Source organism: Eucalyptus grandis, chromosome 8, assembly GCF_016545825.1.
Source record: "Eucalyptus grandis isolate ANBG69807.140 chromosome 8, ASM1654582v1, whole genome shotgun sequence".
NCBI lineage: Eukaryota > Viridiplantae > Streptophyta > Magnoliopsida > Myrtales > Myrtaceae > Eucalyptus > Eucalyptus grandis.
This window is the reverse complement of record NC_052619.1, coordinates 12,024,883-12,093,819: the sequence shown is the minus strand read 5'-3', so window position 1 is coordinate 12,093,819 and position 68,937 is coordinate 12,024,883. Positions and strand designations below refer to the sequence as shown.

The following is a 68,937-nucleotide window of genomic DNA, read 5'->3' as shown; positions in this document are numbered from 1 at the left end:
CGGTTTTTTCTGGGAATTTGAAGTTCCATTTTATGGAATTTGGACCAAACCAGCCAATTTGATCCGAGTGGTTCGGTGTGCTCATCCCTAATTAGTAGAGTGCTTAGGAGCATTGAAATAAGTGGGGTGCTATGGAACAAAAGATTTCATGATATGCACATTCATGTATATAAAACACTTGCGAGCCAATTTGACATTTTGAGAATGAAAGATAATTCCATCAATCCATGGAATAACAACATTGACAAAGTGTGGTCAAATTGGATATATGCTTTTAATTTTAAGAGGTATATGCCGTTTTTCCCTTGATATCCAACTCCAAAATCTAAAAACAATATAGAAGATTTTATTGATAAGGATTTTGTTAGAAAGTGTCTGAATAATTATTAATCGCTCTTCCTTCAAAATAGTCAAAGCATTGATTGTGTGGAACATAATGATAAATAGTATATTGACTCATTAATAAAATTCTATCAGATATCCTAATCTTATTGAGATTTGATAGAAAGCTTGTATTTTTGGGCCATTATAACTGAGTAAAATGTAATTATTTTACAAATTACAAGAAGATTTTAAGAAGGGTTAATATCACGAAGAATTTCAAATTGAAATACCTCTAATAAATTTATTATCAAAAATCTTAAATTGGTAAATTTGTGAAAAATTTATCCTCAATTAATTTTCATGATATTTTCGTTACATTGGATTAATATCAAAAAAAATTACAAATTAATGGATGGTAAAGTCTCAAATGGAATTAAGGGGATACATTTGTTACAAGCATTCCAACTTGAGGTTTTTGATGAATTTATCACGTGTATATTGATTTGGAGTTTTTTAGTAAGTATTAATCCTTGTAAAAAATAATATTTTCCTATAATTATCGGAATGAATATATTATGGATATGTTATAAGGAGCAGCGGACGGGGAAAAATGCGTATTAATATTACGGTGACCAATAAAAATGCAGGGTCGTGTTGTACGGGCAAAATGACGATAATGACCTCCTCGTCTCACTAAGCCAACCCTATAAGAAGCACGTGGTGGAGGCAGCTAGGTTTTACGGTAAGCGAAGCCGAGTCGCAGAGCCCAGAGCAAGCCCCCGCCGCTCCGCCAAGATGGGTGAGATCTTCTCTCCCTCTCCCCTATGCCGCATCGCCATTGAATCGTCTCTTGCTCTACCCTTTGGCGTTTGTGAATTTGGGTCCTCATCAATGTCGCGTTCCGTGACGCAGGTATCTCCCGGGACTCCATGCACAAGAGGCGCGCCACCGGTGGCAAGAAGAAGGCCTGGAGGAAGAAGCGAAAGTAAACTCCTTTTCTCTCTCTTCCTCTCTTTTGCTTCGTGGGTCTTTGTGGGTTTCATTCGGTTCCTCGTTGAGCTTAGCTTTTAGCTCGCTTTATCGTGGTCGGAATGCGTCGTACCGCGTCTAGGGGGTTTGTCGGCTGTGGAGATTGGCGCGTGGAAGTGGAACGGAGCAGAGTGTGATGGGTTTTTGAAATAGGTGTGGGATGAATGCGATTCGAGTCTGGTCGGATGATTTTCTGTCTCTGCTGCCGAATATGTTGTGAAAGTCGGCCTTTTTTTTTCATGTTCGCTCGGCGGCTTGAGGATGCCGAGATGGTTAATTAGTGCCGCGGAGCGGTAAATATGGATGAGTTTGGCTCGTGTAGCCGGAGGATGTGGCGCCACTCTTAATGGTCACACCGGCCGCTCTTTTGTGGCGCGTTCATCAGTTCATCATGAAAGTTCGGTTTGGGTGTCCTTTTCTTCCTGAAACCTTTCTAGCTGAGGGGAATTTGTGATGTTGCTTTACTGGGTATTGGTCTTGTCATCGATTTGTTTGAGCATTGTGAGGTTGTTCATTTCCCTCCGCATGAGAGAAAAGGGCATTTGTCGTTTGCCTTTCAGTGAAATCATGTAGTTGCAAATTGCATGCCATGAGGCAGACTTACTTTCTAGTACATAGCTCAGGATCTTCCGGTAAGAAGTTGCGTGGACTTTGAAAATAGTGGGATATTGCGGATCCATTCTTTATGGTGTGCTGTCGATCTGTTTAAGATATTGTTCATTAATTCCCTTTCTCATTGCTAAATGAAGGTATGAGTTGGGTCGTCAGCCAGCCAACACTAAACTTTCAAGCAACAAGACTGTAAGGAGAATCCGTGTGAGAGGAGGCAATGTCAAGTGGAGAGCCCTGAGGCTGGACACTGGGAATTACTCATGGGGTAGCGAGGCTGTCACCCGCAAGACCCGTATCCTTGATGTGGTCTACAATTCCTCGAACAACGAGCTTGTGAGAACACAGACCCTGGTGAAGAGTGCAATTGTTCAGGTTGATGCGGCTCCATTTAAGCAGTGGTACCTCCAGCATTATGGTGTCGATATTGGTAGGAAGAAGAAGGCAGCAGCAGCTAAGAAGGAAGCTACAGAGGTAATACGAGATCTTATTCTTTCCTATATTCAAATTGGAAGGCTTTATTGCTTGAACATTTTTATACAAGATGATCTGGGGGGAGCAGTCATTTTTGTTCAAATTCAGGAGCTCATTTATCTCTTTATAGATGTGTGATGGTTTCATGAATTGGTAAAATGACAGGAGGGTGAAGCCGCGCCTGCTGAGGAAGCAAAGAAGAGTGCTCATGTTTTGAGGAAGCTTGAGAAGCGTCAGAAGGACCGTCAACTTGACGCACATATTGAAGAACAATTTGGATCTGGTAGGTTGTTGGCCTGCATTTCTTCCCGACCTGGTCAATGTGGCAGAGCTGATGGGTAAGTGCATTATGTTCTATAGATTTTTTTGTCAGAAGTACATTATGTTTACATGGTTGATTTATATATGCATTTTGTTTCTTCATTCTTCAAACCTTAATCCAATTACACCCTACTTCAGGTATATTCTGGAGGGAAAAGAGCTGGAATTCTACATGAAGAAGATCCAGAGGAAGAAGGGCAAGGCCGGAGCTGGTGCAGCTTGAGTGTACCATTTTCATTGATTTGGTACCCATTTTGAGGAGAGCTTGTTTTGGATTATAATTTTTGTGATCCGGTCTTCAAGAACTGCTAAGTTGAGGCCTGTGTGGTCAAAATGTCATTTTTGTAGCTTGTCCTTTAGACCATATGATTACTATTCTCTTTGTTCTCTTTGCTATATGGTTCCGGCTTGTTGACGAAACAATCTCGTTAAGCATTGATGCTATTGCTCTTCCTTGGACATTGACAAATACTTGCATGAAGGAATCATCTAAAGAAACAAAACGATGGAAGTGCAGTACTAAGAACTGGAGGAAGGTTTAAACCAGCTACATATAGGCCTTTCTTCCCGATCCTCTCCCTTTGCCAAACTCTTTATCATAAGGTGCTTGTGATGACTATAGAGCAAATTCAACCAGTTGTCAATACAGATGTTGCTGATGCCCTGTTGGTTTAGAGTTTATCTAGCATTGTGGCATTAGGGGATGAAAGGTGTCAATAGCGATGGTCAACTTCAGCGAGAGGGTGTAGGTTTTGCCGATTATGGTAGCGGTAAATCCATAGACACTGTCCCTTATGCGGATTATGATAGTCTGCGCTGAATCACTGCATTGGGACATTAGGGAGATGAAAGGTGTCAATGATGATGGTCTACTTCAGTAAGGGTCTGGTTTCTAGGGATTTTGGTAATGGCGACTCCATCACGGCGTCCTTTCGGCTCTCGATTCTACTGCAGAGCCTGTGTTAATAAGGGGCCCAATGTTGTCTCCAACTCTTGACCTAATCTGATTTTGCCCCTCTGAAGTTTGGGTCTGTCCCTGAAGTTCTACTTTTCTTCTCGTGGCACGCCACGGCCTTGTAAATTATGTTGTAGTTTGATCACCCGATTTGCAGAATACATACTTCTGAAAGAAATTGGCCCGTGTGGAGCACCACCATTTTAACAAAACGACATTGTCCTGGCGTATCCTTTCATCGGTATAAACAGTAGATGAGGTGAAATTGAATTTGGAAATATCTTATATACAAGTCAATGAAATGGTGATCTGAACGAGTCGCACATACACCCTAGTACATGTTCCTTGACACTGAGGACATCCCCCAAGAGCAGGGGATTTCGTGATAATTCACAAGAACATTCTATAGTCTTAGTAAGAGAGGGAAGGGTTAAAGATTTACCCGGTGTGATATATCACATTGTTCAAGGAACTCTAGATGTTGTCGGAGTTCCTCGTTCAAGAATCTCCTCCCTTCTTCCACTCCGTCCCGAAGGTAGAATCCAACCTTAATCGAACTTTTGGGGGCAAATTAGAACTTGGTCATAAAAAGTTGGAAGTTGACCTTGCATTTAGGTCTCCACTCAAGAGCAATCTGTAATTTCACCTCCCAAGTAAAGAGACACCAGTAACGCAAGAATTCTTTCAGCTTGTAGGATCCCAAATTATTTAGTAGGTAAGTGTCCTCCTTAAGCCATCGGGAGAAATATCACTTAAGATGAAAATGTCAAATGACATGAAAAAAGTCATCTTATTTTTGCTAGAACAATGCCATGAAAAAGTTGAAAAACTTATATGCATGCTTAAACTCCTGATTACCTCTTCATCAAGTTTTAATATGGGTAGTGGTATGGGTAGTGGAATACCTACCGGCCTCTGTCTAACAAGAGAAAACGCAATTTTTATTGAGATGTCGACTGGAAAAGCAGAACGGGAGAATTAGTGATGTCATCACAGCCTTAGCATGAGCGCCAAAAATGGCAACAAGTTTCACAGGTCCGGAGTCCAAACTTCAACGTCAATCCAGTCTCAGGCTCTTGGCCATAAGCCGCATAAGCGGGAAAAGTAAACGACAATTAGTATGTAGAAAGCATACATGAAATCTTTCACAGCCAAAATAGCGTATATCTAACTATCCATTGATAACCCAGGAAAGTTTGAGAAGAACAAGCTTTCCAGTACATAGATTACCAATGACAAATTGAAAGAATTCCAAACCTATAATCTGAAAGTGCCTGCCTCAATCTATGCAGGCTGGTGACTCTACAACAAAATGGGCTGAGCAATTAACTCAAAGCCAAAAATCACTGTCCCCTCAACTTCCGAGTCTTTATCTGACCTCGGAAAGCCTAATGAAATAGAGATTTGACACAACGTAACAGATTGACAACAACAATGGTATAGTAGTCCCTTGGTCACGAGTAAATAACCAGTCCACAAGGTGACCCAATCATAAAGCAATGCAATTGTGTCTTTTAGCCGTGAAAACAGGCACTAATTGCCACAGCTCTATATCAGAGGGGAAAAAAAGGATAAAAAAGTGGGCATGTGAACTAACCAGTTATAAATAGGCAGAGCCTCTGGCAATTTAAGGAAAAAAAAAAAAATCAGCTAACCTGCTCTCCAATTAAATCGAGGCCAACAACTAGGAAACTTATACCTTGAAACAAAAGAAAGTAGAAATGAATTCCCTGAGCAGACAACAAGCTTCTAACAGCTGCCGTCAATAGAATAAATGCAAGACCAAGCTCCTTCCTGTACAGCCGATTTCTTCTAAGTTTTCCAGCTTTCTTAGTCATCTCCATCTTATTCAGTTCAGCAAGGCCAGACTCTGATGATGACCTGTGGAGATTTGAAGTCTCCAACAGAGGATCAGATCCTTTTTCACCAAAGGTAAGTAGGTCGGCCTCTGATGATCTTCCCAATTTTTTTGTAACTATCCACTCATAGGAGCTTCCAAATTTGAACAGTCCAGATATCATGGCATTAAATTTGGTCACTGACATGGTGTTTTCGAAAAGAAGGTAAGGAACTATAAATGGAAAAGACCGAGGAGCCGGAAGGATGTTTAAAATGGACATAACCCCAGGAACATAACAAACTACCCAAGCTGGTAGCTGAGCTTCTGGCAGAAACATCGTCAATGGGAGAATGATGCAGAAAAGTGTGAATGAATAAAAGGGCAAGATAAGCTTTCGTAGGAGGAAGAACAGAAATATAAGGTTGGCTTTCTTGGCCAAGGACACCTGTAATGAAAAAGAGATATGGTATGAGCAAAAACAGATAAAACAAGACAAAATCGAAAAGACGGTGCCTTGTTGAAGGTAGACCACTTTACCATCCATGAGAACACTAGATGAAATTACCTACATATGCCAAAAAAATCTCACAGAAGTGCATTGATATGTACTCTGCCTTGACAGCTAAAGATAATTGGTGAATATTAGTGACTAGCATTGAGTTAGCTTCTAAGCTGGTTGTGCAAAACCGAAATGGTTAGGGGAGCTCCTGGCTCTAATGACTATCAAATCTAGACCTCCCTACTAACACTGCCTATACGAGCAACATGTACTACCTTCCAAAGTTTTGAGACATAATTGATCCTAAATTCTAAGCAATGGGAAAAAAAAAAAAAAAAAGGAAAGAAAAGAAAAGGAAAGAAAAGAAAGGCCCAACATCCTCAACTAATTGTTGAATCGTTGAATTCAAAAATTGATTCTGGTCTTTCGTCATTGCCTTAAGATTCTTTTAACAATCTTCTAGTCTCTAATGTATTCAGAAACATGCGAATACCTCCAATTTGATGACCTTACCTTTGAACGGATTATATCAAAGAAGCACAATCGAAACAATTGCATAGGACCGGAATGCCAGCGGTGCTGCTGCTTTTTGTATGCCTCATAAGATTCTGGAAGTTCACAAAGACACTGCACCATGATATAGGAAAATGAGCATAAAATATGGCATCATGAGGTACAAGAAACGTGAAGTCAATCACAACCCACCTTAACATCATTCAAATAAATGAATTTCCATCCACAAAGGTGAGCACGAACAGCTATGTCCATGTCTTCAACAGTTGTGCGTTCAAGCCAGCCACCACATTCCTCAAGTGCTTTAATTCTCCATACACCAGCAGTCCCATTAAAGCCAAAGAAGTTGATGAACACTCCATTAACTTGTTGTTCAACTTCAAAGTGAAATGATAAATTTATGTTCTGTAATCTCGTAAGCAAGTTCTCATCTTTGTTCACAAATGCCCATCTCGTCTGGACCAATGCTAGATCATCGTTTCCCTTATAGGAAAATAATAACTTATAGTCAGATAACCAGAAGTGTAAATCCTCAAGTTGACAGACATCATTCCTACACTTAAATTTTGATTTGCCGACAGTCAACAAGGAGAACAGCCAAACATTTTCCCCATCAATGATTAGCTCAACCAACAAAGCCCTTATGCTATATTTTCCTTCTTTTGGCCAGAACTCATGGACAAACTTCCTCTATCAATTTCTATCAATTCCCAGCAGAACACTTAAACTATGCATTGGCTTTCATAAAAGTTTTTTCTAGAGTTACCTTAAAATAAGGAATGGTCTTTTTCAAGAAATCTGGTCCTGGCTGGAAATCAGCGTCAAAGATTGCCACAAATTCATAATCCTTCACATAATCACAGCTCATTGCTGATTTGAGATTTCCTGCCTTGTATCCTGTGCGTATAAGACGGTGGCGGTAGACTATCCGTATACCTCTCTGTTGCCACTTCTGAACTTCCGATTTGATCAGAAGTTGAACATCTAAATCATCAGAATCATCAAGAACCTGCACAAGCATTCTTTCCCTCGGCCAGTCTTGAATGCATACTGCTGCAATAGACTGTTGATAAACCTGTTGGAAACCATCGAGAGAATATGTTGGTAATGGTACTATTATACTGAGGTACCAAATGAGAAACAGTATACAATCAAAAGGATCTGCAAAAACTGAAAGATTAGACTAGCGCATGCAATTCATCTCACAACCAGCTTCCCCAGCAATGCTATATAAAGAAGAAATTATATGATCAAGCATCCATTTGTAACTCTATTTATGGCCAAAGAAATCATAAATTACCAGTCTTGCTTACTAAATGGAGCATGTAAACTAACAACAATGTTGAAAAGATGAACAATCAATCAGGGACGGAGAGTAATGAACCTTAGAGGGTCCACTGACCCCATTCGATTGCCAAATTTTGCAATATGTGTGGATTTTGTCAAGAAAAAGTTATTCATCTAATCAGTTTATGGAGCTCGAACCCACTCAGCCTTTTAATTCAAGAAAGATGACCCCATTATCTCTCAGTCAGTTGGAGCTTTCAAAGGTCAAGTACTAAAAAAATAGTGAAAAGTTAAAGTTTCGAGCAAAATAGATGCTATACTTACCCCAAATATTCGTAATTCACTTGAGTCAACGTGATATTTAATGGATAATTGTCCAGTCATTTATTGACAACAACAGTGACTTTACTAATTTCTCTGTTAGTGAAAATTTTTATCTGAGAAAACTAATCAAAAACCGTTCAACCAATTCAAATGTAGATAGATTTAAGTACAATAACTAACTTATGAAGCCCTTGTCATGCTATTGCCATCAGATGGTTTTGGTTGAACTTCATTTCTTCATTGAGCGGGTCTTAGGTAAATCCTTATACTTAGGAAATGTAAACAATACTCAAGAAATCCATTACCAAACATCTTAGACATATCAAACTCTGCTATGACAGATAAGCTTAGTTTCACTCTCCTCACTTTTAAGTTCTAAGAGATGATATCACCCAATGAAATGTATATTGCATATTTTAAGTTCATCTCTGTTGCTTTGTTCTTTGCTTATTACTATTTTCTTAATTGTCAAAGGAAATATAATGATGTCGTAACTCGTAACTCCTGCTTTTAATTTTTTATATAATATATTGACCATGCTAAAAAAGCTTTCTGGCTCCATCCCTGCAATCAATCCACGAATCTCAATCCTAATACAAACCACACCAATTCCATAACCAGAAAACAGAAGATGAATGCTGCTGCTGCTAAAAAGAGAGTGTCAAGAACACAGGAACAAACCGTCACTAGCAGTATATCCAGTCTTACATATGAATGTCCCTTCAAGTGAGGGAAACACACGGTGAAGATGCTTACTAGATGACCAAAAAACAATATCTTCTTACTAATGCCTAAAAAATCCTGGAAGAGATTCCAAAGCGGCTTTCTTTACCAATAATCTCCCCCGAATTACTTGGAATAATGTTCAAAATGCTCAAAGCTTACTCATCTCAGGTTCACGACTGTGGGTGCAGAATGGAGTGTCCTTAACATGATGTCAGCTATTGCATCCTAATCTTAAGATAAACATGAACGTCTCAAGCAGTAAATTTTCAAGATTACTAAAGCCCTGTGCCCAAGATACAGCACACAGCTAGACTGAGCTCCCAAGTTTGACTAAAACGATAGTTTGGTGCGATGAAGTCGCATACTTAAGCTTCCAATTCTGAAAATGGCCTATATCCGAAACTGCCACTACTCGAGTAAGTAGATGCCGTAATCGAGCAACAGTCAAAACGAGCACAAAAGCACCAGATTGAAATCAAGGCTAAACTACCACCGCATTGTTCTAACAGTAATGTGCGAATCAAAGTCGGCGGTCTCAGGAGAGAAGAAAAAGACCTACATCTTCTTACCTCCCTCTCGTTGCACATCGGAATCTGCACCAACACCATGGGATACGCCTCATCCCCACTTTCGCTCTCCAAATCTTCCTTCTTCTCATAATCAGCCGACGCCACCGGCTTTATCCCCTTGATCTTGATCCAAATGCAGCCCAACACCAACACCACTCGATCCACGGACTGTATCAGGAACAGCACAATGCACACGTTGGTCAAGCTCTGCAGCGGCGGCGCCAGGTACGTAGCCCTAATCTCGAGCCAATTCGCGTACACCAGCTCCACGAATCCCAGCACCTCCTTGGACCCGACGGAGGGGGGGCTGAAATGCCACCCCTTGGAATACGCCAGCAGCTCGAACCCTAGCAACACCAGGACGAGGATCAGGAAGAACCTGATGATCCGGTACAGCCGCGACGAGGAGGAGTCCGCGGGGGAGGCGGCGATCCTCCGGTTGGCGGTGCGGAGGACGGAGAGGAATGACCCCGCGGCGGAGGCGAGGAGGGAGGCGATCTGCTGGAACCGGAGGAGGCAGACCCAGGAGAGCTGGCGGGCGCTGCGTGCGCGGGACTTCTCGACGGCCTGATCGGACCGCGGGGTCCGGATCTCGACGGCGAGGAGCGGGCCGCCGCCGCCGCCGCCGCCGCCGCCGCTGGTGGAGGGGCCGTCGGCGGAGGAGGGGGAGGAGAGGTCGAGGCTGCGCTCGCGCTGCTTGTTCCACCATTCCTGGAACTCGCGGTTCGGCGCTCGAGACATCAATGGCGGTGCGGGCGGGGGAGCGAGAAGGATCACAGCGCGGATTCGCCCCGATGGAGCGCGGGCATCGTCAGTGCGAGGGATCCGGAGAACGACGCGGCGAGGACGACGCCGACGACGACGACGACGACGACGAAGAAGAAGAAGAAGATGACGAATGAGGCGACGGCGATGACGTCAGCAAGTGGCGGCGGTGGTGGCGTGGGGGAGGATGGGGAGGTGGTGCCATTGGGCTGGGGGAGGGGGATTTGAAGGGCGGAACCGGACATCGACATGGACATGGACATCAACATGTGCGAGTGTTTTTTCTCTCTCTCTCTCTCTTACTGACACAAACCCACAAATCAGAACCCGAAAATAAATTCTTTTTTTTTTTTTTTCATAAAAATAAAATAAAATTACCATTAAAATAAGGAGGAGGAGGAGAAGAAGAAGGGAAAGTGAGGGGGTGGCGGTTGCCGATGGCGGAATTACGGGGAGTCGTGCGGTGGATGTTGGAAGTGGAGGTCCGCTGGCGCGTGGGCGCGTGACGGTTCTCTCTCTCTCTCTCTCTCTCTCTGTGTCGGTTTTGTGTCGCGCGGGGGTGATGATTCCGGTGAAGTTTTTACAGGCGAAAGACAGGAGTACCGACCGAACGCTTTCAACTGCAAAAGGCGAAGGAGGCATGAAAGAGACAGCAACGTGAATTTCTTCAAGGGAGCTTCTTCATCCGATGACGATGATTGGCTGACCTCCTGCTGAGCTGCTCGTCTTTGGAGAGACTCCGCTGCCTGATATTTATGGACCGGAATCGATTTGGAGTTTGCGTTTGGTGAGACTTGAAGTCTTTGTCTAAATCCCTTGGTAAAATGTAATTTCTAAGTACGTTGACAAGCAATTTTTGTGTTAATACCGTTTGGAGAAAAAATAAGTGTGCAAAGGGCTTTCACTATAATCTTTTTCTTTTTTTTAAAAAAGAAGTTTTCAAACTTTTACTGATGAGCCAAATTTAGTGTCAGTCAATTTCACCTAAGATATTTGTCCTCACTTGTGCCGAATTCAATTTGCCTATGAAATCGAGTCATATAGGCATTTTCAAAACTTCGAAAGTTTAGACAAAGTTGGAAGGAAATATTCCAAAAATGCTAAAGGACAGATCTCCTACAGACCCACCTTTGATTAAGGGATTTTAGAAGGGCTTGGAAAGGCAATATATTTTCCCAAAACGCTACAAAATACCACAAAACATATATATATATATATATATATATATATATATATATATATATATATATATATGCCAAACAGCTTAACTTTTGCCCAGAGCCTTTGGCAAAGCACTCTACATCTCATGAGACTAATAATTGTAGCAGGCGATCCGCAACGCATCAAATCTAGACAAACATAGGCCTTGGGGCGAGTTTGGGGAGGTCAAGTTTACAAGTTCATAGTCCCAGGCTCCTTTGACCCAAAAGCTTAAAATTAATGTGTGGCGAAATCAATTCCAAAACTCTCCAAGTTGAAAGCCTTGTCTTTACCAAATTTGAAGCTCGAGACAGTTGCCCAGCTGCTTTTTTACCCGAAGTCTACGGTGGAGTACTCCTTGAACTCAACCTTAAAACGGTCGATCATTTTGGGTGCGGCAGAAAAACCACCGCCCGAGCGAGGTTGCAGAAGACAGGGTTGAGTGTGGGATTCGGCCCTTTGGGTTCCATGAATCCTGACGGGCTGGTGGCCATTCTAGTGCGTCTTTGAGCCTGCCACGAATTGTAGTTTCGCGCTTCTGAAGCACAAGGTTTGCTGCAGATTCCCATCGTCATGTGGCCCATCCTTCTTCTCCCCCAAGCCCAACGCTCCCAAAGAAAGTTTGAAGAGAGAGAGGTTCTAGGGCTTTACCCACTGGGTCGGGTCGGGTCGGGTCGAACGATATCAGAGCAGGACTCTTGAAGGCCTTTTTATTGTTCCGGATCGAGATTGTGGTGGCTGTGGTGGCGGGCCCATGACTTTCCCCACGTGATGACGGGAGAAATCATTATATGATCTATGAACCATTCGATATCTTTTTCTCATATGCCAATTGTGGTAGAACTAAGGTCAAGGAGGTGAGGCGACAGCATTTAATGTCTCGTGTGACTATGGAAGATGACTCTGAAGCGATACGTAAGTAAATATCACCACTTCCTTAGCCATCATTTTCTTACTCATTCGGAAACTTGGTTCTCTGGCTAGATTCCAATAGAGAAGTAGCATACCTCCTAGGAGCTATAGCACCGTTTTTCCCCCAAATTTCCCAGGTCAATCTTAGAGAGGCTGCCAGGCATCCGCCTGACTTACTGATCCAACAACCCTCTTGACCTCCATTAAAGCGACAGAAACCCAAAAAGAAAAAGAGGAACTTGACCCTGCATCACACTTTTCACTTTCACTCGCCTGTCCAGCGTGCAGATTTCAAAGTTAGATGACATTTATTTGAAGTTTAAAATGAGCATTGACTCCACTGAACTCCATTAGAGTCAAATTAACCGAACACCTTATGTAATTCACCCCCACGTTCACTCTGCCTTTGCTGTCAAGTCTCGAGCTTGTCATACATTCCTAACAGTTGTAAAGAACCGTAACCCTTTTCCTGTGGAAGCCCTCTTGGCCAATTTAAAAAATCAAGTAAACCCAAGGAGACAGAAATGTGGAAAAAAGAGTAAAGTAAAGCAAAAGAAAACAAAAGAAACCAATCCAGTATAAAACAAGCTCCATGATTGGGCCTCTCTTCAACTTTCTGTGGGGTCAGGACTTGCTACTCTACCTAAAACATATTCCAGCAATATTAAAGGACATCCTGTCAGTAAATGCCCTCCATGCAAAGCCACATTCAGAGCATCTTCCTCTGTAATTATATTACATCAATCTGCAGGGCCCAATAATGCACCCTCAATATTTTATAATTGGTGCTTAAGGCTGCAGAGCAGTATGACATAAACTGGGTTTTTTTCACCAACAACCGCCCAGAGAAAAACAATGACAGTCTAGTTTATTTCAGGGTATCTTCCTTTTCCATACATGAACTCCACTACATTACCCCTCTCTTTTCCCTGTCCCCAAGTTTGTATATTTAATAAAGTTGATGTGATTATAAAGGTCTTCGATTTATTGGGTCATGTCAGAATCTCTTTAAATGCCAACCTGGGGTTCTTTTGATGCAAATTAGAATAATCTCCATGGTGAATAATGGTGAAGAAAAGGGGTTCTTAAAGGGAGTGGTTCTACTCCTAACTTCCAGCCCTTTTCACTTGATGGAATTCTTTAATTGCACGGTTGAAAGAAGGTGGTGGACAGAACACGGATGCGTCAATGTTTGTTTCTCTCTCTGTTAATTTGGTTAACCAAATGAAAGTTACAGGGGCCCCAGGACATGGCAGAAATCGTGGGGATTGATTTTGTTGACCCCAGATGAGAGGTTGATTGAGATTTTACCGAATGTCCTAATCATTCAGATGAAGACTTTTCGCGTGGGACAAAGCAGATAGAAACAAGACACCACCAAACAGCTGGTTCCACAAACAAGAGTGAGAATCAAAACAACCAGATTACGCGGTTTAATCAGTTGTTATCGATTGACATGACCATTGAAAGACCGATTGAGAGGGAGGAGATTACAAAACCAAAACAATTTACGTCAAGTCCAATTTAAATAATCCCTCCTGGAATCCTGAGGTGACAATGTCCAATAGGTAGGAAAACGAAAGCTACTCGTGGATATTATTTTACATTCGGTGCTCTAAGCTGTACAGCATTGTAAGACCAAGACCAAATTGTGCCAACACTATACGGCAAGAAGACTACCTCTGAAGAACTAATGGGCAAGATCAGGGACGACTATACTAGCAGGGAAAGAATAATAATAGGGCGAAAAAATTTCTCTTCATCGGACCTAGGATCAAATTTGCTCGGCAATCTTGCAAACTTTCCGAACAACACTGCTTGTATCTACAGGGCCTCCGTCACCAGGCAGTCAGTGAGGAAAACTTTAGTAGCTTTGCTAGAGCTCGATTTTCATGTGGGAGACCGGGTTTTGACCTGAAACAAGCCAGAGTTTCCACTGCATTACTAAGAATGTAACGCCTCTCATGACCATAAACTGGTTAAATTTCGCGTTTTTTCTGCATACCGTGATAATCTTGATGATCCAATGGCGCGTCTGTCAGCTTGTCTTGGCCAAAACCCATTTGAACCAGCATCTGCAGGTCATCTCCGCAGAAGGACTGTGTCCAAAGATGATTAATCAGAAACAAATAAGATACTCTAGATTCTGAATGGAGTTAATTAACATATTACTGCCTCAGGGAAACACGAAGTACCGCGAGAACGTGATCATTTAATCCGTCCAGTGGAGGAAAATGCGGTTCATTTAGTGGGTCCATCGAAAATTGGGCGGTTGTCCCCTCCGTGATGTGGTTATGTACTGCTGAGTTTTTCTGGTGCCTGTGGTGACCATATAAGACGGATGCCGCCGAGGAATCTGGCGGAAGGATAGGATATTGAATTGGGTCGTTTGATCGAAACATCTGAAACGACAACATCATGTGCATATATCAGTGTCCCCTTCTCAGAATATAGGGAAATTGGTCTGTGTTAGAAGTTACTATACTCACTTCCTTTGACATAAGAGCATCCATTTTATAATCAGGACCAGAATTTACAGAAGCCAACTTCATAGAAAGGAACTGCACAATCAAAACCCGCAAAACTATTAGGTCAAACATTTCAATCAAAATGAGCACGGGAGCTTTTTATGGATAAATTTATCACCTCGACTTGATGTTGCAACGACTGAACATAGTTGATGATTTCATCAAGCATGACGGCCTTTCCAATTGCCTGAGATTGCAAACCCAAAACTAAATTAGTGAAACTCGCATTATTGCGCAACTAGAACATTTCTCCTTTTCAGGATCATCATCCATGAACACACCTTGTTGCAGCCCGGCACGAGGTCTTGGAGAATCTTCATGCGCTCGCTGATCTTCTCTCTACGCACCTAAAACAAATTGCCCACGAAGCCATTATCAGCTCTGGCATAGCATGATATTGTCTAATCTGTGGCCGAAAATTAGTAAAGTCGATTGCAATTCTTACTCTCTCAGCAAGGCTATGGCTATCAGTTGCCTGACCCCTCCTTGCTCTGACATGAATGTAGTCTTTCTCCTCGGTCTTGGTTTGTTTGTCTTCTGATGCAGTTCCAGTACTCTCTTTCGGATCGTGCTCGGCCTTACCAGAGCAGTTCTCATTTCCTGCACTTTCATCCGGCTTGCATCTCTTGGCATCGGAATTTTCATTAGCCTCATCAACCTGGAATGGCAGTTTCCCAACTTCAACGAACAATTCATGAATATAAACAATTGAAACATTGCCGTGTGCGTCTGAGTTTTTTAATTTCATTACCTTCGCATCATTTGAAGATGGCAAGGTTCCTGCAGATCCCTTTGCCTTCCCTTTAGGGACTGCCTTTCTTTTCCTCAAGCCCGCATCGTTGGAAGCTCTCAGACCTATTTCCACGCTTGGGATTTGCTCTGACAATGAGGATCCCTCTTGGGAATTTGACAATTCGCCTCTGTCCTGCGGCGGCGAATTCTTGCTCTGCTCAGCAGCCATTTGAGACTCGAGTGCCTTGAGAGAAGGGCCACTGGAAACCCGAGTCAATTTCTCGTCCGCCATCGGCGGCATCGATCTATTCACGATTTCGCCATATTTCCTGCTGAATTGGCCTGACCGGCCATTAAAACTCCTGCTGCCAAAGCAAGAGTACCTCGCCGCTCGGTCCGCGAACCCAGGATCAGGCGAGAACTCTGCTAGGCCAGAGTTCATAGGCATCACGGCATGTCCCAATTTGGGCAAGTGATGATTGTCCTGAAACAAGCGATCCGTCATGGGCGGGGAGTTCACGGGAGTGCTGTAACATGAATTCCCGGTACTGTTATCTCCGCCAACGTGAGAATCCGTCTTCGCCGGCATTGCAGAGAACAGGTGATGAGAATGCGGCGGAAGCTCGCTGGAATTGCCAACGCCAACGAGCTTTCCAACCAGGTCCCTCATCACGAAACTGCCATTGGATAAGTTGGAGTTAGAGGTGGACCCTGCAGGCGAGGACCCAATGGCGCTCAGGGCAGAGTCAAACTTGGCCACCCCGTGATCTACTGTTGACTTTTCCCAGCTGGGGTTGTAGAAGCAATTCATCTCCGCGCACTGTGCATCCATGGCAGAAGAGTGTGATTAACAAGTGGCTAACAACAACATTGAAAATGACGATGAAAATGATAATGAGGATGGTAATTCAACCTGCAACGGTGGCGGTGGTGGTGGGACGAGCGCTCCTCCACACATGAAGAAGTCATTTTCCATGTTTCCAAGAAACCCAGAAAGAAAAATGAAAACTTTCTCAGCTTACGTCGTTGTTTGTACTGTTTAAAGATTACCCAGTTCAGGGTCAAGAATCTAAATGCAGAAAATTCAAGATCGAGCAGGGTTTGAGCTGGGGGGGAAAAGCAGAAGCGAGATGGTGGGTTCGGTCCAGCGATGGCTGGTCGAAGCTGCAGTGAACTGACGACCGAAAGTGGTGGGCGACCAACTCAGGGAAAATGGGTTTGGTGTCGAGAAAGGGCTTAGCGAAAGAACAGAGAAAGGACTAATCAAAAGGAGGAAGAAGAGAAAAGAGGGGGAGGGGGAGGGAAATAAAGCGGGCGTGCTTGGAGTTATATAGCGGAGTGGAGAGGCAAGTTCCTGTTTGACATTTTCTTAAATATAAAATGACGAAAAAGACACAAAAAGATAAAGTATGCAAAGTAAAATTTTCTTTTCTTTTTAAAAAGTGGAAATACCGAAACGCACGCCAATCCCCCCCTCCACGTGTATCGCAAAGGACAAAAACTCTTTGCACAGGATGGACAGATATCTCTCTCGAAATTGCGAAGTACTCTAATCGAGTTCCCTCGAGTAGAACCCGAATGTGAAGATAGCAAGTTCTGCTATACGTCTCTCATCTTCCTTCTTGGTCCGGAAATGGCGGAGGCGGTCGCCGCCGGCCCCTGGACGACAAGGCAAACCGGAGAGGTCCACGTCATCCCCCTCGCAAAATTTCTAGCTCCTTTGCCCCCTTGGACACGCATGTACGGAAAATGAGAGGTCGTGTTTCACAGTTCACAGCAGATAGAGAGAGAGAGAGAGAGAGAGGGTTCGTGTTTCACAGCTTCTCCTGCTCTGCCAAGAAGGTTCGTGACGGAAGTCGTGGATCGCCCAAAATCGATCGACGGTGGGAGGAGGAACGGGATGTGCTCGATGGTGTTGAGTCTGTTGACTATTTGTTTCTCTGGCTAGAAGGTGTTGACTGTTTGTTACTGAAACTTCAATCCTATGGTTTTGACATTGCTTAACATGATTCAGCCACCGTGCACAATTACAAAAATGATGATGATGATAATGATGACGGTGATGAATGTCTTCTCTTTATCCATTTGAAATTGAAAAGAAAATAACTTTTTTTGGAAATATCCTCCCATTTTCATCGCTTTCTCTCTAATTCATTTTAAGAACGTTGGTGTTTTTCCTCCCTAGCCTTACATAAGCTGAGGCTACTACTTATCTTATATATACGCATTTATTTGAGAAAAAAAGATGCACAAACGAGCCTCGGCCAATTACTCACAATAGTGGGTTTGAATTGTCCATGCACAACCAAATAGATTGGACCAAGGCAGTAAATAAAGGAAATCAAATCTGCTGCAATAGTCAAAATGATGCTAAAATAGGGGTAGTCTTGGTCCTTGAGTAAGACCCCTTAGCAAGGATATCAACAATGAGATACACTAAAGTGGTTGAATGAGTATTACTCTCATACATTGATTGATATCGACATCATAAGAGATATGAGATTTCGAGTTCAATCATCCTTACGGCTGTCATCGATTATTTAAGCCTACAATAAAAGTCATAAAACTACGTGATCCACGGAATGTCCTCGTTTTGTTAAAAGGTTATTCGATTGAACACCTTCAATTGAAAATTTGCAAAAAAACAATCTATGCTTTTTAGAGATCGGTGCATGGCCGTGTTTCATGCGTCTGCTAATGATCCAAACGAGCTCGATTCCCTATGCAATTTCTTTCTATAGGCCAAGCTATGGAAAAGCTTTACTCCAAGACCTTATGATTCCACTCCCAACTTTTGCTCTGTTCCCCCCCGTGGCCTCTGTCTCTAGATCTTGTCCTCTTCGAAAAGACAAGGAATAGAAGCTTAGAAAGGTTCTTTTAATTCCATCAATTAACCAAATCATGAACCATAATGCCTTTAATTTGTTGATATTTCGCATCATGAGTCCTTAAATTGGGCGGGCTGGATTAGGGTTTGGATGATCCAATTTTCAATTTATTTTGAATTTTTTGTATCGATTAAAATAGAGATGATCGATTTCAGGGGATTGAGTCACGCCTTGAAACTAGATCGAGCGGAGCGATTCTTAATTTTTGAAATTGAGAATTGGACCAACTAATCTAGTTTTGTTCCAAGGTTGGTATGGAGACCAATGATTTCTTCTATTTTGGGGTTTTCTTCTATTCTTTGCAAGCAAGAGCTCTTTTCCTCCAAGACGATAAATTCATTTTACCTTCTAAAAACTCTTTTTTTGCTGGACTATCCACAACCTTAAATAAATTTACTAATTAGGATTTGCTTTAAAACAATAAAAACTTAAGAAATTTTGGATAATCCATCAGTTTGTCCAATTCCTTATATGGAATTGAGAAGAGGATTGGGCCCCCGGAAAGTACCCAAGACTTTTTAGTTTGGTCTGATTCGATTCCTGAATTGGAACAGAATTGATATGCATCCCTCAGTTGGAAGTTTAGGATTTGGGATACATATTTTTTGAAAATAAAATGATATTTTTGTACAAAGAAACACAAAGATAATTGACAGTAAATATACAAAGTGGTCTCTAAATGTAAAATTTAGCAATGTGTTTCGAATTTCAAAATTATAAGTACGTAAGCACGCTTGGTTGAAAAATGAGGTGCATCTTCTGTACTTCCTCGTTTTCTTTTATGACAGTTGTATGATGTCCGAACTAACTTTCACACGCCTTGACTCGTATATCTCTTCGAGCATTCTTAAGGTCACATTTCTACGTTAGCCTGGCGAAAAATGATGCACTAGAAAAATTTTCAAATGCATTATTAATGAAAATGATTTACGAACCAATCCCTTCTTCTTCTTCTTCTTCTTTTTTGTTTTTTTGGCAGTCACAATAAATCAAGAACTTCACATCTCAAAACATCATAAATGCAGTCGCAACAGATCGATGTGTGCTGCACAATTTTTTTGACTAGACCCTGAGGAGTGAGGAAAAATTTGACTAGTCTCCCTCTATCAATATCACGCTCAAGAGGGTTTTTATTTCCGCAGTCGGAAAAATTCTCATCATATTTTCTAGCATTAAATTTCAATCCCATGTAATAATATTTTCCTGAAAATAATTAAATTGGTTGCCCTAATTTAGGGCCTCATGATTGTGGTCAATATAGAACAATGGTATAAGTATAATGAAAGTCCTAAAACTTAACAGAAAAGTATCATTAAGTCCCAAAATTTTCAAAAAAGTACAATCAACTTATAAAACTTATTAAGAAAGTGTAATCGGGTCTTAAAACTTTCAGAAAATGTAATTAAGTCCTAAAACTTATTATGAAAGTGCAATCGAGTCTTAAAATATTTGAAAATCGCAATCAATTGAATGACTTAATTGAATCAATTTGATAACTTTTAGGACTTGATTGTATTTTTTGAAAATTTTAGGATTCAATTGCAATTTTGTGACAACGTTTAAGATTTAATTACACTTCTTGAAAATTTTATAACTTAATTGTAATTTCGAAACATATTTTTTGACTTTCAATATACGCATCCATAGAACAATTGATATTTTATTTTAGGTTTAATACATACCTTTAAGGCATATCCACTTACCAGATTGCAGCAGGAAGTAAGCACTACTATATTAAAAAAAAAATTGAATAAGAAAAAAAAAGGGGTCCATTTTGAAAAATAAAATTCATTAATCTTCCAAGGAGGTGGAAAGTGGAATTGGAAAAATAATCCCATTTCAGCATAATTCCTCAAACGTGGGCTTCGGGTTTGGTCAATGACCCATTTAAATTCTCGCCCGCTCCGGGCAGCCGGATCATTGTCGGGTTCACATGGAGCACCGACTCCTCCTTCAAGCAATTTCTTTTATTCACGTAATTACATTGTCATACGTAATTACATTGTCATACGCATCAATCAAGATGGTTTCGAAAACTTTGAACTTGATTAATTATTTTAGTCGATCATATTTAGAATAATATTTTTCAAATCATTGTTTTCCGCGAAATAAATGGAGTATAATATTTGAACCATATTGTATAACTCGTTTTTTTTTTTGGTAAAGCCCATATCGTACAACTCGTTCCCAAATTTTGAAGGAGAAAAAACTATATTTCCTATATTGACCATATCAATACATTTTTATTCTAATCGAGGAAAAAAATGATGATCTTTCCCGGGGGGCATCGTTCCAATGTCATGCCGACGTAAAAAAAATTGAGTATACTAAAATTTAATGAACCTTCAACACTATACATACTTACATATGTAATCTATGGGTGTATATAGATATATTTATTTGTGGGCCCCCACCGCAATATATTTTGTTTTTGGGCCGTCCAATGAATGCACATCACCGTTTCCTTCTTTCCCCATCTTTCGTCCCTTGGATTTTTCACCTTTTATTTGACTTATTTTTTGGTTAGAACCTCAGATTAGGGGCTTTCTTCTACTACTCTTGCGTCCACAAATCCACGTGGCGTTATTATTGTTATTTTATCTTTCTAAAAAAAAAGTGATATTTTTCACTATTGATTGGGTAATTTTATATTCAATTATGAGGGTTACATGTTCGTAAAATTCAAAATGCAAGCGAACAATCAAATAAGTAATATAATAATGAAAAAAGAATATTATCTCATAGAGATTGATGAATGACAAACCACCTAAATATTAAAAATAGATAAATTCATCATAGAAAAAGGAAGGAAATTATAAGTTAAACCAAATATCTTAAATCAAATAACAAGAATTCTATCACCAATTTGTCTTATCTTCAAAAAATACTTGAAAAACTCTTAGAACAGTGACAAACGATCCAAAAATAAAAACCTTGTTATCACCCAAGCTCTCAATGTTCTGTTATTTATAAAATACATCCAAGACTCTTTTCTCCAAGTAGTTGTCGATTTTTCGCATAAAATTAGTAAGTAAATTAAAGGATTTTTTATTTGATATCCATCTTTCAATGCTTTGAGATAAAATTAGGGAACAAAATTAATGAATTCCGATTTTCGCCATTATTTTCCTTATATTCTTCAGATCTCATTATACTACATAAATTCGAATGATCAGAAGGAAATCTAAACATTTTCTCATAGATATTATATACTCAATTTTTATAGAGTTATCAATACATATTATATTACATGTATCAATTTTACTTATCAATAAATTCACTATTTTCTATGAATGCAAAACGTTATCAGAGCCATTTGACCCAACAGAAAGAAAAAGCATTTGGCCGGTGTGTTAGATGATGTACATGTGTTAAATCAAATCTAGATCATTAAATTTGATTGAAATCAGGCGCTACTCCATTTAAGACCCACCGATTCCAACAATCCAGATTGAATCCATCATGCGGGCACGGGAAGAACATGTTCTTTCCGGGTTCACAAGTTCCACAAAAGAAAGTGCACGCGTGGTGCTTTGTCTATGGCGCTTCCCATATGCTTGACACGGCACACTTCCAATTTTCTTTTCAAATCCAACTCGAAACGATTCCTCCTCGCTCCTCAGCCATTTTTGCAAACGTATGCATTCCATAATTGCCTGCGACATCCTCGCAAGCTGAAATGATCTTCCAATGGGATCTCTGAAAGGGATATTCCGCGGCTATTCCCAGTCAATCAGGAAAATAAAAAGAAAATCAGAGAGAGAGAGAAGATCCTGAGGGATGTCACGGCAATCAATGTTGCAGATATCCGTGAACATCCCGAGGACGATTGCTACATGACAATCTTCCCCGCAGATCTTTCTAGCTCCCACCTGCAGTTTTCCTTCTTTTCCCGTCATTGGATTGGGTCTCCGACCCCTTAAATTCCACCAACTGTACCGGTCAAAGGAAGTTGTCCCGGCCATCAAAGGTATCTGGAGTGTAGACAAGAGAAAACAAGGTTTTGGCAGCATCGCCAGACCTTTCGATAGTTCAGTCGGTGAGCTAGTTCAGGGCCGTGCATGGGTCGGGATGGTGATGTTTCATCGGCGTCCTTTATTTAATTCACCGGTTTTGAATTCGGTTAAGCTCGTTTCTTGACATTGGCGATGCGCACGGGCGAGCGAGGCATTGAATCCACTCAGGATAAGAAGCTGGGCTGTGGAAATCAAAGAAAGCGGCTACAAGCTAGCTCAGAAAAATCACACCGCCAATTGTTATGTAAACGGAAGAAGAAGCAGAAGAAGAAAAAGGGTGTCTAATGATGGTTGATCTTGAAAAAAGAAAAATCACATGTTTAACCGAAATTTTCAGCAGCCCGCAGCTTGTCACCGACAAGAGACTCTTCCCTCCTGTAATTTGCTAAAAAGAGCAATCAGTCAAACATAACTAATGTCTGATCACATATTTGACATGTGGCTTTTAGCAGGCACATGTTTTAGCGTGATGGACTTTGAGGGAAAGGGTATTTTCAAGATACTCTCGAGACAACTCAACTTTCCATTTTGTAATATATATATTTTTTTTGATGATTCACGAAATTCGTAAGCCGACGGCCAGGGCAAATCTTGGGGCTCACAGAGGAACCCACCACCCCCGTGAAGCGGATAAGTTCACCTGCGATGTGTTGGGAATTTGAACTTCTCCATTCGTGAGGGAGAAAAAGTGTGAAACCAACAGTGCCACTCAGTGCGGTAGTTTTCATCCCGTAATGTTATATCTTTAAGTGCTTGGACTAATTGATGCCTATTGTGTAATCAGCACAGTGAATTTTTGTTTTGCATACTGGTACGTTGTCACCTCCACTGTTTTTAGCAACCGAGAAAAGACATGAGCATGCAATGATTCAATATTCACGGGGCTAATGATTCAATAATGACTTTTGTTTTCTGTGGGAATTGTTTTTTTATCAGTGAGTTGGTATTATGAGGTTCCTCTTCTTGTTGGTAAGTTGCCTTTTCTAGGAATTGGTCCTAGAAAGAGCTAGAGAGCTATCCTTTCCCATTCGTACATAAATCCACCAACAAATCACAGTTGAAAAGATTGGAGATGCCCTTTTATGGGGTCTGCAAGCAGTTGTTGCTAAGTAATGCAGCAAGAGACTATTCCCTCATATGCTCGATTTGCTTTCTTTCGCCATCCTCACCGGCAAAACCATAATTTCGTGTCGCTTCCCTAAGTTCAAAGATCGACTATGTCTAGTGAAGCAGCTGGTGGAGTTGCTGAGGACATTGTCTTTGCACGAGAGAAGCAGAAATGAAGAAAATAATCGCAGTCCACAATCAATCACTATCGGAGATCTGCTATTTTGTTATTTTCCTGGCATGGAAGAGTGCAGAGAGTGGGGTTGTCATTTAAGAAACCTAAGGCCCATTACCATTGCTAAATTCAGAAGCAAATTCTTCTTTTTCTTCATTACGTCTGGGTAGTTCAACTAGAAAAGACATATTCTAATGCCAATTGGTCCGCAGATACATCACCCTTAGCCATTTTATCACTCTTTCCCCACCAGTTTCCAGTGCACGAGGAGGGGAAATACTGTGGGCAAGATCAAACCAGTTGATGAATATTGCCAAAGTGTCTCTTCTTGGGTGTGACGGAAAGACTGTTGTTAATATGCTGTTTTGTCTTTTTTGATCTCTTCTGCGCCTTGAGTATAAGATAAAATCCCCAAGTCACGTAATGGCACAATCATTCATAGAAAGAAAGAGAACCCCCCTCTTGCACTTTTGGTTCCCACGAAAGGTTCAAGAAAGATTTGAGGTTTCATGGCCGACCCGCAACGCACGATCAGTGAGTGCCCAGTCATTTTCAGAAATAGTTTTGCGAGCTATACAGAAACATCTCCATACCCTAACCAAGAGCATGCCCTAGCGAGCACAAACGCTTTTGTCATTTCCCTGCATCGTAAAATCAGCACCGGCTCGTCGTTCTCATGATATGTGACACTAATTGAGAGACTTGAGAGCGGTACTTTGTATAGAATGATCCTGTTTTGGCTCCCATTTAGATACGGGATCTTAACCAAGATTCGTACTTTGAGTGATATCAGAAAAATCTTGAAAGTGGGGTCTTGAAAACACACGTTATTTAGCTAAGAAATTTCTACTGAAAGAACTCGACAGCTTGGTGGAAAGAGACAGAAGACGATGGGGGAAATAGCTGCCGGGAAACCAACTTTGGATGGATCCCGAAGAGAATTACTGAGAAATTACAATTTGCCGGCACTTCACATGCAAAGATTTGTGCTTTAAGAAGTGTGTAGCAAGATCATATTATTGTCCATGAAGTTCTGTCGTGGGGGTCTTGTCTTCTTTTGTTTCTTGAAACCGGTCAAACCCCAACAACCACCAGACCTTGCTCCCTCATTACTCCCGTGGCATGGCTGACCGGGCAACCGCATCTCTCTCTCTCTCTCTCTCCGTGTGGTGATCATCGGATGGGACAGAGCCGAGCCGGACCGTAACATTGAAAGATTCGTGTTGGGTTAGGGTCTGAACTCGAGTCAAGATGGGGCAAGCTGAGTTTTTTCATGTAAAGAAGATATCGAATCCCATCCTTTTGTCTTTTGGGTCTAAATGGATTGTCGACTCATGGATCACCTTTTTATGATATACTAAATTTAATTCATTATATGATTTGAATTCTCAATATTGATCATCACCAAGAAAGTAAAATTCTTAGGCCTTGTAAGATAGGAGATCCGATGAATACCTTTTCTGTTTTGATAAACTGAAATTTTACATTATCAGAAAGAAAAAGCAACTTCCAATTGTGTATTTAACACGTAAGTTGGGGCCAGCTGTTACGAGTTGACACTGATTAGGCATTCAAATTTATTCTGAATTATTGTTGCTCTTTTGTCTGGAGGCTTACAATTCGAGATGAAAATCGTTGCTGTGTTATCAATGCTCATCCCAACTCCGTTTATCGTGCTACTGTTTTTACTGTGAGTTTCATAGGTTAACAATACAACAAGACATTCATATTTCATTACACTTTAGGGGTGAGCAAATTTCCAAAGCTCGGACTCAGCTGACTTTTCGGGCACGGATTGGCCCGGGTTGAGATTTCGGGATATCCCCTTATTTTGTAAGGGCAAGTCAAGCTATTTCAAGCATGAGATAATTTAGTCTTAAACTTATTGTCCGTATGCCAATGCAATACTAAACCTTTTAATTGTTTTTATATAGTTATAAATCTTTACATAAAGATTTAAGGTAGTTTTTCCAGTTAAATTTTTGCTTAAAATTGCAAACTCGGCGGTTTAATTATTGCCAACTATCCTATGTGATATGCTAGTGATCCGATATGGACAAATTTACTCAAAATGATGTTGTTTTTTCAAATGCTCAAGTTTTTAATCCTTTTGTTGAGTACGGAAAAAATTATTGCGTCAACAATCGTGCTACATGACTAAGTGCCCTAATAATAAAATTAATCAAAGGTATGACTGATACAAATTAAAGGACAAGATTGTATAAATAGAAAACATGAGGATTCGATTGCAAAGTTAACATAAGAATTCTCTACAGAGAACAATTCAGGAATAATCTACACAAGTTTCTAAACTTCTTGCTTTTTTTTTTTTTTTTTTTTTTTTTTTGGGTTCAAGAATTGTAAACTTCTCGTTCACTTGCCCAAAAGTTTATCCCAGTCGACCCCACTAAGCTTTTGAAATTTTCCATGGGCAATATTATGCTTCTAGTTGAATTCCTGTAACGACTTTATAAATCTTTAGCAGCAGTTATGAGTGTCACAAATATGTCAAATTCTAAAGTAAGAATGTGAATCTAAAGTTAGTCAGCGAGCAATCATTGCCGGTCTAATTTTGTAATAACATGGTAGACATATGATTATGCATGCTCGTCCCATCTCCTAAGTACTCATGTACGATTCCGTACCTATATTGATACGAAAAACCGGACTAGAAAATTAAGTGTCACAAATATCTGAGAACTAGCGCGAATTCGAAACACGCAAATCCATTAGTGTCCTTAATTTTTATTGGTCTACAAGTATCGCCGAACGAATAATGCGTGCTTAACAAGTTAAAATCAAATTGCCCAAACGTGCCACCGGTGTTTTCGCATATCATTTCCACACCGTGAAGGCCCTAACAAAGATCCAAGAAGTGGGTATGCATCATCTTTATCTACCGGCTCATGGGTTTTATCAACTCGAATCAAACTCGAGCCCCCGCTTAAAGAGATAACCTAGTTTATGTTGGAGCAGATAAATCCAGCATCAATGCCAAGAGGACAAGCGCAACCCAATAATTGGGTCCATTTGTATTCATCTTTTTTTCAATTGAGGAACCAGTGAGCTTGGAAACCTTAAAAAAATTAGGGCATCTTGGGAAAAATATAGGTCCAACAGATCAGGCGCAATGGACTGTTGGCCGATCAGAGAACAACCCCATATGCTCCACTCAACTTCTCTTGGAATGGAATCACTTTTGGGCCATGCCATATTCAATTCCCCTCGTACATACTCGAATTATATTCTAGGGTTTGAAATCGATTGGCTGGTTTCGTCGGCCGTGGTCTGGGCTTTGTCCTGTCCTCGGTGCTGCACTGAGAGAACAGACAAAAGTGTCTGCTGATTCCAATTCATTCAGTTTAATGACACCCCTCCACCCAACTTAATTACTTAATCGCAGATTTGTATGAGGGAAAGAACATGGTTTGAGACAAAGCATTCAGGAGAGGGAGAGGTTGGGGGGGCAGTTGCTTTAATTAGAGCAATGTTTTGCAGGTGATGCTGGGGAAGTTGCAGTTCTTATCTTAACAGTCCTATTTATTTAAGTGCTTATGAAGGTGACAATCAAAACATAAAGCTCCGCACTGTTTGCTTGTGTCTCATATAAAATTCGAGTTTCGTCTGAAGAAATGCTTATGTTAAGCGGTCGGTGGAGCAGATTCGAGTTTTCTTTTTATGGCCGCGTAGAGGAGATCCACACACCCCCATGTCGACCATGCTTGATCATTATTTTTGTCAATATGATTTTTCACATCGAGTCTTTGCTGAATTCATGAGATTGTCGAATTGCGATCAAGAAGGGTAATTGGGAATTGTTAAAAAGATTGTGATTGTGATTGCGATTGTGTTGCTGTAAGACTTTAGGACACCTACTATTTTTTATGATCACAACAAATTGTATTTCCACCTTGGAGAGAGGCTATGGCGACGAGCTCACCAACCTTGAATCTTCAAGTCGTGATTAGTGCACAGCTACTAGACAAGATCCAAATATTTTTTTAGCTGGTCTGAAATTCTTATGGTAATGCTCAAAGGGGATCAATAGTGCTAGTCATACCTTCCCGTCTTGTATTGAGTAGCAAACGTTTATGCTTTATGAAGAAAATTGATTTTGTGTTATTTTATTTTAATTGATATTTTAGCATTGACAAATGTATTGACACGCGTCATCAAAACGGAAAACACCAACCCGAGACTTGAAATCTGTAGATAGATGATTCGTCTTGCAGGTTCCTAATGTCAACTCATGCTTCTCCAGAATCAGAAAGTAATACAGATTAAAAAGGCATTAAACTTCCATTTCCATCCGTAATGTCGGAATGCCTGTGCAACAAGCCTGGACAAAGAACAAATAAATAACAAGAAGAAGCAAAACCCATTTCATACCTTGATTTTCTTGCAGTTTCTACCATCTTTCTCACCGTGACAAGTCTTCATCTCCTCCAACTTCCACAGCAAGAAACTGAAATCTTGCTTAAAGGAACGCCGGCTTGAACGTCAAGCTCAGGCTCCCTCTTCGAATAACAATGCATTTGCTCACGCGACCCTTTCTAATCTCGACATTTTGGGTGGCTAATAGCTCGAGCAACAGTGCATCTTCCATCTCTAGACACAATCGCCCTCGATCTTCGCCTTAGGATTGCTTCTACTTCTAACCTATGGCGTTGAGATGAAAGAATTATTTGACGTCGATGCGTCGTTTACCGCCTCTTAACACATGCTAATGAGCAGTAGTAGTTGCCAGTTACCACGGTGGCCTATTGGACTGGCCTGTAGCGAACCGTGAAGTTGGCCCAAGAAGCTCCACTTGGATCGAGACTTTGAGAGCTACTCGTCTTGTGAAGCATTGGGCTTCATCAAGCTACGGACGATATGCAAAACCAATTATAGGGCACGCGAACCTCGCAATATTACAAGCCCAAGCTCGAATTGCAAAGCTCACCATGCATAAGCAGACGAGCCTTGTTAGACTTGGAAAAATTATTCAAAAAGTCCTAAACATATTATACTTTTGCCAATTCGGTCCTAAATATTTTTGCTTCTTGTCAATTGAATTTATCTAGCTAATTTTGGTGGGAATTTGCTAATGTGAACAGCCAACACCGACGTGGCACATTTCTAGTAATATTTTAATGATATTTTAATAATTTTCTCACCTGGCCAAATCTAGCAAGGGTGTGGCGACCCTCGTCTAGAGTTGGCGAGGGGCTTTATGCCCTCACCTAGGGCCGGCGAGGGTCGGTCGACAACCTTGGCCAACCCTAGCTCCAAAAAAATAAAAAATAAAAACCCATTAAAAATTCAAAACATTGTTAAAAATTGCCATATCAGTTGGCCATCCGCATCATCAATTTCCTTTCAAAATTAGTCAAATGGATTCAATTTGCAAGAAGTGAATAGATTTAAGACTGAATTAGTAAAAATGTGAAAATGTTTATGACTGAATTGATAAAATTAAAAAGTTTAGAATTAAATTGGCAAAAATACAATAGGTTTATAACTTTTTTGACAATTTTTCTTGTTAGACTTGGAGGAAGGGAGCAAAAGTGCATGATAAAAGCCCTATCACTCAGACCCGAGTGCACATGGGCCATGCCCGATGACGTGAAACCCACATGGACCCAACATGATCGAAAGGGTCGCATGGACCCAACACAATCAAAGGCTGTGATCACACCCGATTATGATTCTAGGGTCTAGGCAAGAATGTATGCTTGATTAGGAGCTATTTTTCCATTGAAGTTTCATTGGTCCGCCAGATGATCCACACGCCACACACATGATGGGATTCGCCATGTAAACAAAACTCATCCGATATTTTAGTGTAAATAAGTGACTTTGAGCTACTTGAGTGGCATGGTACACGAAGAATAACAGTTGGCTTTAAACTCTAAAAGCATAACGACACAAATGGCCTTTGAATTTTAGTTTAATGTATAACGTAGTCCTTAAACTTTTATTCCATTCAATGTGATTTCTAAACTTCAGCTTAATGTTCGATGTTGTCCATAAAATTTTAATTTATTTAATGTGATTCTTACATTTTTGCTACTTGTTTGAAAAATATTCACTGTAGACTAAAGATTAACTTGAACATATGTTAAAAGTTTAAGGATTATATTGAATAAATTGAAAATTCAAAAATTAAATTGTATATTAAGTTAAAATTTAGAGATTTTATCAAATAAATTAAAAATTTAGAAATTATATTGTATATTAAGTTAAAACTTAGAAATTATTTATGTTATCTTTCCAATAAAAAAGCTGAAGTGATCTCGCTTGTCCTTTTAGTGGCGATCTTGACAGGCGGGTCCCACATCATCGTAATCAAATCAAGATTTGACACGCAGAAATAGTCGACCTACTCCCAGTTCCTGAAAGCTGTCATGAGAGCGCAAACAAAAAAGTACGACGTCATTTTATAGCTGTCCTGACAAAATATGAATGGAGGACGTCTGGTGGCTTTACTTGCCCGTGGTCGCAGAGCCTCGGCAACAGCCCCACCGCAGCCAGCCCATGTTGTACACACGAATCGCCACTCTCGCCTCAGGCAGTGCCTCGTGCTGCCTCGTGCTGCTCGTTGCTCCACTCATGCAAGCCAACTTTCCAAGAATAATATTGAAAAAGGAAAATGACGGTGATACGTGTATTTCGTTCTTTGTTTACGGGATTTATATTTAACTTTTTATCTTATAAATTTAAACTATTTGGAGGACCTAATGTAATATCAAAACCCAGTTCCATGTCAATTTATTTCGAGTGTAGAGTCTTAAAAAAGGATGTCGAATATTTGTTATTGAACAATTTTCACTTCAAACCGAAGCATTCGAATGAGCAAGGAATGGACACGCGACCATGGAGAGATAATAGAAAGACATAGAAGGTTGTGGAAGATGTTGCAACAGCACGATAAGATTCAGACCGACCTTAATTAGTGGCAGAAGACTTGGTTTATTGCAATTGTCATTGTTGTATCCACCGTTCACCTGAGGATCCTTTTCGTAATGGATTTTGTTGTTGTTGCTGCAGACATATACTTGTGATTTTTCTTAGCAAGGCGACGCAGCAAGACGACCATTGGCAATTTGAGGGAGCGGTTCGACCATCTCCATCCTAAGTATATTAAAATTCATGACAATGCCTCAAACAACCATCTTAATGGATCAAATGAAAGTAAACTCAGCTAAAATGTTCATGAATTGGTATATAACCATTTCACCGAAAAGTGTCGACAAAGCACTTTTCAAAATGTGGATCGCTATGGTAATTGGCAAAGGTTTGGAAGGGTCCTATGTAGATTTTGGATAGGAAAGTCAATAATAAGAAATTTAAAGTTACAAAATTCAAAAGCAATTGGGACAAATGATGTAAACTGCAGCAAAGTAAATATAAAAATAAATTTGCACAAGAATGTTGAGTTTTGTGATTGATTGAAAGTGCGCACTAACAAAGAGTACTTATAACCCATAAGCAATTGTTATTAAGACTTCACTACTTGATGGTTACATTAGCTCCACCACTTGATAATTGCATTGACTCAACTACCTTCCTAGTTACCTCTTTGATGTGTTGCATATGATATCATGGACTCCATTACTTGAAGGTAATATCATGGTCTCCATTACTTGAAGGTAATGTCACCTACACTTCCTCGATTGTTTCCTCTTTGTCGGTTGCGTATGATAATGTCAATTGAACACTTGACATTTTTTGGAGTCAACATATGTCAACATATAACCCTTTCAAAAGAATTGAATGCTCCATCAACCATTTTTAAATTAGATGTTCAAGAGTCATTATACGCACTTTGTCATTGGCAAATTTGACGTTTCCTTGCGGAATTTCATCTTGGTCAGCTTTGTCATCTAAGTTGTATCTTTCCATTGAAGCCACGTTTCATATGAAGTCTTTATGTGGCCTTCATCTCTGACTTTAAGCAATTGTTCATACTTAGACGCTCTCGTTGGCAATTAAAATAAATCAGCAGAGCCTCGACCTTCAAATATCTCTCCTAAATCAAATTTCAACCCATGAAAGGCTAAATTTGCAATTTTTTTTTCCGAAGAGAGAAGTAAGGCATCTATTCTTAACTTTCTTAAATTGAGTAATAAGCTAATTTGACAACTCACTATTGCATTGGTAAAGTCTAGTTGTCAGTAATCGATACCTCAACTATCTTTCCATAAAATTGAGAATGGAATTGTATTTTCCATTTATGCCCTGTTATACACCAAAATAGGTGGCAAATTAGTATACTAAGTGAAAATAATTTTCAACAAGGACAAAGGAAATAATCTAAGCCTTAAAAATGCATTCTTTCTTGATGACCAAAGAATCAACCGATGTGTTCAATGGTCGACTATTCACCTTCACTAGTGAAGATGAAAAAGTCAGGAATTTTATAACTTCAAGGCAAAAGTTGATTATCAACCTATTCGAGATAAGGTTTCTTATAAACAGGCCCAACAATTCTCCCGTTTGAACCAAATTCTTGTCAAATTTCTTCGGCAAATTGTGCTAGGATGTTGGCATTTGATGGTGCCGTAAAGATTGTGGACCTAACATTTTTAAATTCAATCCATTGACCAATCTAATTTGTTATTATCAATTAGATTCTTTTGACCATCATTGTATCCATTATAAAAGCATAACAACAGGTAACATACCATGATACCACTAGATTGGCTTAGAATATTGGTAGTGATTGGACAATACTAGTCTTGACAGAGCATCATTTCAAAATTGACGACTATTGGCTTGATCACATATGACTCATGATGTAATTAGCCAAATTTTTACTGTTCTTTGAGCAATCTTCTCATGATCAACATGGGAATTGGTGCAACTTCCCCAGCAGTTTTTCATTGAGGTGCCTTCGAAGATTGGACTTTTCCCATTGACTACCCTCTCCCTCTCTTCTGTCGGCTAAGCTCAGAGTACGCAGCAGCCTCATTACCGGTTTGTGGCAATGGGTTGATGTTACTTGTTGCCAGCAACATTATTGACTCTTGTTGATTTTTATATTCTAGCAATCTTAATCTTTTCGAATCAACAAAATGAGTCCAACCAGACGTGCTAAAAAGATATTTCGCCAAAAAATATTGACAAAGTACCTTTTGAAATGTGGACCAATAAAATTTGCGAAAGGTCATTTGTTGATTTTGCATAGGAAAGTAAATGACAAAAATTAAAGGTATAGACCATGTAAATTGCTAAAAAGCAAAGATAAAGATGAATTTGTGAAAAAAAGTTGAGTTTTGTAATTAATTAATTAAGGGTGGGCCCTTATAAAGAGTACACTTAGCTGCATTGATAGTCTTGATTTGAGTTCGGATTATCTCATCCGTTGTTTGGTGATAATTCGAAATGGATACGCCAGGATAAAATGCCAAATATGAAATTCGGCCTATGAACGGAATAAACTTGGATTGGATATAAAATTAAAAAGAAAAAAAAAACTAAAAATTTCATGTTCTACATTTTAATTGAATTGCTGGCACTGCCCGCCCGAGGATCACCACCAAAATTACCATTCATCATCACTTCTCACCACAGACGATTGCCATCACCTCTAACCACCTTGGTCATCACTGTTGGCCGGCCATCGTGTACCATCGAGTGAGGGTGAAAAAGGAAGTAAAGACAATCATAGATTATCCCTTCCACTCCAATCGTGTACATCCTTCACGTCAAGCCCGTCCTTTCACGCATGACTCTCGATCTAGATCGGCCAGCACCACCGTCAACTTCTTAGTGACCACGCTCTCTCTCGAGCGTCGAGGTCGAGTTCTAGAACGATGCAATGGCAACACGGTGCAAAACCTTCTCTCGTCGCCTCTCTTAGCTGCTTTCCTCGGCATGGAATCCAGCTGTACGACCCACATGAAGTGCCTCCCGCTATTCACGAGGCCGTCCCAAATTAAGTGAACTCGTGTTCGTTTAGAGCTCTCATGCTCCCGAGGTCGACCTCCCAGAGACATGTTCGAGAGGGTTTAAGGCTCAGGTACAGGAGGACCAAAGTCAAAAATGGGATTTTCAAAGTTCTTTTTTTTTTTTTTAAAGATTTTCAAAGATTTTCAATCTCATTTTAAGTTATACGAATTTTTGAAAATTATCAAATATTTTTTTCAAATATTCCAAATCCTATCTTAAGTTGCACCAAACATATGATGGGATATTTTTACAATTTAGAGATATGTGAAGGATTTCAAATATCCTTTTATCCAATCCTATCCCAATTCGAATCCGGACAACTAAACGTAGTTATAGGGTATTCATAACCCGCAAGCAATGGCTACACATAGAGTTACTAATACTCCACTATCTTGACATTTACATGACTCCACTACTCGACAATTACACGACATTCGAGAACGTAGGTTCCATTACCTGATGATTACCTCTCTTCAGTCGCATTCATCTGAACATTTGGACATTTTTGGTGTCTGACATAACCAAATGATTTAGATGAACTTCGTCCCAATTCAAGGCACACGAGGACAACGAACCGCGTCGAATCAAATCTCATTTCAACAAAGAATATGCTCTCCACCAGTAATGGAAGGAAAAGAGGTCACCTCGAATATTTTTTTTTTTGGTACTTTCAAAAACTTCGTCAGCCTTTGGTCCACGTCGACCTCGGTCGCCAATCCGGAGAGCGTTAGCGGCCCGACCGTATTCGGCGAATAAACCCTCTCAGGTGCCGTCGGATATGCTCCCGCAGTCAAGGTGGGAAGTAGGATATCGCTGCCGCATATCCTTTTTCCACTCAATCTAATCATGCCTTTTACAAAAGAGGGGAAGGAAAGTGGGAATTAAAAAAACATTATCTTAGTCCTAACTCTCCTAATTACAAACTTGTGTTTGGTGGCTTTTAAGAATAGAAAAATACAGCGGAAAGATCAGGAAGTTACTTTTAAGTTGTGAGAGAGAAAGAGTGAGGAAATATCCTTACTCTTATGACTAAAATACCCTCCTTTCTCCCCAAGCGACAGTAATTATCCTTCATCATCCAATTGGCAATCAAGCCAGTAAATCCCAAATTTATTCACTTTCTCTTTGTCTAATTTTTACAAGCCTATGTAAAATCTAGTTATCAATTATGAAGATCACCCGTTCTCTTTTTACAGATTTGCATTTTACTTTTGTACATGTTAGCTTTCTCGCTTTCTCGACCGGAGAATTTTCCAACAAACATAATCTTTTTCCATGTTGCCGAGCAAACTTATGAATTACTGGTCGAGTAGGAATTAGAAGATTTTAAACATAGTAACTTTTTAGCGTAGTCATATATTTATGAACTTTTGTTTATTGTTGTGCATATCACCACTAAACATTCTTCTTATCAGTAAGTCCTTTATACGCACATAATTAATAACAGGGTGATGAAATCAAAAAGAAGAAGAAGCTCTCTTTATAGATTTGTCAAAATAAAAAGCACAATCATATTCCCCAATGTGAAAACTTAAAAGATGAAATTAAACAAAATCAAGTCTTTGCATAAATTAAGAAACTATATTAAAAGGATAATAAAATTTCATTAGTTTGAATTAATAGAAAGTAGTATCATCCACGAAATTTTATGATGACATATCAAGGTGCCTCAACGTGCGTGACTTTTTTACGTCATTGTTTTTAGTGTGAAAGCGTCTCATTGATGGTTAAAAGAAAAGTCTCAATTCTTTGATATAGAACTGAGGAGACTTGACGTTTTTTCTTTTCTCCTTTGTGAGACTAACCCAATAAGAAATAATATTTTTTAAACAAATATAAGTTTAACTTTACAGGAAATATATGATAGGAAAAATAACAAAGTTGAAGGACCTACGCAAAAACAGAAGCCAAGGACCATCTTGTCAACCTAGTGGAAATGAGGTGGATGTCAATCGCATAAAATATCTTCACCTCATAAGATAATATAAAGCAACTATAAAGCAACGTACGATGAACTTCAAACGATAATGTTTATGTTTTTCAAAAACTCGAGGTATCCAACCCTAGCCGGAAATGGTTTGATATCATTTTTCACAATTTCTTAATAATAAAAGAAGCATGTGTTTATTTTTCCCGTCAAAATTCAAGATATTATTTTGGATATTATGAAATACGTAAATCAAGATACATGTGGTAACTTAACTGGGCAGGCACTAGATTTTTCATCGAGAAGATTTAGTGTTTGAAGCTCCTGCAACGCCAGCTGCTAATCTAGCTTGAGACTCTTAACAACTTACCCAATGACACGTGTGTGGTGGCTGGGCACGTGTCGCCCTTAGTGATTTACTTCGGCTACTGGTCGCACGAGTTCTCCTAAATCACAAAAAAAATAAAAATAAAAATAAAATAAGTGCAGTCAAATCAACTGGCCTTGAACTTTCTGGCCAAAGAGAGAAAATATTAACTAAAATATTTTACCATCGAATATTCGCAACACATTCTTTTCGAGATCTTGATCTGCATGGACGATCCTCGGCTTCCGCTTCTCTTTATAAACTCCCTTCACTTCGACCCCTCAATACAACTCCACCTGTCCGATCGCGACAAAACCTCAGCTTTAACAGAACCACTTTTTTCAAGAAAGAAAGAAGAAAATATCGAAACCACCACCGTCTTTCCAGCAAACCCTAAACCAAAAGCATTTTGAGATAGCCAGATGAAGGGCTTCTCTCGGGCGAAGCGGATCACCGGCCCTCTCGACGAGTGGGCTCGGGCCCGGCTCCTCGCCGGCCGCCGCCAGCTCAGCTACGTCAGCAGCGGCAGCGAGCACGACGGGGAGGACTGCACTCCCCGCCTCTCCGAGCTCGTCCAGTGCTTCCTCGAGGAGGGCGACGGCGGCTCGGAAGTGCACTCCCCCGGTCGCGACCCCGACTCGGACCCAGCCGACTCGGACTCCGACTCGCTCGAGGACGCCCTGGCGCCGGTTTCCGCCGGAGCCAAGGACCCTTACCGAGATCTGCTTCTGGATCACGTCCTGAGGGCGGTGGAGGCGTTCTCCGGCCTGCGCGCCAGCCAGTCTCTGCTCCGGCGGAGAGTGATGTCGTCCCTGCGGGAGATCGGCCACAATGCGGCGGTCTGCAAGTCGCGGTGGGAGTCCTCGGGCGGCCTGACCGCCGGCAACTACGAGTTCATCGACGTGCTGGGCCCCGCTCCGGCCTCCGCCCCCGCCTCCGCCACCGCCACCGCCACCGCCACCGCCCCCGCCGCGTGGCAGCAGCAGCAGACGCGGTACTTCGTCGATCTGGACTTCGCCGGCGGGTTCGAGATCGCGAGGCCGACGAGCCGGTACGCGAGGCTGCTGCGGTCGCTGCCGGAGGTCTTCGTCGGGACGGGCGACGAGCTGAAGAGGATCGCCAGGGTGATGTGCGACGAGGCCAAGAGGTCGCTCAAGAGCCGAGAGCTGTCCGTGCCCCCGTGGAGGAAGAGCCGCTACGTGACGAACAAGTGGCTCGGCCCGTACCGGCGGACGGTCAATCCCGAGCCGGCGGGCGGCCCCGCCGCCGCCGGCGTGAAGTGCCGGCGCGTCGGCTTCGACGAGTACGCCGTCAACGGCTGCCTCTCCGTTCGCACGAGATGACACCAAAGTGAAAAGTTATTATTTAATAAATAGGGGGAAATATATTCGGGGAAATTTTCTACATTTAAAATAGTAAGGGGAACTTACGCGGGAAATTCCCATCGGGTAGCGGAGGGTGCACGATACATTCTGTGGACACGAGAGCAGTGCAACGTCGCTTGGCCATCGGATCAAGCCTGGACTCGTGTTTGGTACGACGTGCGACGGATGTGATCGTGTCTGGGAGGAGAACGAAGATGGAATCAACGTCGTCCGTCGCTTTGCTTTGCGTTTTGTCTGGGAAGTGGGTCCCCGTGGTGAATGGATAAGACTCTTGACTTTAGTTGATTTGACTCGTGATTTGAGATGGTTGTACGTCTCGGATAGGCTTTTACCTGCTGTCATTGGATAAGATTGACAGTCCTTCTAGAAAGTACTGCTTTAGTAAATCGGGGTGGGCGAACTTCTGCGGACGGCTCGTGATCGATATGATTCGATGTATCATGTAATAATACGTCAAATAAAACCTGAGCAGGTCTTTAAACTACTCTACCTTGAACAGGCTATCTAGGGGTCTTCTCCAATAAATCATTTCCCACTGAGCTCTCCGGTCATAGCGCTTCTAGCGCTGGGATCTCACTTGGAGGGAGGTCATTGTCTTCTCCTAACATATTAGGCGGATAAACCCCTAATGAAAGGTTCGGGAGGAACTTTTGTGGACGGCTTGTGATCGATATGATTCGATGTATCATATAATAACTCGTCAAATGGGTCGGAACAAAAGAAGCGAAGCAACTCTACACAAGTCGAGTAGAGCGAGGACTTGTACAGGACACTGCTATCTGAGCAAGATCACCTTAATTACAATCGACATAGGTATATATTATCATGGCTCATTTGCCTATGGTACTACACCTATGCTCAACCAGTTTTGACCTCGATGGATTGCTAATTAACTCTATTTAATGAGAATGATGAAGTGGACAGTTTAAATCTAAGCCAGCCGTCAAGAGTGATTCCTACAGTAACAATTCTTTCGTTACCTAAGCAAGCGCTTTAAGTGATTGATTTTCAAACTAGTCACATAAAAAGAAATCATTCCACATGACAGGTTAGAACATGAATTGAAACGTTCTGAAAATGTACATAGCTATCAAAGCATTAGCACCACATATGGCATATCTCCAACAGTGTTTTTAATACAAATAAAGGAAACTATCATAATTAATCCTCATATAATCAAATATATGATAACGGTAGAGGAAATCATACAATTTTGGATGTTCAAATAAGGAATTGCAAGATTTCATCAAAAATTATTCGTTTAAAATTTTTCGAGGAGATAATTATACGTTAGTCCCTCCAAACTTGTTGAAGAGATGAAAAAGCTGTTTGACGAGGCTTATACCATATTTCACTTCAAATCCCCCCCATAGAGTTAATCGATAATTTACCAACTCACATTTTGATTCCCACAAGTAAGGTTCAAATATAGGTTGATAAATCATTTGCATTGGGCAACTTCAAATTTTCAAATGTTTACAGCAGACCATATCGCTAGTAAAGGTTGAATATAATTACTAATTGACTTTTGGTATGTTTATATGAGCGCAAGTTAGTAACTGAGCAATATTAGATTTATATCGGTAGATTTCGGAAGACATGAGATGTAATTTGATAACTTACCAGCTCCCCCTAACATTGTCGAAAATCATGGTGTTGTACATGTTTTTTGCATTGTAAATGTTTCTGTTTCCGAAAGCATGGGATGAACTTTTGAATTAGGGATTTTTCACTTTCTACAAGTCTCCGTGTACATGATAGAGAAGAGCAAAGGCATGTATCAGCTATAAAAGGTAACGAGTCGTATTTTCCTTGATCATGAAGAATGGTCGGCTCCGGGCAGGTTAGAGTTGCAACATGGCCGTAAATTAACCAGCTTCACCAAAGTTCCTAATTCAGAACATCTCCAGTAACGAAAGCCGGTCTTTTCTCTGAAGAAATCAATTAAGACAGACACTAGAAGACGAGGAATCTTATGCAGCTCTCTAATTCTGGAATTGGACACGTTCAAAAATGCATAACTTGGGAGACGCGGTGCACAGGATGAAGCGGCCATTCATAGAGCAGAAACATGTTGACATGCTGGCTCTTGACGAGCTCGGAAAAGGTCCAACTTCTTCAAATGCGGCAAAACGGTATGGCCGTCTGTCTTTACTTAAATCTATGAAAAAATCTAGATTTGCTATCTTATATAAGGAACCCTTTTTCTATTCTCTTGCTTATAGACATGGCTCATGGTTAGATATCCAAAACAAATATATATCAGATAAAGAAGATCGATATCCAATAACAAATAGTGCAGGGCTTAGCAGCTTCAACTGCACTGGTGCCCTCTACAATCACTTGGTTATGAATATTTTCCCAACCTTCGTATTTAATCACATTGCAATTGAGTAGACATTGACTCAGCACATTTTGCCAGATAAGTATATTAGCTCATCATCACTACTAAGTCCTGTTCTTGCATAAGCGTTATAAATGTGACTTTGGAGAAGCGTGGATTTGTTTATTATGCTGGTCCCCCTCTTACAAGCAGAAGAGACCTATAATGTATTTCTAGCATTGGCCACCACGTTATCTTATCCTTCTCTGCACCAGGATAAGAGGATGCTTACGTTTCATCATCTTGAAAAGGACAGAATAGAAGAGAATGAACAGTCAAAATCACTGCCACGTCGCATATGAAGCAAACCACCGGTCCAGTTTACGACCCTTCACACCAGATTCACGTGTAATATACCCTTTTGAGTGCGTCTATGCTACAAACGAGGGACTTGGAACAGACTTATGTAAGGGAATAATTTACAAAGCGAATGCACCTTTGAGTCACCTGAAGTACACAAAAGAATGGCCTATATCGTCAAACCTCCTAATCATACACTCTTTCCCGCACATAACGAAAAAGAAGAAAACTGACCCCAATAATGTCATGAGAGAGTAGGTTCTTGACCCTTGCTATCGTTGGACACCTTTGACACGTTTGACATGTTTGACAACTCCTCTTTCACATGGTTGACGAGTCGAGAGGCATCCTGGTTGAAGTTAAGGGGACGCCTTCGCAAGCTCTGCCAGAATTTGAAACAATTGGTATTATATTCACAAGCTTCATTGGCTTTGCATAACAGAAGCATAAAGAAAGAAGCCATACCTCCGAAGTCCACAAACAATCGCGGGCTTTTCGAGGGATTATATGAATGTGGGTCTGCATACAATACGCAGAAATGGCAATATGAGTCTACATTTGATCATACTATGTGCAACGGTAAGTTTGAACTCCCAACTAAGACTGAATGGGTAGGTACGGCATCATAGATATAAATGATACAACTGTTCATCTTTGACAAAGCTATGAAGCGAAGGGGAATGTCTCATATAGATCAGCTTAAAGAAACCAAAATACAATGCTCTGAGATTAGGCAAGAAGCGAAGACAACATCCAGAGGAGACAATCAACTTACGTGGAATATGACTTGTCCAGCAGCAGCACCATTATTAACCAACAAGTTGAAAGAATCTGGATTGGAAAATTATAGACCGTAAGTATTATTGCACTAACAGTTTTAAGTGCTTGTTAAAGTAGAAGGTTGAGGGTATCGCAACATGCTGATACGATACCACCAGAGAAAGCACAAAAGCATTGGCAAATTGACCCAAAGCCCCCAAATTGCCAGCTAATGTTTCTATATGTTCCTAACAGACCCTTTCACCCAGAGAGAAAATTTTCTTGCTTCGATACTTTTAACTCAAAATTCAATTTCTGCCGTTTCTGAGAACTTTTCCTTCTTCTATTTCACCTTTCCTCAGCTTTTAATTTACAAAGAGTTGGATCAGGAGGACTGGAGGTTGCAAGGCCTACAGACAGTTTTTAAAGAAATAAAACTAAAGCGGATCCAGGTTTTGCCTAGAAATGTCCTAGTTGTTTTGCCAGAGAATCATGATACCCAGTACTTAAGTGCTCTTCATCTTTTTCTCCGGTGGAGCTACTTTATTAATGGTTTCTTAAAAAATGTCCACTCAAATCCATAACCGTCATCGATATAAAAGGTCCTGATATAGACACAGGACAAAGGTGGAGTTCTCAGTTTGGCCTGAGTCATTCTAACTGACGAACTTTTGCAGGTTAATATGTAGGATACAACCTTTTCAAGAATTTTAGAATTAAACTGCAAGACGATGAGATGCAAATAAACGAGTTGAGAACCCTGATACATACCACAACCAGCAGCTCTCATAATTGCACTGCCAATGAATGGAACTTTTGAGCACATTGCAGCAACCACCTACACGGTGGAATCTTTTCAGTTCATTAAGCCAGTAGTATAGAAAAATGAACAAAAAATGTGCCACAAGAGTATGAGCATTGCCAATTACTAAGTAAGACAGTTCTGCAAGTTACTTTGGGAATAACAAACAGCACACAGCAGGAAGAAGTAACAACAGAGTCAATTTACTGAAAGCTCATTTTAATTCAACGTGTACCTTGTAAATCAGGTTGGATACATCAAAGGATAAAAACTTCACAAACAAGATATATAGATGCTAGTTAATAAAATCTAATTATAACAGGTTATAGTAAATTCTAGTCAAAATCAAAACAATCTAGTAAAATAGACTAGACTTACATCCGGAGGTGTGGCTTCCAAGGAAGAGTAATGAGATTTTGGAATGATCAGAGAGTGCCTAGAACAAGAAAGGCATGATGACAATTGTCAACAAGTACGACGACCAAGGTAAACTCAGATAAAGATTATTCTAGAAAAGTACAAAAACAAGAACAAAACAGATCTGATGTAATAGCAGTCGAATGAAACTATTAAATTAATCATATTTAATCTAAAAAGACCATTCATTCTCTAACTCCATAAGTATTCATGTCAAAACAGTGAGAATAACAATGCAACAGGAAGTTACTAGAGCGACCAGTTGTCATAAATCAATCAACAAAGGGGCAAATCTAAAGCCCACTTAACCTTTGGTAAACAAAGAAAAGAATGCCAAAAACAGATAGAACCATATTGAGGCAGATAATATTGGGTGTAATTGTCAAAACAATTGGGTTTTAAGTGGAAAGGTAGGAATATATTCTTATAACATCTCATGTAAAGCTTTCTCATAACCACAAAATGTTTTCCAGCCCCTGCGGTGATCTGCATGTAGAGGTCTTTTTAATTATGATATGGGTTCTTCAGGCCATAGAAACAAACGCTAGGATCTAAGCTGACAATAAGAAAGCTGTCATGAGTAAGTGAAACTGTTAATAAGTTCAGACCAACACTTGTCATCTAGGATGCTATACCAAGCACAAAGGTCATTAAGTGAAAACCAGATGGCAGCATCTGCAACTAACAGTGACATAGTTTCATGTGCCAACCATATTTCATCTATGTTCACATGAATTCATCTCAATTATTCTTAATGAAGCAAGGTGACAAAATCTGGAGAGGATAATCAGATGAGACTATATGAAGTACTGGCCAAACAACAGAGGAGTTAATCACGAGTGTAAAACTTATATTTTTGCCTCATCCATTTGTGCTTGCATTCTGATGAACATGCCGATGACAAGTGGATGTAGGAGCCAGAACAATAACTTCGCTTGGTCATCTAAGTGATGTATGAAATATAACCATGCTCATTTTACTGCAGATTGTTGGATGTGTAATACCTTACCCATGACTCAGAGGGTTTGAATCCAATATGCACAGGCACTTTTCATCTTCGTAGAGCTGTAAAAAAACAAAAGTACAAAACAAATAGATCCAATGAATGAAGATACCATTCTTCCAGAACGACAGCTGCCAATTACTCAAACTATTCCAGGAGAAGAAGATAACAATACACAACAGATACATTCATCTTCTAGCATTCTCTAAGAAGTCAAACCTACCTAAGGCAACGTTACATTCTAAACTTTTACAGATGAATGGTCTCTTCTCAGCAATTCGACAATGCTAACAGCACAGAAGTCCCCATGTCAACTTTCCATGAAAAACTCCAATTTGCAAGCCAAGACGAGAGCAGACCATAGAAGGAGAATGAAAAAAAGCCGTAAAAACTGCTACTCGTGTTTGCAATATAATACAAACGCTTCTCTGCCCCTTCCACCATTCCTTCAGCAAATCAACAAATTAATCCCGTCAATGAATCCGACCACTCTAGCCGTCATTCATACTGATATCTTTGTCCACCACAAACCAACATCAGCAATGCTTAATTACGCGGCGAAAAGCGAATACGAAAATGCGAAATCTTCCACGCGCAGTCACCAACCCACGACAGGACATCGGACTCGCATGGTTCGGCAAGAAACAGCCAACCGAGACGAGCTTCGACGCCGAAGAAAACAACTATCCTATTCCTATCCATCCTCGAATCCGGATTCTACCGCGATCAGAAACCCATCGAAATACCTTGAAGGCGGGGGACTCGCCGCGAATGATCCGGCAGAAGACGCAGTCCTCGGCCGAGCTCCGGCGGTCGCCGGGATCGCTAGGCCGCTGCTTCTTCTTCCCGCCGCGATCGTCGTCGCTCGAGCCGAAGGAGCAGCCGGAAGTGGACAGCCTCGCCGAGGCCGAGGCCGAGCCGGAGCTCGAGCCCCGGCCGACGGGGCGGAGGTGGGAGCAGAGGACGGCGAGCCGCCGGTTCTCCATCGCGCTCGCGCGGCGGTCTCAGCGAGCGAGATTCTGTGGAGCCGCCATGGATTCCGAGCTGCGTTCTGTGTGGTGGAGAGGAGATTCGGCTCCGAAGTTGGAAATTTGGAAATTGAGAAATCGGGATTGAAAATTGGAAATGATTTTTGAAAGCACGGAGAGACTGTTGGCGATGTTTTGGCATTTTCTCCGGTGGTGGTGGGGGCGGGCGGGCGGGCGGGCGGGCTGGTCGCCGTCGACGTCGTCGTTCCGGATCGGCTCATCCACATGTGGGCCTTTCGCCCGTGACGTGGCAGGCTTTTCGACTATGATTCGCTCCGTCCGTTCCCCATCACACGAACCGGTCCGATTCATGTGAGCCCGGTGCACCGCCATCGACCACGATGGGTCGCGACCTCACATTTTATCCACCGAAATCAAGGATCATCTGCCTCATTAAATCTGTCACATGGATAGGTCGGATCAAATTTTAGACGATGACACATAATCCAATCTACATGAATCCATTAGCTCATTTACAACTTTTTTTTTTTATTATTGTAAATGTAATAGCCCATATCCATCTTAACTCATACCTAACTCATTCAATATAAGGAAATTCATACCAAAACTAAAGTGAGAATGCAAAATAAGTGAGCACGATATCAAACGAGAGTCAAAGAGAATGAAGATAGACTCATAAAATTAAATTGGATTTATAAGTAAGTTGTAAACCTATTTATAATCCACTTATAATGCTTCAATCCATTTATGACCCATTTACTTAATATAATTAATTTATATAATTACTTAGCTCATCGTATATAAATTAATAAATGAGTTTATAACCTATATTAACATGTCTATGCTTCACATAATATCGAATGCATCCTTGCATATGCACAAACTTATAAGTTCGTGTCTTACGTAAATAAATCATCTCCTAAGGATGGCCAATAATCTTTATGATCAATAAACCAGTCTTGCTCTATTGTCCAAAAAAAAAAAAAAAAAACCAGTCTTGCTCTTGTTCTTCTTTTCTTTTCTTCTTCTTTTTTTCTTAATCTTTTGTGCGTGTCTATACTTGAGGTTTTTAGTCTTTCTCGTGCTCAATAGTTTGCAACACATCGCGATCTGATTAATACTTGTCCAAATGTGCCGTTCCCCACCCGATAAACATGGAGAAACACACTTATAACACAGAGCAATTTGATTGATTGATTTAGGATGATTTATATGACTTCAGCTATATGATTTCATTTACATGTAAATGTCGAAGAAAGCTTTCTCTAATTGAAAACGACTTATTCGAACGAACACAGGGTAGATCATTCGGTCAAGCTCATGAGAGCACTTGATCTTTGAGGTACTTGATCTTTCGTTCGATCTAAAATGTATATGTAGGGATAAATACGTACAAGTTGTCTGTAAAAATGCAAAATAGAGAAAATGGGGAATTTTCAATATATTTTAATATAAACGATAAATAGGCCAAGTCCTATTTATCGCCTAAATTGGATAATTACTCGAGGTAACGAGATGAACATAATATCGAATCTAAAGGTATGCACTATCGAGAAAATATATAACATAATTTCGAGAGATACGTAGAATCAAGTAAATATCTAATATCGCTAACGGTACATTTATGTATACACTAATGTTGGCATAGCAATCTAGATGTTTGGTAAAATCCACTAAAACTGGGCTTGAGGTGGGCTAGGGTTTGTGTTGGCCACCAATTTAAGTCGCTGCACTAGAGGGCCTGCACAATTTATTATTTAGAGATCAACCCCCCGTGATTTCCACTTTCCTTTTCATTTAGGCCCAGCAGACCACCTGCTAGACTTTCGAACATCGAGATTCGTTTATGCAAACTGATTTTTGGGACCTGGGCCACGTCCGTAGCATTAGCAATACCAGCCCACAACGTATGCACAAATGGATGGACAAACCCAATCGTGGAATATTCACCCCGGTTTTTTTGCTCGGCTAAACCTCTTTCGCATGAGAATTTTAGGGAAAATCAGTTTCAATCGAACATTGGATCCAATACCCTTTTTATCTTGCACGTTTTGAAAAAAAAAAATTCCCCCAAATAATTATTCTTATCACTTTGAATAATTAGTCAACAAAAAATACATTTGTCATTGATTATAATTTATGTCTAAATATTTTCGTGAACGATAAAAAAAAGAATTTCATTTATTCATTTTTGTAAGCGAAACAAGTAATCATTTTTATGAAATTATTTTTTAAATTACTCATATTCTACGGAACAAACGGGTCATATGTTGACAATATCAAAGGTTTGGATCCACAGCGGTGAAGGGGGAAAACTTGGACTTGCGTGGCGCTTCCCGAACAAAAAGGGAATGAAGAGCTTGTTGTGATCTATCAAGTTAATCAGATGTTCTAGGAGAATGAAGTATACTGGCATCATTAAAGGAAAAGTTACGTGCCGATTGAATTCTAAGGAAAATAACAAGATCAAGACTCGAAACGAATAAGATTTTACAGCTCAACACCATCCTATTGCCAACCTAGTAAAGAATAAGTCCCTATTCGATGAGCTCATTAGGGCATGCATTCAATAAGAAATCTTTGGGATATTCCTTCGAAACAATAATTCCCCATCCATCCAATACAATCACTACACATTATTCTAGGTTTTCATACAAGACAACAGATGAGAGCTCTGGATCAAACATGAAGTTTACCATCTAATCGATGACCATTTATATGACGTGGTGAGGCGTAGCATCGGCAAATAAAAAGTAGGCAAGTCGGCTCAAAAGTTGGATCGCAACCCTTCAATCGGCATCCCCATGCCACGTGGCCCGTCTCTAGAGCACAGGAATGAAGACTTTTAGTGGACAAAGTTCCACTAGGAATTGCATCACCATTTTTGGCCGACCATAATTGAAACCAACAGCCCCATAACGGAAATCATCATATTGGCCTTTCTAAGTCGTGGCATGCGATCGTCACCGTTCATTAATAGATCCTCCGGTTTTCAACTCCCAACTATCTTTCCAATTCCCGATTGGCGTGTAAAGTCGTGCGACGAATAATGCCCCACCACACGAAATGTCATCCGAATCAATTTTCCACGGAACGTCATTTTTTTTTTTAATTTCAAATTTCTTTTCATGAAGAGCTACCCATAGATTATCGCTTTCCCTAACTACTCGATTTCATGTTTCCTACAATACTGATTTGCAAAGAGTCCTTTCCGACGAATTAACTTAGCTCATATTAAACATCTATTCATTTGGATCGACTTTCATTCAATCGAAATTCGAGACACAAATGCTTTGGTTTTTTAATAGAAAAAAAAAATACTAGAAACCTTCACAGCATGTGCATAATTATGTACATAAACATATTTATATAATTGTTTTTGAGATTTAAATGGTGATTTAGATGTTTTGTGGGAAAGCGGAAAAGCACCGGTCTACTTATATTTAATTAAAATCAAACTCGAATGGAGTGAATTTTGACTCGGGGCGCATAACTTGGCATGGAAGTAACTCAAAATTAATTTTCTTTTTCCTAACGCTCCCGTCAAATTTGAAGCTGAAAATTCTCTCGGTACTTTAAAAAAGGATTTGACCGATTGGGCGTTTGACCTACCCCCAACCTGAATTAAAAAACGACGGCGTCCGGATCTCCTTCTAGAAGCGGACCTATTAAACGCGCGTGATAGGTAATAAACCCCCTTCCCCCGGGCCTGTGACGTCTATGCTGGCGTCGCAGCTAATGTTGCCTCCCACGGCGCGTCCACGGGGCCAAACGCTCCGGATGCGGCCACGTCGTCAAGCCTCGAGGCTGCCCGACACGTGTCGTAGGGATCGACCGTCCGACGGCGGGACCTGGGTGGCTTGGGACTCCTGCGTTTCGCTCTCGCCCTAACTTCCTCACCACGGAAGGAGAAAATCAACGCAAAAAAAGAAAAAAATAATTTAAAAAAGGAAATCGGGGGAAAATGCCACTCGCTGTGCTCTGAGAAAGTGAGAGAGAGAGAGAGAGAGAGTTTCTCTCCCCTATATAAGCGGAGCCGCCCCAGGAGGGAGCGAGCAGTTTTCCTACCGACTCTCCAGGATCCACCTGAGACTGACCGACCCGACCCGACCCGACCCGGGCAGGCCGAAGAATCGAGAGCTGAGGACTATTGACCGGAGCCTCCCGCCGGCGAGTTCTGTCATGGGCGGCGACACGGCGGCGGCGGAGGTGGGGGGCCGCCAGGTGCCCGCGGTGAGCCTGGAGGGCCTGGAGGTGGTCTCCGCCCTGGGGCGCGGGGCCAAGGGGGTGGTGTTCCTGGTCCGGGACGAGGACCTGGACCAGGCCTGGGCGCTGAAGGTGATACTGAGGGACAACCTCGAGAAGAAGAGCGACAAGGCGGCGGCGAAGGCCGGCGGCGGCCGCGGGGGCAGCGGCGGCAGCGAGGGCGGCGACGAGTACCGGCGGATCGCTTTCGAGCAGGAGGTCCTGGGGCAGTTCGATCACCCGCTGCTCCCGAAGCTCCGCGCCGTCGTGTCGGAGGAGACGGAGAAGATCCTCGGCTACGCCATCGATTACTGCCCCGGCCGCGACCTCAACTCTCTCCGGAAGAAGCAGACCGAGAAGATGTTCTCCGATGAAATCATCAGGTGATTGATTATTCCGCAATTCTTTTTCCGACAGATTCCCGAGTTCCGACAGGGCATTCTCGCTCCGAGAGATTCGGGTTTCTCGATTTCCTAACGTTTCGTTAAATCTCGATTTCCGGCATCGCCAATGTCGTGTTCCGCAAGCACCAATCGTCGCGATTCGTTGCTCAGATTTTAATGCCTGTTGCGCGTTCTGCAGGTTCTACGCGGCGGAATTGGTTCTGGCGCTCGAGTACTTGCACGGCCTGGGGATCGTGTACAGGGACCTGAAGCCAGAGAACGTGATGATCCAGGAGGACGGCCACATAATGCTCGTCGACTTCGACCTCTCCACTAAGCTATCTTCCGAATCCGCTCAATGCTCTCCGATCGTCCCCGACCCAGCGCCCAAGCCCAAGCCGCAGGCGGCGAAGCCCAGGAGGCGATTCTCTCCGTTCCCGGGATGCTGCGGCTCGGGGATCTCGCCGGAATACTCCTCGTCCCGCTCGAGCAGGCCCGGCCCAAACTCCATTTTCCCGGCCGCGCCGGGGCCCCTGCCTGCGGCGGGGTCGGGGTCGGGGGGGAAGTCCAACTCGTTCGTCGGGACGGAGGAGTACGTGGCGCCGGAGATCATCCTGGGCGACGGCCACGATTTCGCCGTGGACTGGTGGTCGCTGGGGATCTTCCTCCACGAGATGCTGTACGGGACCACCCCGTTCCGCGGGTCGAACCGGAAGGAGACCTTCTACCGGGTCCTGACCAAGGAGCCCGAGCTGGTGGGCGAGGCCACGCCGCTGCGGGACCTGATCAGGAGGCTGCTCGAGAAGGACCCGAGGCAGCGGATCGGGCCGGAGGGGATCAAGGCCCACGAGTTCTTCCGCGGGGTGAGGTGGGACACGGTGCTGCGGATCCAGCGGCCGCCGTACGTCCCGCCGCCAGCGGAGGAGCTCGAGGCGGCGAGGAGGAGGGACGGCGGCGGCGGCAGGAAGAAGGTCCCGTTCGACGTGGTGGCGTTCGTGGAGGGAATATTCAGGAGCGGAGGAGAGGGCGAGAGGAATAAAGAAGGCGGCGAGGATAAGGGAAAGGACGGCGACGACGGAGGGAATAAGGATGATCATGCGAACAAGCGGGCTTGGGTGGAGGAGCTGAACGAGCATCCCTCCAAGCCTAATGATTTCTTGGATTTCTAACTTTAGGACATATTCTTTTCTTTTTTCTTTTTTTGAATTATATGGGCAATGTGTATATATCATGTTGATCCACAGGACGATTTTGAGTTCAATTTTTTATTTGCCGAATTGGAATCGGTGTCTTTTTTTATAAACAAGATTCTCCAATCTATAATGTCTTTGAAAGTAGTCAGTAATAATAGCGATTGACTCAAATTGCATGCTTTATGAATGCATTAAAGTGGTTGGGTACACTCCGTGGTGGTGTTGGATGAAATTTCTCGAAAGTATTAAAAACATGATTTTGGCAACGAATCAAATCGAAATCATGATGAGCTTGGCTGTATAGTGCCAAAGCTGCTTATTCTTTAAGTTTCAGTAAGTGTAGAATCGGATTTGCTAAAGGGTTGGGAGAGGAGATGCGCATCAAAGCATATCACGACACAAAGGCATCGCGCCAACCGCGGGAGGGAAGAACGATTCCTCCCGACGGCAACGGCAATTCAAGAGAAAACATGAAGGTTTTGCACTTGGTGGGGCCCGGTCTGCCGACCGTCCGACCGCATGACACCATTGTCTCTCTCTTTATCTGTTCTTCGTCGACCTCGTCTCCTCCTCACTTAACAGTAGCAAATTCCAAGTTCGTCGTTTGGTTGGAAGGGAATTTTCAAATTTTACCCGGATCATCGCGCGCTGTGCGCGGTGCCCATTTTCGAGGACAATGCATTGTACGTGGAAAAGAATCCAACAAAGATTTGGGGGGAAGGTGCTTGGCAATTTACCAAATATAAAAGCAAAGAAAGAACGAGTCTCGGCTTTTGACCAAAACCCAGATCTTGGGTCGAAACGCGTGCCGCACCTCGCCGCCTTAATCCCCAAGTAATCTTTAAAAAGTAAGCTTTGACGTCGCACTGCTGGTTTCGCAAAACTTCCTGACCCGGAAATGGTCGTTTTCACGGCCTGCGAAATTACGTTCTCGGGAGGTTCCAAAGAGTCCGTCGCAGTCGATTTTATAGATCGGTGTTTCGAATCTGTCTTACAGTCTATATATCCACTCGAATTTATCCGCAGAATTTGTGTAGGGGGTGAGGGTGTCGCATCGCATGTTATTACCCGATTGTAAAGCGTGACGCATTTTTTATTCGGTCCTGTCCTCGTTTACCTGACTTTACTACAGAAGTTGCTTCTTCACGACGTGAAATCTTGAGTGGATCCGGGCCCGAAAATGGAAATGATCTACGTCGCTTCTTCGATGGTGTAATGGGGTCACGTCGATTTAACGTCCTCCATCTTTGTTTTCACCTTAAAGATCGATGGGGGACCAGCCGTGCTCCCCCGAAGAAGACCCGTGCAACACGTTCCTGTACGCACCGAGATCGAACTGGCGTGGACCCTAAGTCGTCCCGCGTGCTCCGATTAATTTCCAATTTCATCTATTTTGACGGGATAAGTGACGAAGAGAAAGTTATACTTGGAAAGGATTCCAAAAGGTAATATTTATTTTGAATAATAAAGTATATATTACAATATCTTAGGCGTCTATTTATAGAGAGTTCGTCATCTAGAATATAACAAAATAACTGAAATCAAATAACAAAATTAAGGAAAATATATCGATAAAAAGGAAAGTTATTAAAACACGACTAGAAAATCTGCAAAACGAATCTGAAATTGTGACATCTCAGAAATTAAGGAAAATGCGTGAATCAAATATTATAACCAATTTGTAATCTTGAAAATTATGCAATCCTCTTTGATTTGTAGGATCGTTTACTCTTATGACGCTCCAATGCATTTGCATGTTATTCTACATCAAAATAAATTCTAAATCTATTTGATGATGATTAGTGTAATTATAAACCTTTCAACCATTTAATAATATAGTCTTTCGATTCAATTTTAGCTTATTGCTAATGTGAATATTGATCATGCCATGTCGTATGGTTGACAATGACATGAATAGTTTTTATAATTTTTTAACATTTCTGAATTTTTTACTTCTATTTTGTTTTTTTCACTATTCATCTTCTTGGAAGGCTAGATGGAGGTTGCCAGCTGTAAGCGAAGCCCGCAAAGTTGGACACGGCCCTTGCATTGCCGTGCCCAGCTTCGCAAGGCAAGGACCGAATGGCCCTTGCACTTGTCTAGGCCATGATAGCCTTTGCACCTCACTAAATGAGGGGCGGCCCTCGCACAAATTTGGTGAGGACCACAATACCCTCATCTATGGCTAGTGACCAATCAATCTCATTTTTTTGGGGAAAACAATAAAAAAAAAATAAAAATATAAGGAAATTGTTTTATTATTTTTATAAAAATTATTTGCATAAAAACCGATTATATCACGCGAATTATTGGCGTTGATTATATTATCAAGTTAGCGATTCTCAATCAAAATCATCGAAATGGTTATATTAGTAAATTTATTAAAATTTATTTAATTATATTGATCAAAGTAAAAAGTTTAAAATTTGAATTGCCGTTGTAGGAGAGGAACATAAGATATTGTCTTCTCTGACGGTTTTCCTCTACATTCGCTAGATCTCCCTCTGCACAGGCTTCAAGCAATGTCAGTTATTTTGATCAATATATAAATTTTATTATATTGATCAAAGTAAAAAGTTTAAATTTTAAATTTGATCGATCGTTGTATCAGCTGTAATGTACAGGTGCGGGTGTCTTCTCTTTTTCGGTGGCCACTATACGCAGCTGTACCATTCAAGAAGGCACACCCCCATTAACTCACGACTTACACATGCTGGGGCCATATATGTTGTACCGGCAACATAACGATCGAAAGATGCACACGGCCTAACCCCGGCATCGCACAGACTTCCCGAGCCGATACAACGCCAATCGACCGAGTGACCTATGCTCGCCGGCGTGAAATGCCCTCCCCGCCGAGTGTGCGTTCGACCTGATATTGGGGAAGAAATCCGATTGGCGATGACCATAAATGTCGAAGTCGCACGGATTGTTTGGACCGCTCCTCCTATGTGCAGCCATAGAATCTCGAGATGGATATTTTTCTAACATTTAATTTCACGTGCCGGCCTACAGACCTACAGAACCGTCTCCATCGGCATCAATTGCATGTCCGTAAGGAAAGTGTAATTATTCACCAACCCATTTAAGTTACGATCACGAGAGATGCCAAAGCTCGTTGCGCATATTCGGAGTTAGGTCCTTCCTCACGTGCTAGTGGAAAAGCGTCACTTCTGGCGACTGTGCACTATTCTATAATCCCTGCTTAATTTAATTAACCTCGTGTTTGGTGCAATAATAGCCGCTTTTGGTTGGTTGGGTAGACTTCAAAGTGACTGATTAAGTCGATTTTGCCACGCTTTTCAGCAGTGATCTCACCTTGATTAGGGTATGTCTTTATCATCTTGTGCCTAATTACCTAACCTGAGTGGCCAGACTTCTTGATTAGGACAGCGTCTGTTGTGTGAAAAATCATCGATTTGAAATCATCTTTATAAACACGATCGCTTGTGTAATTTATTGATATGAGCTAACGATAAATATTTCATATTAATTTTAATTTTTGTGTGAGGTAAAATGTTTTAAGTGTTTGATTTCTGCATTCACTCGACGTGGCTCTACCAAATGATTAGTCATAGACTTTGTGGAGGTTGATGAGAAGCACGTGACCAAGGCTGTATTTGTTTTGCGAAGAATAAATGATTTCGGAAAATATTTTTTTAAAAATGATTATTTATGTTGCTTGAAGTAATTAATCAATAAAAAATATTTCCATTATTGAAAATAGTTTATGTTTAAATATTTTTGTGAATGATGAAATTTTGTTCATTCATTTTCGTAAGCTAGACAAGTAATCACTTTTAGGAAAATATTTTCCACATAATTCATTTTTCTGCAAAGTTATCAAAGCCTTTAATCAATAAGAAAAATTACAAAAAAAAATCTTAAATTTTATGATTGTACCGATTTAGTCGCAAACTTTTTTATTTGTCAATTAAGTCAGTTCCGTCAATTTTGACCGAAAATATTAATGTAGATAGCGACTATCCTACATAGCATGGTTGGCACTTATATGGACTTTTTTAATGAATTTTTTTTTCCCTTTTTTTTTTTTTTTTTAGATTGAGGGGTCGGCAACCTTTGCCAACCAACCCCTTTACCAAAAAAAAAACCCTTTGCCAACCAACCCTTGCTAACCACAAGCAAGACCATTTAGTGAGGGCATCATAGCAACGCCTTTAGTTGCATGCCCTCGCTTAGTGACTAGCGAGGGCGTTACAACCCTCACTAGTGCCCAACGAGGGTTGTTGACGACCCTTGCTAGCCCTTAGTACCCTATAAAAAGTAAATAAAAAAAAAGAAAAAAGAATAAATTATAAAAAAATTATTAAAAAATATTTAAGCTACATCAACTATGTTACATAGGATGGTTGCCGTCCAAATAAGTAATTTTGATAAAAATTGATTAAGTGGACTCACTCAACACAAAGTGAAGAGATATACGACTAATTTGATACAATTGAAAGATTTAGTAATTGTATATATAGAGAGTACAACAATGTATGCTATTAAAAGAGAATAGACCTCTTTCAATTGCCACTATTCATGGCATTAATATGTGAACAACCAACCGAACCATTGGCCTTTTTTTTTTTCCCTATCGTGTCACGTGTAGAACAATGACTGGTGAAGTGAATGACTTTATCAAGCAAATCGTCTTTGAAAGATTTGGACAAAAGATATGTAGAGTATGGTACATGCCCAACTTGTGATGCCGGACTTCTCGATTAGGATAGCCTTCGTTTTGCCAAAAAAATCAACGTTTGGGAGAACATCTTTTTAAACGTGATCGCTCGAATAGTTTATTAAAATTAGTTAGCGAGAAATACTTTTGTATTGATTTTAGTTTTTGTGCAAGGTAAAATTTGATTTCTAATTCACTCGACTCGACTCCGCCAAATGATTAGTCATAGTCTTAGTGGAGGTCGATGAGAATTACATGATTTAGGCTCCATTTGTTTCACTGAAAATAAATGAATATTTTTCTCTTAAAATGATTCTTTATATTGCTTGAAGTAATAAATCATGAAAAATGCTTTCATTATTGACAAAAATTTATATTTAGACAATTTTGCGGATAATGAAAGTATTTTTCATTCATTCATTTTCGTAAATGATATGAGTAATCACTTTTAGGAAAATATTTTTAATTTATCAATTTTTCCACAAAATAAATAGAGCCTTATATCAATATAAGGAAAATTATGAGAAAAATACTAAATTTTTTGATTGTGCAAATTTGGTTATAAACTTTTTTACGTTTTGGTAATTGAATCTATCTAATTAATTTTAGCTAAAACTGTTAACATAAACACCAATTGTCCTATGCGAGACAAATTGTGCTCATGTGGATATTTTAAATAATAATATTACAATTTTTTTCGTTTTCTTTTTTTCTTTTTCCTTTTTCTTTCCTTTACTTTTGTTTGTTTTTTTTTTTTTTTGGACTAAGGGTCAACATGGGTCGTTGGCCAACCCTTGCCAGCCAACCATAAGCAAGACCTCGCTTGGCCAAATCTAATGAGATTGTCGCGGTTATTGCTTTAGTGAGCCCTCGCCTAGTGACTAGCGAGGGCATTGCGATTCCCTCACTTATGGCCAGCAAGGTTTAATTGACAACCCTTGCTGGCCCTCAATGCAAACAAAAGTTTTTTTTTAAAAAAAAACTTAAAGTTTTTTATATAAAAATATCTATAATGTAAGATGTCCATCGTCTACATTAGTGATATTTAGCTAAATTGACCGGATTGACTCACTTAACAAAATATGAAAATGCTTATGGTTAAATTAACACAATCGAAACGTTTAATACTAAATTGACACGAATATAATAGGTCTAATTATTCTTTTATATGCTACTAAAAGAGAATAGACCTCTTTTAATTGTCACTGTTCATGACATTAATTTTTTTTTTTTTTTTGGTAAAAGGGAAGAATCTGTTCATGACATTAATTCGTGAATGACCAACCAACCAATTTGCCTTTTTTCCCCACTCTCGTGTCACATATGTGTCAAAAATACTACAGGACAATGACGATGTGAAGTGAATGGCTTTATCAAGCAAATCGTCCTTGAAAGATTTGGAAAAAGGTTATGTAGAGTAGGGTACGTGCCTAACTAAATTAAGAGCAATATTAATTGCAGTTGGGAAAGCAAAAATTGACCAAATTGCGAGGCGACTTCCCTCCCTCCCAAGTAATAAAAATTATAGGGTACGTGCCTAACTAAATTAAGAGCAATATTAATTGCAGTTGGGAAAGCAAAAATTGACCAAATTGCGAGGCGACTTCCCTCCCTCCCAAGTAATAAAAATTATAGTGGATACTCCCACAAGTTCAAGCATAGCTTTTCAACCCCATCTAGTCATAATTTTGCTTATTTTTCCTCCCAAAAATAGATAAATAATTGTAGAGAGCACTCAAATTATTAATTTTTTTTTTATTTTCTTCGGTTTTTTAATAGAAAAAATTGGACCTAGGGGGGTTTGACGTGTACTGCTAACTCCCGTTTTGTCTTCCAAATCATTTGATGTAGTTTTTTTTTTTTTTTTTTTTTTTTTGGTCTAAATCATTTGATGTAGTTCACGTGCTAAGCCTAAGTACATTGACGTGGTCCATGATAATTGATCTCTCAAGGTTGCTCTCGAGTGTCTATGACATTATTTCCCACTTTACAACTAATAATTAGACAACTTAGAAACTGAATTAGATGAACTCACCCCTTTTTTTCTCTCTTTAGGATGCTGCCCACTTGATTACAGCTCATGGAGAAGTTGTCCATTGGAATTTTGGGTCAAATTTCATCCATAAGTTGCCCGAAATATTCTATTCCAAATTTGACAAATTGGATGAATCATAGACGTACAGACAAGCACGATGAAGACTTCTACGGGCATTATAAAATGAGTCAAATGTAAACCATACTGAAGAAAAAATGGGTAATCATCTATCAGAACCTCATGTACATTGATTTTATTATTTGCGGGTCGTTGTCGTCCAGCCATGAAATAGGTGCGTTGAGATATCAGTTAGGTTCTAGGACGAGGATATTCCCCCCGCGAGTCCTGGCTCCTTAAATGGTCTAAGATTTCATGCCCCAGGAGTCGTCCTTGACTGTTGACTTGACGAAAACACAGGACGGTCCATGACGTGAGGATGAAATGGTCGCCAAACGTAGACGGGCAATTTCTTTCCTTCGAAGCTTCGACCATCTCTTCTCTCAATTTCAATCCGAGCTCTCGCCCGCTCACTTAATTAGCTATTCCCACCTCTTGTTTCATAGATTTTCCCACGTTACACGAGTCCTTCTAGATATGTATCAAGCGACGAATATGAGTCGGAGCGTGAATCAGACCTTGAAGAAGGGGAATGAGGAGGAGTCCTCGGCTCGAAATAATTGTCTTGACTATGCTGTACCCGCCTTAACGTGGTCTTCGAGGCTGTGCTCACCAATCATGCTCGCATGGATTCCCTCGAGACGGTGGAATAGTGTTTGGCATCTTACCGAGTCATTCATTGTTCTTAGGTGCTTGTCACGTCATTAATTTTCCAAAAAAAGGCGAAAATTAGAGGCCGATAAAAGTCGCCCTTTCGGGATGAATTTTCTTTGGGTCTGTTCGAGTGAAAATGACCCCGAAGGTGACGGGCACGAGTGAAGCTCGATGAACCTCCTTAAGTCTTAAGTCGAATGCTCCATTGCCAAACTGTGTCGACAAGATGGCACCCGAGCCGAACTCCTCGTGGGATGTCGAAAAAGTGATGTAGAAAATTATCGGCGCCATGTTTTCTTTAACCCTCAGTGTTGCACCAACAGGTCATGTCGAACGACATAAATCACGCGTCGATGCGTGCTACTTTCCCATCTACTTGTTTGAAATTCAGTGACATGTTAAAAAGTCAGGACACCTCATTTGAAAATTGCCATTCAAACTGCCATCTTTTAAGGTGTCGGTAAAATTTTCAACAAAGCGTGTAAAGACTTAAAGAAGCTCTTAGTTTGTACGGGCTTTCGAACCCGTGTCAAAGGCCCAAACATCATAATCTCATCGTACTCCTTAACATAACTAGAACTTCCCTAGGAAAAAGCAAACCTAGGGACTATTGAGGGCATTGGGAAAAAATTTAGTTTAATGCATCAGATAATGGTTTGGAGTTTTGATGACCCCTTTACCTTATTGTCCGCAAATTCTGTATCCGTCATTGCCTCAGTCGCTGCTCCTCCAATAAATTTTGATGGGATTCACGAAACCCGTTCCTGGATCTCTCTCTACTTCGTAGAAATCATATTGTCTCTAAAGCCATTAGTTCTATTTCTGCAGCTATGGGTCTGCATCTCTATCGAAAATTTTGATCGAGTGCAAGACCTGGAACTTCAAACATCCATATCAAAACAAGGCAGGATTACACTCGCTCAAGCTCTCTAACCCGTAACAACAGTGTAAAGACGTCAAAAGCACGACAAATTTGGAACACTTCTCTTCTGCCGAGCGCTCCAAGCTATCAGATGTTAAAAGTCTCCACATGATACGAAGTGTACCACATTGAAATAGCCAAAGTCATACGATATGCGAAATGTTGGTGATACTGGGGGCAACCATACACCTCCAAACAACAGTCTCAAGCCTCTCTAACCAGCAACAGCAGTAAAGACATCCAAAGCACGAGTCAACAATTCAGAACAAAACTATCAAATGTAACAAGTCTTCGGCGTAACACCAAGTGTAATGTTGGTGATACTTGGGGCAACCATACACCCCCAAACGACAGTCGAGTACGCCTCTCCGTAACTGAACAATATGGGGGAATGAAAACAAGAGGCAGATAAGATTTAACGCCTCTACATCAAATAAAGTATTAGATATAGCCAGCCAGTGCAAGATGTTCAACAACTGCATTGATCAATGAAAAACCTAAATGTTTACTTTCAAAACCAAAACAAAATCATGAGGAAAATTCCCATCCAAGGATAACGACAATAAGAACTAATACACTGCCATTTGAAAACATAGAGACGTGACTCGAGCTCATTCGTCCTCCTGGCTACGCACCCTGGCCAACTTGTTGGTAACAACAACGTCAAGTTGTGCTGCCCGATCAACTATCTCCTTTCTCTTCCTGGTTGACACATTGTGCGCTATTTCGGCACAGTATGTCCTGAAATCCAGTAAAGAGGCTGTGAGCGAGCAATCACAACTAACATAGTGCAAACCTCAAATAGTTAACAACCACAGTGTGGCTCTGTTGAAGAGCATTTTCTAAATGTAAGGACAAAAAGGAGACACCAGCAATATACCTGTTGTGCATCATCAAAAGTTCCAGCTCACTGACATTGTGCACCACAAACTTCTTAAATCCGTTAGGAAGATAATGGCGGGTCTTCTTGTCTGACCCATAGCCAATGTTGGGCATCAAAGTGCATCCTTTAAACTTTCTCCTTACACGTGAATCAATACCCTTAGGCCTCCGCCAGTTTGTCTGCATATGAGAATTGATTCATCATAGAGATGGACTTATTCACCCAGTACATCTATTCGGGGATTAAAAAATTGATGACAGATTGACCCAATAATCCTCATCTCAGCAATTAGGGCAGCGACATTCATATTCAAAATCAGTCGCAAAATATCTTAGGGCAGGGACATTCATATTAAAAAATCAGTTGCAAAATATCTTTCAGCAACCAGACGAAACCAAGATAACCAAACAAATGAAGAAGATCAATTTAATCCTTCCCACGAGTTATTTTCAAAGGAAAAGAGAAAAAAGCTGGCATTTACAAAAACAGCACTCTGTATAAAGAAACATAGTTTATCTGCTAGTATTTCCATGATAAATATAGAGAAGACTCTTATAACAGAATCCTGTCAATAAAAATCGAATGATCAGCCCTATTTGCCCAGAGTTCTCCCCAGGCTTCCAACGAGTGTATAAATCATGACAGATTTCACTACCCAAATTCTACGGTTCAGAACCTCTCAGAGTGTGTTGTCAACTATAAAGAGACATTCATGATAATGAACCTTGTAAAACATCGACTAATCCCACCAGACACAACAAAATTCAAAACCCATCAAAGAATCCAATGCTCCAATACTATATTGCCATCCAACATCCTTCAAGCATTAGAGCTTTAGACAAAACTAACAGATTCCTAAACCCTGGATACGAAGACAAACTAAACAAGACGACTCCACATCAAAATGATTTGGCGTGCTCCCATATAAACAAGACACTAACAGATCCCTGGAGGGTTAGAAAATACAAAAATGCGTGTTCTTTCACCATTTTCATACCTTGACGGAAATCTTCCGGTCGCTCTGAGGCCTCTTGAACTGCTTCACGCGCTTCTTCACGATCTTCTTGGTTAGCAGAGGGACGGCCATTGCTTCTGCATCATTTAAACGCCAAAAAGAGAAAAAAAGAAACAAGACATTCAGTACGCATAATCACCCCAAGACAACGCAACAACCGCCTACGCCATATAAACCACAGCAGCGCAACACCACTTAAAAAGTCACTAGCTCAAAAATCGATCGAATCAGCGACGGCGCATCGCGATGCAGATTCCAAACGGAGATCTCGGTCCAGCGAGAACGACTCGACTCGGCACAACCTAATCGCACGCTCCGCCGACCGAGCACATCCTTATTCGTCACAGAGAATCGCACGCTCGACAACAGCAACAGCAGCGGCAGCAACTACAACCTAGCGCGCGCGCGCGCGCCGAAACGAAACTAGACGGAACGCCAGAACCGAACCGGGAGATCGGAGAACGCGGAACCGACATTTCACGGAACAGTAGAGCGGAACGCAATCGAGCGTCGACGAGGCAGAGGTACGAACTCCGGAGAGAGAGAGAGGGAGAGAGCTACCGACCTGAGGGAGACGGCGCCGAGCTTCTTCCGCTGCGAAACTCCGAAAGACGGGAACGAGGAGGCAGCTAGGGTTTAGCGACCGCCTTATATACGTTGGAGCGATGAGGTGGCTGAGATTCCGTCTCGATGATGGGCCTAAGGATGGGCCAGGCCCAATCACATCGGCCGCCGAGGCCCATTCGCGTTCGATGATTTTGGATGTTCGTGTCTTTTGGGGCTCTTGATAAAAAGCCCACCCGTGAGAACAAATCTCGAATTTTTGATTGAGAGGTTTATTTATTTCCTTAAATATATGTGGCTATAATTTTGTCATTAAAATTCAATATCCTCAAGGAATCTCATATTGTAAAGCAGTAATAATTTCATATTTTTTCGTGAAAAAACAAAATATAAAGAGAATTCCTTGTTGATCTTATTATTACTTTACGTTGTTTTATTCATTTCCACTCATAAAAGCCGCGTAAAAAATCTCTTCACATGAAACTAAACAGAAAAATACCGTACTGATAGCCGGCATTTAGCTAAATATGATGCAAAAAAAATGGGAAAAACTTTTAAATATGGATAGTTTCACCTGCATGTTTAATCAGGCATCATGCTAACAAAATTTAAATGAAGCAAGACACGGTTTGCAATGATTTTACTTAGTAAGGGAATGATCAACGCGGCTCGTTCTTGTTGTCCGGTAGCTTTCTTTCTTTTCTTTTTTTTCGAAATGTCCGGTAGCTTTCAACTGGCAAGGATATAGATGTGAAATCAAGTGTCATCGAGCAAATTACATGACTAATGAATGACCAATACATATTTAGCAAATTTAAGATGACATAATAATATAAACGGCTAACGCTCATCGAGAAAACAAGATGGAAAAGAAAATATTTTCAATCAAAAAATGAAAATTATTTGATCATGTAGAGTCTAAACGCTTCACACCATTTGACTAGAGCCTAAATTACAAAAATCCATTTGACACAAATTTCTGAAATTCTTACAATTAAATCCTTTCATTTTCTATCTTTTCTTGTTAATTTTTTGTTTGACACATAATTAATACTTAACAAATTATTTTTTAATTTATATAATATTTTCATTTTCTTAGGTTTAATTTGAATTATTTTTAATTTCGGTGTTTTTTCTTTTCTTTGTTTCTCATCTTCTTTTAGATGTGAAATTGGCAAATTAATAATGAATCGGTCGAAAATCCAGAAAATATTTTTGCCACGCGCCTAAATTACAAATCCTCACTTTCTCTTCTCCTTTCATTTTCCTTTTTTTTTGTTTAAATTATTTTTTAATTTCCTTTTTCTCTTTTAATTTGAATTATTTTAATTTCCTTTTTCTTTTCGATCTCAAGCTCGCACCTCGAGCTGTCAATCTCACTCTTGCTTATCATTTTCTTTATTTATTCTACCTTATAGTTGTATATTACTCAAGTAAAGGACTTTACATGCTTTGCTTTTTTTTCTCTTTGGTTTATTAGAAGACACGGGGAGAGAACATGCTACTTAACTGGAAGATTCTCATGAGAGTTGTACATACTTTGCTTCTTTTCTCCGCTGCTTCTTTTTAAAATCCATACGAACATTTTTTAGAATAGATGAGCGTTTGGCGATAATGAGAAAACAAAGATATAAAGTAAGAGCGTTTGGCGATAATGAGAAAACAAAGATATAAAGTAAGTTTGCCTAAATTTAAAAGCAAATTCATATTTGATGGAGGGTTTATATGGAGGGTAGGGACGCGTAAGTTTAAGTGGGTTGATACATGCCAAAAAAAAAAAAAAGTGATGCATGCCTAAGTGGTGAAGTCTTAGAAAATATTTTCTTTACCGAATACCAAAAAATATTTTATGAAATATTTTCAAGTTTTAGCCGAACATTAGAAAATATTGTTATTTTTCTGGAAAATGACTTATGGGAAAATATATTTAAGAAATGGCTCATTTTCCGCGAAATGAACGGGCCCTTACTCTAATTGCATTCTCTCCCTCTTTTATTAGGGGTCTTGCGTTCTTCATCGGGTAATGTGCAAAACATTATGCTTTTCTCTCTTTCCATCACAACTCTCGACTTGATTGAGGATTATTATGAAGCGGAAGCGCACACTTTGGTACTGCTTTTTACACGAAACGAAGAAGATATAGAGGAATCGAGAAGTATGTAAAAAAGTGTATTACTTTCTGATAGAAACCTTGCATGTGTAGGGCTCTAATTGAAATACAATGTACGTACACTATAAAGAAATAAAATATACAGAAAATACTTTCCTAAAGGTACATGATTATTTTCTAAAAAATCTAAAACAAACGGTGACTATGAACTTGCTTTACTTCAATTTGGACATCGCCTAAATGAGTGAAAAAATTATTACATGATCGAGCATTTCGTACATTTTTTTGATGTTCTCTCAAATGGCCTCCACATCCTCCAACACAGGGAGCCTAGCCGCGATCTCCAAAGTGATGCAGTTTTCAATCCAAGTCTAAACAGGCTGGTTGCATTTCCTCCGGTGTGCACAAGCCTTTTATTGGATAGAAATGAGAGGCTTCCGTCAAGAAAACCATCTTTATTTTGGTAACGAGGGTTGCCGGAACTCTTGAGACTAAATCGAGTAATATTCTGATCCAAAGAGCTATTGGGAGATGAGACGTAGCTCCGTAGCTGTAGACATGTGCACTGGGTCGCCAGCTTCAGACGACCATTGACTGCAGAAAACAGGTAAGGAACATTCCTAGATTGAAGAGACAGGCATGGATTTCCTCCAGAATCCGATGAAACCAATTCGGGCATCTAACCCGGGAAGAACCAACCTGGCCCAGGGTTCATGTTGAATGGACCTCCTCTGGACAAGGCTTGAACAGGTAACCACCGAATGGGTTGGGTCTAACAAACTGCTCCTGCCTAACCCAGGAACTGGTTTGTCGAGTTGGGTCTTGTTCTTCTTGGGACTAGTCAACATGCTCCCATTTGAAAGCGAGTCAAGCGCATCTTTCAGAATCGGTGCATCTAGATCCTGACTCTTCCTAGATGTTGAGATTTGATTTTTCGGCATGGTATTGGTAAGAAAGGAGGGAAGGAAGCTTTTTCTGATTTGCTAATTCATTCACCAGAGTGCTAACTTTGTTTTGTAATTAGTGTGATTCCACTACAACAAAGTGAAAGAAAGAAAAAAAAAAACAGTAGGCAATCAGAAAGGGTTGTGGAAGCTAGGCTAGATATCGTGACACGAAAAAGTCAAGAAACAACAGATTTGGGAAATCCGTTAAAAAAGAAAAGAAAAGAAAAAAAAGGTGATATATAGAAGATACTCTCCTGAAGGTACTTTCCTAAAGGTACATAATTTAATTCCCTACTAAAATCTCGTTTGGTTCAATTTTCTCAAGACGTTTTGAGTCCCCAAAACAAAATCTCTTGAGAAAATATAAAGTGTTTGACAAACCAAATGCCAGCATTAGAAATGCTGAAAGTCCAAAGGAGGTTCTTCCCTGCTTTGGGCTCACTAATAATTATGTTTTCCTCAAAAAATCACTATTCATCTTCTTTGTTGGGCTTGTTGGCTCGTTGTTGAGGTGAGGTCCAGGTCAAGGTCATCATCATTGAGGTCAAGGTCGAGGGTCACACATGTCGTCGAGCCACTCACTGGAGCTGTTGTCTTTGCCGAAGTTGCTATGGTTTGAGGTCGAGGTTGAGGGTTGAGTGACTCAGCTTTGGCTTTCAACCTCAACCCTCGACCACGGTCGTGCAACCTCGATGTAGTGCGTCTTTGCCGTTGGCATCATTGACGATCGTCGCTTGAGTTGCGGACGGTCAAAGTGCTCGAATGGGCTGTGGGATTGGTCACTAGTGAAGCTCTGACATTCCAATGTCCAAATCAGAAACCCTAGAATTAACGAAATTGGTCGTTGGTGAAGCCTTTGCAACTTGTTGGGTCGCGCGACCCCAAGGGTCACCTTGCCTGGGTTCACGAGACCTTGGCGGGCGATTGCCCCTGGTCGCCGTCAATGCTCACTTGAAGTCGACGCTGGCAAAGCTCGCCTAATCCCAGCCTTTGCCTATGCTTGCCCCTCTCTGTTTTTCTCTTCTTCTTCTTCTATTTTTCTTCTTTCTTTTTTCATCTTAAAGTTGTTTCACAAAATATATACCAAAATGAATATCCAAACACTATTGCTTTCGCCAGATACCTTTTCATTCAAAATATTTTCTTTGCATTTCCCCAAAGTTGAATTAAATGGGGCCTAAATCAAATTACTCAATCACTTCAAGAAAAAGAAATCTTATCTCTAATAGCTTCTACTCCTCTCATTAAGGTACATGCATCGACGACCCTGAAGTTTCCTCAACAGAGATATCCAGAACTAGAAGCAAAATAAATAAATATATCAGACCAATAATAGCCGACAATTAGCTAAATACAATGAGAGTTTATGGCATGCACATTAAAAAATCATGCCCACAAAATTCATATAAATAAGGCATGGTTCGATTACCCTGGAATGAAGTCAGCAAGGACATTAATGCAGGGGCCAGGATGGAAAAAGGCTAAGTCAAATCTGGGCATCACGTTGTAACGAACGCAGGTCATTCAATGCCCATCCTGATTAAGGCACGTTTCTCGCTACCTAATCCAACCGGGTTGGTCACCCCGGAAAAACACCAAATGGATTCGGAATTCCTTGGGATTGTAAGTTCAATTGGTTCGAGCATCCATTTAATTTGCAAGGCAATCAATGCGGCGCCTCGGCATTTCGGATGCACCAGCTAAGACGCCCGTCTTGGCCTCGCGCAATGTCCTCATCCGGGCTCTTCTCGTGCATGTATTTTTGCCTTGGAGCCACCTTTGATCCCTCTGCAAGAAGCAGCAGTTCTGTACTGGCGAGAGGGGCTTGAGTTTCGGTGGATTTCTTCTTCATGGTAAGCTTCGTTTCTTCTCGTTTTTGCTCTCTCTGCTTGTTTCGTTGTGTTCTCGGGGACGACCCGCCAAGAACCTGTAAGTTCGTTCGCCGATGTTTGTACCGAATTGCTCTGTTGTTGGCGGGTCTTCGGGTCCTGATCGCTTCCTGTCCAGCTTTTTTTGTGTGCTGAGTTGATGACGAAGTCGATCTTTCGGTCAATGATCTTGCTGTGGAGTGCAGGATACCGAAATGAGAGCAGATGAGAGGGATGAATTCGTGGATTGGAAAGGAAGGAAAGCCAAATCTGAGGAGCACGGCGGCATAAGACCCGCGTCGCTGACTTGCGGTAATTTATTTTGATTCTCACTAGACCCTGCTTATTTCATATATGCATGAGGGCGATGAATCATTTCTATGGTAACCGCCGGACCGGATCATTTGTTCCGATGCTACGAATTTTGAATACTATAAGAAATTGCAAAGCTCGAGATTGTGTTCCCGAATATCTGTTGTAATTTTGATCCTCTGAATTCCTAAAAGATTTATCCTTTGAAAGTACATTATAAGGCCTCTCTTCGTGCATGCATCAGTTCAAATTGATGTTGCAAAATTCATGTAATTTTGCGATGCTGCATGTACTTCAGAACCAGTTCTTGCTAAGCACTTTGATTTTTGGGGCATATGTCTAGGGGTGGAAGTGCTGGAGAACATGGTGTTTCTGTCGAACGCCACGAACTTCGTGGCCTACTTCATAGGGACAATGCATTACCCGACCGCCGTCGCCGCGAACATGGTCACCAACTTCATGGGCACCTCCTTCCTCCTCACCATCTTCGCGGGCTTCATCAGCGACTCCTTCCTCACCAGATTCACGACCTTTGTTGTCTCCTGCGCTGTCGAATTGCTGGTACGGTTAGACGGTTGCTAATTCAATTGAAGCCGAAAGCTCTGATTTAACTTGATTGTTTGCCCAAAATGTGCATGTAAGATGTGCAATTCTTGCTCTAATAGGGACTGATCATACTGACAATTCAAGCTCACTCCAAATCGCTCCAACCTCCAATCCACAGAACACCCAGCAAGTCCCAAGCTGCCGTCCTCTATTTCGGCCTCTATGCGATGGCCACGGGAGTTGGCGGGATCAAGGCATCCCTGCCGACGCACGGTGCCGACCAGCTTGACCATCGCAATCAGAGGCTTATCTCCACCTTCTTCAACTGGTTCTTCTTCTCCTTGTGCACCGGCGGCCTCGTGTCGGCGACCGTCATGGTCTGGGTGGCGGAGAACTTGGGCTGGCGCTGGAGCTTCAAGATATCGGTCGTGGCGTTGTTTTTGGCTCTCGCCATTTTCGTGTCCGGGCTTCGTCTCTACCGGTACAAGCTTCCCCAGGGAAGCGCATTCGCTAGAATTTTCAAGGTGATGATGAGCATGGAGGTTTCGTCATCGCTATGCATCTGATTAACGATTCTTACCAAACGAAAGCGTAGAGTCAATGCTCATGTTTGCTTTTTGTTAAACTGATGCCGCTTTTATTCCTCTGTGTAAGGTACTTGCATCGGCAGCCCGGAATCGAAAAGCTTCCTTGGCAGAGGAAGACAGAAGAATTGGTGTGAATTCAGAAGTCAATAATACACTTGCAGCTAATGGAAGGCATCCTGAAAAGTTCAGGTAAGATCGGGTTCTTATTTTTCGGTCGACGAGGCTCGATCAATGCTGCTTTATACAGAGATCGAGCAAATACTAGTCGGCATTCCTCGTTATTCCCTAATCGAAATGGCAAAGATCAGATCTTTGCTCTTGGTAAGCACTCAAAGCTGCCTCATTTCACCAACTGATCTCATAACAAAGTCGTGCTGCGTGAATGATTTGCAGGTTCCTAGACAAAGCACTAGCCGATGGCACGGTAAGCGCGAGCGAGGTCGAAGAGACGAGGGCCTTCATCGGACTAATCCCAATTTTCGCGAGCACGATCCTGATGAACTGCTGCCTAGCTCAGCTCCAGACCTTCTCGGTCGAGCAAGGCGCCATGATGGACAGAAGAATCCGCAACTTCCAAATCCCAACTCAGTCCCTCACGGTCCTCCCGCTGATCATCATGCTCGCCTCGATCCCCATCTACGAGCGCTTCCGCGGCACGGTCGGGGACAAACCCCGCGCGAGGTTGGGCAGGATCTTCGAGCCCCTGCCGAGGATCGGGCTCGGCCTGGCCCTCGCGTCCGGCTCCATGGCCATCGCCGCGGCCGTGGAGGTCAAGAGGCGCAGGGCCGCCGTGGACGGGGCGGTCCTGTCCGTGTTCTGGCTCTCGTGGCAGTACCTGCTGCTCGGGGTCTCGGACATGTTCACGCTCGGGGGGATGCTCGAGTTCTTCTACTCCCGGGCCCCCGGGAGCATGAAGAGCGTGTGCACCGCGCTCGCATGGTGCTCGACCTCGATGGGGTTCTTCCTGAGCTCGGCACTGGTGTCGGCGATCAACTCGGCCACCGGGAGGTACGGGAGGGAGTGGCTCGGCGGGAGCGACTTGAATCGGGCACGCCTGGATCTTTACTACGCCGTCCTCTGCGTTCTTAATTTCCTTAATTTCCTGAATTACATTTTCTGGGCCAAGAGGTATTGAGATCCAAAAATCCGTTTTGGATGTATAAGTTTGTAATTAAATAAACTTATGATCTTATCCTTATACTTGGCCAAATAATAAACTATTAAAAGATCTCTTACATTTATACCGTCGTCATTACAAAATTTATCATGTTTCCTGGAAAATGAATGACTGACGATTTTATTGATGAATTTTTATTTTTTTTTTTTTTGGCGATAGTAGAATTTTGAAAGAACTAGTGGCAATTCAAAACTAATTGGTAATTCAATGGGGTAAAAATTAGTGAATCATTCTAATTGAGGTTAGCAATCTATAATAAGAGCTATAAGTATAAGGGTTGCTAATTGGAGATAGCTAAATACTAAATAGCAATTAAAAGTTGGTAATATCTCAGATATAATTTGGTAGTCATAAATTAGTTGGTAATTTAGGCCATGTTTGGTAACCATTCCAATAGTGATCGATTTTGATTTTTTGTTCTTGGGAGCAGTTTGGGAATATAATTGCATTTAGTAAAATTTTTGTTCCTAGGAACAAATTTGAGAATCAAGTCTTTTCCATTTTCTCTTCTTATTCTTCTTCTATTTTCTTCATTTTCATCTACCGCCATCCTTCGTTTTCGTCCGCCATCCCACGCCGCCATTCGCCCGCTGCCGTCGCCAGCAACCAATCAAGCGAGCTCACTGGAGTCAAG

The 68,937-nt window shown here is 41.2% G+C and overlaps 8 protein-coding genes and 1 long non-coding RNA gene across 11 annotated transcripts; 4 read left to right on the top strand and 5 right to left on the bottom strand.

Annotated features, from left to right (window-relative positions):
* The first annotated feature begins 986 nt into the window (after positions 1-986).
* Positions 987-3,216, top strand: LOC104456506 (40S ribosomal protein S8). Its single transcript, XM_010071312.3, has 5 exons — positions 987-1,123; positions 1,237-1,309; positions 2,103-2,436; positions 2,602-2,774; positions 2,896-3,216. The coding sequence occupies exons 1-5, from the start codon at positions 1,120-1,122 to the stop codon at positions 2,978-2,980; spliced, it is 669 nt and encodes a 222-aa protein (XP_010069614.2). The 5' UTR covers positions 987-1,119; the 3' UTR covers positions 2,981-3,216.
* A 1,617-nt stretch (positions 3,217-4,833) lies between these two features.
* LOC104456505 (probable xyloglucan glycosyltransferase 6) lies at positions 4,834-10,927 on the bottom strand. Its single transcript, XM_039299348.1, has 5 exons — positions 9,471-10,927; positions 7,331-7,639; positions 6,757-7,047; positions 6,565-6,678; positions 4,834-5,997 (listed from the first exon to the last, which is right to left on the bottom strand). The coding sequence occupies exons 1-5, from the start codon at positions 10,209-10,211 to the stop codon at positions 5,359-5,361; spliced, it is 2,094 nt and encodes a 697-aa protein (XP_039155282.1). The 5' UTR covers positions 10,212-10,927; the 3' UTR covers positions 4,834-5,358.
* Positions 10,928-13,774: 2,847 nt separating this feature from the next.
* Positions 13,775-16,925, bottom strand: LOC104456504 (transcription factor bHLH62). The gene is made up of 9 exons (XM_010071310.3): positions 16,521-16,925; positions 15,627-16,427; positions 15,321-15,533; positions 15,157-15,222; positions 14,994-15,062; positions 14,837-14,908; positions 14,543-14,749; positions 14,353-14,446; positions 13,775-14,261 (listed from the first exon to the last, which is right to left on the bottom strand). Exons 1-9 carry the CDS (start codon positions 16,581-16,583, stop codon positions 14,224-14,226), a joined length of 1,623 nt encoding a protein of 540 aa, XP_010069612.2. The 5' UTR covers positions 16,584-16,925; the 3' UTR covers positions 13,775-14,223.
* A 17,177-nt stretch (positions 16,926-34,102) lies between these two features.
* On the bottom strand, positions 34,103-36,079 carry LOC120286587. The gene is made up of 2 exons (XR_005545228.1): positions 36,027-36,079; positions 34,103-34,579 (listed from the first exon to the last, which is right to left on the bottom strand). It is a non-coding gene; the product is annotated as an uncharacterized LOC120286587 (long non-coding RNA).
* A 246-nt stretch (positions 36,080-36,325) lies between these two features.
* On the top strand, positions 36,326-37,632 carry LOC104456503. The gene has a single exon (XM_010071308.3). It carries the CDS (start codon positions 36,446-36,448, stop codon positions 37,364-37,366), a length of 921 nt encoding a protein of 306 aa, XP_010069610.2. The 5' UTR covers positions 36,326-36,445; the 3' UTR covers positions 37,367-37,632.
* A 2,317-nt stretch (positions 37,633-39,949) lies between these two features.
* On the bottom strand, positions 39,950-44,200 carry LOC104456502 (adenylylsulfatase HINT3). 3 transcript variants are annotated; one of them, XM_039298809.1, is made up of 8 exons: positions 43,819-44,200; positions 43,079-43,134; positions 42,031-42,088; positions 41,622-41,688; positions 40,867-40,922; positions 40,557-40,610; positions 40,326-40,473; positions 39,950-39,997 (listed from the first exon to the last, which is right to left on the bottom strand). In XM_039298809.1, the coding sequence occupies exons 1-7, from the start codon at positions 44,056-44,058 to the stop codon at positions 40,336-40,338; spliced, it is 669 nt and encodes a 222-aa protein (XP_039154743.1). In that variant the 5' UTR covers positions 44,059-44,200; the 3' UTR covers positions 39,950-39,997; positions 40,326-40,335. The 3 variants fall into 3 exon arrangements, with proteins under 3 accessions (XP_039154743.1, XP_018717560.1, XP_010069609.1); XM_018862015.2 differs by lacking the exon at positions 39,950-39,997 and adding an exon at positions 40,060-40,238; XM_010071307.3 differs by lacking the exon at positions 39,950-39,997 and having other exon boundaries at positions 40,060-40,473.
* A 3,891-nt stretch (positions 44,201-48,091) lies between these two features.
* Positions 48,092-50,060, top strand: LOC104456501 (serine/threonine-protein kinase OXI1). The gene is made up of 2 exons (XM_010071306.3): positions 48,092-48,689; positions 48,889-50,060. Exons 1-2 carry the CDS (start codon positions 48,244-48,246, stop codon positions 49,856-49,858), a joined length of 1,416 nt encoding a protein of 471 aa, XP_010069608.2. The 5' UTR covers positions 48,092-48,243; the 3' UTR covers positions 49,859-50,060.
* Positions 50,061-58,686: 8,626 nt separating this feature from the next.
* LOC104456499 (60S ribosomal protein L32-1) lies at positions 58,687-60,832 on the bottom strand. Its single transcript, XM_010071305.3, has 4 exons — positions 60,758-60,832; positions 60,175-60,269; positions 59,175-59,356; positions 58,687-59,035 (listed from the first exon to the last, which is right to left on the bottom strand). Exons 2-4 carry the CDS (start codon positions 60,262-60,264, stop codon positions 58,906-58,908), a joined length of 402 nt encoding a protein of 133 aa, XP_010069607.1. The 5' UTR covers positions 60,265-60,269; positions 60,758-60,832; the 3' UTR covers positions 58,687-58,905.
* A 5,064-nt stretch (positions 60,833-65,896) lies between these two features.
* Positions 65,897-68,261, top strand: LOC104416302 (protein NRT1/ PTR FAMILY 4.2). Its single transcript, XM_018860174.2, has 5 exons — positions 65,897-65,993; positions 66,337-66,554; positions 66,659-67,081; positions 67,194-67,315; positions 67,520-68,261. The coding sequence occupies exons 1-5, from the start codon at positions 65,897-65,899 to the stop codon at positions 68,259-68,261; spliced, it is 1,602 nt and encodes a 533-aa protein (XP_018715719.2).
* Positions 68,262-68,937: the final 676 nt, after the last annotated feature.

What these genes read in the sequence shown, in the direction of transcription:
- LOC104456499 (XM_010071305.3), bottom strand. Translation starts at nt 60,264, where the DNA reads ATGGCCGTCCCTCTGCTAACCAAGAAGATCGTGAAGAAGCGCGTGAAG. An exon ending in ACCGGAAGATTTCCGTCAAG is followed by an intron (nt 59,357 to 60,174) that starts GTATGAAAATGG and finishes TCTCATATGCAG; the next exon opens with ACAAACTGGCGGAGGCCTAA. An exon ending in CTTTTGATGATGCACAACAG is followed by an intron (nt 59,036 to 59,174) that starts GTATATTGCTGG and finishes ACTGGATTTCAG; the next exon opens with GACATACTGTGCCGAAATAG.
- LOC104456506 (XM_010071312.3), top strand. An exon ending in GCCTGGAGGAAGAAGCGAAA is followed by an intron (nt 1,310 to 2,102) that starts GTAAACTCCTTT and finishes TGCTAAATGAAG; the next exon opens with GTATGAGTTGGGTCGTCAGC. An exon ending in CTAAGAAGGAAGCTACAGAG is followed by an intron (nt 2,437 to 2,601) that starts GTAATACGAGAT and finishes GTAAAATGACAG; the next exon opens with GAGGGTGAAGCCGCGCCTGC.
- LOC104456502 (XM_039298809.1), bottom strand. Translation starts at nt 44,058, where the DNA reads ATGGAGAACCGGCGGCTCGCCGTCCTCTGCTCCCACCTCCGCCCCGTC. An exon ending in TATGAGAGCTGCTGGTTGTG is followed by an intron (nt 40,923 to 41,621) that starts GTATGTATCAGG and finishes TTTCCAATCCAG; the next exon opens with ATTCTTTCAACTTGTTGGTT. An exon ending in ATTGTTTGTGGACTTCGGAG is followed by an intron (nt 40,474 to 40,556) that starts GTATGGCTTCTT and finishes AAATTCTGGCAG; the next exon opens with AGCTTGCGAAGGCGTCCCCT.
- LOC104456503 (XM_010071308.3), top strand. Translation starts at nt 36,446, where the DNA reads ATGAAGGGCTTCTCTCGGGCGAAGCGGATCACCGGCCCTCTCGACGAG.
- LOC104416302 (XM_018860174.2), top strand. Translation starts at nt 65,897, where the DNA reads ATGAGAGCAGATGAGAGGGATGAATTCGTGGATTGGAAAGGAAGGAAA. An exon ending in CCTGCGCTGTCGAATTGCTG is followed by an intron (nt 66,555 to 66,658) that starts GTACGGTTAGAC and finishes TTGCTCTAATAG; the next exon opens with GGACTGATCATACTGACAAT. An exon ending in AGGTGATGATGAGCATGGAG is followed by an intron (nt 67,082 to 67,193) that starts GTTTCGTCATCG and finishes CCTCTGTGTAAG; the next exon opens with GTACTTGCATCGGCAGCCCG.
- LOC104456505 (XM_039299348.1), bottom strand. Translation starts at nt 10,211, where the DNA reads ATGTCTCGAGCGCCGAACCGCGAGTTCCAGGAATGGTGGAACAAGCAG. An exon ending in AGACCATTCCTTATTTTAAG is followed by an intron (nt 7,048 to 7,330) that starts GTAACTCTAGAA and finishes TTTTCCTATAAG; the next exon opens with GGAAACGATGATCTAGCATT. An exon ending in TTTATTTGAATGATGTTAAG is followed by an intron (nt 6,679 to 6,756) that starts GTGGGTTGTGAT and finishes ATCATGGTGCAG; the next exon opens with TGTCTTTGTGAACTTCCAGA.
- LOC104456504 (XM_010071310.3), bottom strand. Translation starts at nt 16,583, where the DNA reads ATGGAAAATGACTTCTTCATGTGTGGAGGAGCGCTCGTCCCACCACCA. An exon ending in CGTTGCAACATCAAGTCGAG is followed by an intron (nt 14,909 to 14,993) that starts GTGATAAATTTA and finishes TTGATTGTGCAG; the next exon opens with TTCCTTTCTATGAAGTTGGC. An exon ending in GGATCATCAAGATTATCACG is followed by an intron (nt 14,262 to 14,352) that starts GTATGCAGAAAA and finishes GGCTTGTTTCAG; the next exon opens with GTCAAAACCCGGTCTCCCAC.
- LOC104456501 (XM_010071306.3), top strand. Translation starts at nt 48,244, where the DNA reads ATGGGCGGCGACACGGCGGCGGCGGAGGTGGGGGGCCGCCAGGTGCCC. An exon ending in TTCTCCGATGAAATCATCAG is followed by an intron (nt 48,690 to 48,888) that starts GTGATTGATTAT and finishes CGCGTTCTGCAG; the next exon opens with GTTCTACGCGGCGGAATTGG.